This window comes from Bombina bombina, chromosome 12, assembly GCF_027579735.1.
Source record: "Bombina bombina isolate aBomBom1 chromosome 12, aBomBom1.pri, whole genome shotgun sequence".
NCBI classification, from domain to species: Eukaryota; Metazoa; Chordata; class Amphibia; order Anura; family Bombinatoridae; genus Bombina; species Bombina bombina.
In genome coordinates, this window is record NC_069510.1 from 37359120 (window position 1) to 37431208 (window position 72089).

Sequence of the window (72089 nt, forward strand, 5' to 3'; positions counted from 1 at the left end):
TAAATAATAAACCTCCTTATTATAACTATGAAGCTATGTAGCTAAAGTTATCATCAATGTTTAAATAATGTGTCAGAGATGTATCAGAGCTAAACCGCCGGCGGCCAACTGCTGGAGGACCGGCAAAACTTTGCTAGGCTCCTTAAACTCAGCGCCAGACTGGAATTGAGCCCCGGTCCGCCTCTTCTTAACCCCTTAACGATTGAAGACATGCTAGGTATATCCTACAAAAAACATCCCTTAACTACCGCGGACGTACCTAACATGTCATCAGTAAAAAAAGGACTGTTCTAAGGGTATTGCAGCTCTCGATATTGAGGCATCGTGCAATACCTGCTGGTGAGTAACCAATGCAGACAGAGTCACTCTGTGGACCTCTCTGCATCGAGCAGTGATGGTGCCGATTGTTTGTGGTTTGGAAGGGTTAGGAGGGAGGTGGGCGGTCCATCCCTGGAGGGGGCTGGAGCGAGTGGGACAGCTACGCTACAGAAAGAAAAATTAGAGTGTCAGTAAGGAGGAAGGAGGGAGAGGGGGCTCCTATGGTGGAAAGGGTGGGAAAGCGGTCTGAGAGGGGGGAGAGTAATGAGGGGAGGCAGCTACACTATAGAAAAAAATGTTTTTTTGCTTTCTTTTAAATATAATGAAGTAAAAAGTATAGCAAACTGGGTACTGGCAGACAGCTGCCAGTACCTAAGATGGCAGGTAACAGGTAGAGGGGGGAGTGTTAGAGTGTTGTTTGGGGGGATCAGGGAGGTTGGCGGGTAAGGGGAGATCCTACACTGCAGAAAATATATAAAAAGATATATATTTAAAAAATATTATCATACTGGCAGACTTTCTGCCAGATTTAAGATGGGGACGAGCATTGGGGGGTGGGGGAGGGAAGAGAGCTGTTTGAGAGGAATCAGGGGGTGGGATGTGTCAGGTGGGAGAATAATCTATATACTAAAGCTAAAATTAACCTTACAAGCTACCTAATTAACCCCTTCACTGCTGGGCATAATACAAGTGTGGTGCACAGCTGAAATTAGCAGCCTTCTAATTAAAGAGCCATATATGTCTGCTATTTCTGAACAAAGGGGATTTTTTTATTTGATCGCATTTGGCAGTGAAATGGTGGCATGAAATTTACCAAAATAGGCCTAGATCAATACTTTGTTTGTCTACTAAAAAAAATATAGATAGTTTGATAAGTAAATATAAAAAGGCTCTGTTTCTGTTTAAATGGAGTGATAGCAAAAATGCTAAAAATACTCTGCTCTTTTGGGGAAGTTTTAGTATGAAATGCCTGGTCTGTTATGGGGGTAAACATTGAGTATTTCTAAACTCAGGACAAAATTTAGAAACTTTTTAGCACAAGTGTTTTTTGGTGGTTGTAGATGCATCACAGATTTTGAGGGTCAAATTTAGAAATAAATATTTTTTTTCAATTTTTTCATCATATTTTGGTGAAAATAATGGTATCTTTCGGAAGTCCATTTAATGGCGTGTAAAACGGTATATAATATGTGTGGATAGAGTAAATGAGTAAGAGGAATATACACAGAAAAACACAAACACAGCAGAAATGTAAAAACAGCCCTGGTCCTTAACGATAATAAAATGGAAAAACGGTCTGGTCACTAAGGGGTTAAAAGGGTTGTCGATCAAGTAGGGTGCAAGGGATTAAGTCGGTCTTTTAGTATGTTGTTGGCAATTTGATGATGCACCTAGAGATACCACTTGTTTGGGGGCGCTACCTTCTGGGAAAATGGGGGCCAGTTCAAATCCGGTTATCACTATTAAACACAACAAGCTACCAGAAATACATTTTAATGTAAATGCAATGCTTAAACCATTATGCAATATACATGCATAACTGTTTAAATATTGAATATCAATGCAAGGCCTGACTACATTTTAGCTACAATCTTTGAAATAAAATGAATGGTCATGTATAATGCATATTAGTTAGAGTATTGGATATATAAATAAAAATGTAGATATTCTTGCTTGATGCGTTTATTATTTTAAATACAAATATATTTTTAAAATAGATATTTGTTATAAAAGACAATTGCATTGTAATTATAGTATTACATAACTGCATGCCTTTTATGTAATATAACAATTGTAATGCTAATACCTTTTGTAACATGAATATAAACTTTTAATATATCTTTATCTTTAAAATAATAAACACAAGACAAAATACATACATATTAATTTATATACAGTAGTTAAAAGAAAATGCATCATACATAAGAATGCATATTTTTATTTTAAAAAGTATAGATAAATGCACTATTAACCCCTAAACTGCCCTAACCTAAATACCTAATCAACTCCCATACAGGTATGTTGGTGGTTAGTAGCCATCAATAATCACCTAATCAACGCCCATACAGGTATAAGGGGTGGTTAGGAGATTAAGGCCTACAAAATACTAACAATAATTACTTAGTCAACCCCCATATAGGTATGGGAGGTGGTTAGGAGATTAAGGCCTAAACCGCCACCTCCCAGCGCAAACTATAACTACACTAACACCTAAATTACAAAAATAAAAAAGGCTTCTTTTTTTTTTTAAATAAAATAAATAAATAAAAAACATCTACATTACAAGTATCCCCACCCCCAAAATGACAAAAACTAACTCAAAAAACCTTTGCTAGAAAATAAAAAACATCACAAAAAAGCCCTAACTAACCCCAAAAATTAATAGGGAATCTGGCTCCTCTTGATTCAGTGTTGGGCTCTCTTCATCCAGGTGCCGAGGGTCCATCTTTGCCGTGCCGGAGGTGGACTTTTAGCGGCCTCTTCTGCCTCCTCCACTCCGCTATCTTCTGGGAGCCCTGTTCTTCATGAGGTTTCTGCCACACACTGAAATCCCGGAAGTGCAGAACCCCAAAATATAGGGGTACCACTTATTTCCTGTTGGCTGATTTTAAATCAGTCAATCCCTACTGGCTAATTTGGCTAATCAACCAATAGTAAGAACTTTTTTTAAATTTAAATTCTAATTATCCTTACCAATTGTATTTTTTTCAGTGTTATGGGTTTGAGGGTTGTTTTTTGGTGGGGTTTTTTATGGGCTATGTAGTTTAGTGTTAGGTATAATGGTGTGTTTTTTATTTTGGATACTGTAGTTAATTATTTTTTGTAACTGTTTTTTTTTCTGTAACTTTTTTTGTAACTTAATGGGGTTAGTGTAGAGGGGGGTTTAAATTAGAGGAGGGGTAGGTGTTAGGTAGAGTAGGGTTACATAGTGTTTGGGGTTTGGAGGTTTAGGTTTATTTATTTTTTTACTTAGATTTTTGTTATTTTTTTATTCTAACTTAGGGGGTTTAGTTTAGAGGGGGTTAGGTTAGTTTGCATTTGGGGTGTATGATGGCATAGGGTTTAATAGAGACATAGGGGTTATTAGTTTATTGCGGTGGGTATATGGCAGCATAGAGGTTTATAGTTAGTGACTTGCAGTGGGTATGTGGCGGCATAGGGGTTAATAGATAGATCAAAAGAAAAGAAAAAGTGGGGGGAAGCAATAAATTAGTCTCTAGGGAACCCTCAAATTAGGAAAGATATCTTAGAGGCTTTTCTAGCCAGGATATAAGCACAGTATAGACAATTACTGGCTAATTGTAATTGGGCATAAAGCTAGACAAATCAGTGCTCGATACTGTGTTTAAATAATAGTTACTGCTGATGAAAAAAATAGCACGAGAAATAAATCATAGAGACTTGCATATCATCATTTATTCTAATTCTTTATTAAATAAGCAAACAGGCATGCCAGCTACACGGTTAAAAACACTAACTCCCTAAATTTTAAGCCATATTTAATGTTAATATTACGTGAGGATAACAAATATCAGTAATAAAGATACTGCAGTACTCCTACAATCCGGGAGCTATATTTAATGTTAATATTACGTGAGGATAACAAATATCAGTAATAAAGATACTGCAGTACTCCTACAATCCGGGAGCCATATTTAATGTTAATATTACGTGAGGATAACAAATATCAGTAATAAAGATACTGCAGTACTCCTACAATCCGGGAGCCATATTTAATGTTAATATTACAATGAAAGTCTAGCTGCAGATTTGCTAATTTAATACCACAGACTCATTTCCGGTCATTTACAGGTTTATCTGACTCAGGCTCTCTGATGGCTGCTGCTGGTTTTGATCTTGATTTATTTATGGCATTATTTGTAGTTAAGCTCTGCTGGCCGGTAAAACGTTCCTCTCAAAATACCCAGGGCTGTCCATATTCCCTCCAGGGTTGTATTTTCCAACAACATAGAACGTCCCTCTGCCATCGGTGGCTACGCCAACTCCCAGCTGTTTGCTGTCCTTCCAGACCACCTGGGTGAAGTGACCTGTTGCATTAGAGAGAGATTTATCATATAAGATATTATTCTTTTTTTGTCCATTCCTTATATTTAATTAGACAATGCAAAGTTTTTTTTTATAGTCAAGCTGCTGAGTTTCTGGAATTTTCAGAACATTCTAGAATCTTAACTTACTTTAAAGGGACATGAAACCCACATTGTATCTTCAGATTCAGATAGAGCAGCAATATTAAGCAACTTTCTCATTTACTCCTAATATCATTTTTTTTCTTCGTTCTCTTGTTATCTTTATTTGGAAAGCAGAATGTAAGCTTAGGAGTCCGCCCATTTTTGGTTCAGAACCTGGTTAGCTCTTGCTGATTGGTGGCTAAATGTCCTAAGATTACATACCTGTTTTTCAAATAAAGATACCAAGAGAACGAAGATAATTTGATAATAGGAGTAAATTATAAAGTTGCTTAAAATCGCATGCTCTATCTGAAACATGAACGAAAACAAAAATGGGTTTCATACAATAAACTCAGAATCAATTCCATTTCACAGACTCCTTTCACTTTTCTGTTTTATAACTTTTATAATGTATTTGAATCACATGGCAGAGAGTAGTAATATAGATACTGAAAAAGCAACAACAGAACATAATACTCTATTTGTTTAATGATGTACTTAAAGGGACATAAAACCCCAAAAACATTTTTCATGATTCAGAAAGAGCTTGTAATTTTAAACAACTTTCCAAGTTACTTTTATTAATTAATTTGCTTCATTCTCTTGGTATCCTTGGCTGAACAGCATACCTATGTAGGCTCAGGAGCAGTAATGCACTATTGGGAGCTAGCTGCTGATTGGTGACTACACATCAATGCCTCTTGCTATTGGCTCACCCAAAGTGCTCAGCTAGCTCCCAATAGTGCATTGCTGCATCTTCAACAAAATATACCAAGAGAATGAAGGAAAATTGCTAATAGAAGAAAACTGCAAAGTTGTTTAAAGGGATATGAAACACAAAACTTATCTTTTGTGATTCAGGCAGAACTTACAGTTTTATGAAAGTTTCCAATTTACTTTTTTTTTTTTTTTAAATGAATTTTTATTCAGTTTTTTAGAATGAAAGGTAATACTTGGGGACATGCAGGACCCTTGTTCAAACATACAAAAACAAAAGGATCGGACACGCAGGTCCGGTTGCAATAGCTGTCCATACATTGATACATCATAAGTAAATTGCAGGGATTTGTGGTGAAAATAATTCAACAAAATTGAACCCTAGTGTGGGCTCTGAATATGGGGGGGGGAGGGGGAGGTGGTACTTATAAATTACATTTAATGCTCCAAAGAGCAAGTCAGGATAAGTTGCTGTAATATGTATGAATGGGTTTCACCATATAGATTGAGGAGCAGGTTCTGCCAACATCTTAAAATGTAGGTAACAAAAAATTCCAGAGACAAGTAAGATGCACGTTGTATCTAGTACACACTATACTTAGTATCCACTGAACCTAGCACTCATTGTGCCTAGCACCCACTGCACCTAGCCCACATTGCACCTAGCACAAGCCTTACCCAGCATGCATTATACCTAGCACACGCTGTACTTACCACTCATTGTACTTAGCACAAGCCGTACCCAGCACACACAGTGCCTAGCACACATTATACCTAGCACACTCTGTACTTAGCACACATTGTACCTAGCACACACTGTACTCAGCACACACTATACCCAGCTCACACTGAACCTAGCACTCATTGTACCTAGCACACACTGTACCTAGCACTCATTGTACCTAGCACTCATTGTATCTAACACACACTGTACCTAGCACTCAATATACCTAGCACACATTGTACCTAGCACACGATGTATCCAGCACACGCTATGCCTAGCACACATTGTACCTAGAACCCACTGTACCTAGCTCACACTGTACCTAGCACACGCCGTACCCGGCACCCGCCTTGCCTAGCACACGCAGTACCTAGCACACATTGAACCTAGCACACATTGTACCTAGCACTCATTGTATCTAACACACACTGTACCTAGCACACGTTGTACCTAGCACACATTGTACCTAGCTCACACTGTATCCAGCACACTTTATACCTAGCACACATTGTACCTAGCACACATGATGCCTAGCACCCACTGTACCTAGCTCACGCTGTACCTAGCACCCGCCGTACCCGGCACCCGCCTTGCCTAGCACACCCAGCACCAAGCACACATTGTACCTAGCACACATTGTACCTAGCACACATTGTACCTAGCACACATTGTGCCTAGCACACGCTGTATCCAGCACACACTATGCCTAGCACACATTATACCTAGCACACATTGTACCTATCTCACACTGTACCTAGCACACGCCGTACCCGGCCCCCGCCTTGCCTAGCACACGCCGTACCTAGCGCACATTGAACCTAGCACACATTGTACCTAGCGCACATTGTACCTAGCACACATTGTGCCTAGCACACGCTGTATCCAGCACACACTATGCCTAGCACACATTATACCTAGCACGCAATGTACCTAGCACACATTATACCTAGCACGCAATGTACCTAGCTCACACTGTACCTAGCACACGCCATACCCGGCCCCCGCCTTGCCTAGCACACGCCACACATAGCACACATTGAGCCTAGCACACATTGTACCTAGCACACATTGTACCTAGCACACGCTGTATCCAGCACATACTATGCCTAGCACACATTATACCTAGCACCCACTGTACCTAGCTCACACTGTACCTAGCACACGCTGTATCCAGCACATACTATGCCTAGCACACATTATACCTAGCACCCACTGTACCTAGCTCACACTGTACCTAGCACACGCCGTACCCGGCACCCGCCTTGTCTAGCACACGCCGCACCTAGCACACATTGAAAATAACACACATGATACCCAGCACACACTGCACATATAGTACCCAGCACACACAGCACCCAGCACATACTGTACCCAGCACACACTGTACCTAGCACACAGCACCTAACATATATAGAACCAAGTGCACACAATGCCTAACATATATAGAACCAAGTGCACACAATGCCTAACATATATAGAACCGAACACTCACAGTACCTAGTACACACAGTACCTAACAATAAATATCAACATTGGGGTGAGCAAATATTATGGAAGAGTCAAGTTGGCAGATTTCTTCTAATACCATAAACAAAATCTATGATGTTGTGCTAAAGATGATCATAGCTTATTCCTAACTTCAATGACTGCTGAAGAAAGAGAGTGCACCCATCTAATAATTCTATGCAAATACTTGATAGAAGGAAAAACGTAGGTTAATACAAACATAATGATCATATAGCCTTAAATGGCCATTACAGCAGGGATTAATTAGAGCAGAGATAAGTGAAAATGGCTAGATTGGGCGTGATGCGCTATTGAGGTTATAGTGAATTTAATTTGTTATAGCTGAGCACCTCCCGCCTTGTGTTAGCATCTTTGAAATACAGGCAGCGGCATTGGAAGAAGACTAGTCTATAAATACAAAAAAAATTATATTAGAATGTCTGCAATAACATCTGTGCCCTGATTTCTTTTGAGCACATCGCTTTGGAGGCCCCCCTCATGATACATATATACAGAGGTTATACTGAAATATCAAGCAGGATACCTTATACCTAATCTATAGATATACTATGTCGCTACAACAATGGGTTTTGCTCATTATAGCCTGTGATCAGTGTAGATATCTGTATCTTGGCATCATGGACAAAATTGCAGCTTGCTGCAATATAATACAATTTAAAATATATAGAACAAAACTATTCTAGGGAAGTAAGCAGTAAACATCTCTAATCTGGGTTATGTATTTGGACTGTCAGAATCCCAAACATATTGTGAAACTAAGTACCACTTTAGGAATATAATATCCACATGTACATTACACAACATATATGTAGAAAATAAATAAATAAGTATAATGGTCACAACCAAGAAAAGGTCATAAGTATTGATTAAGAGTCCCATAACATTAATAAGTGTGGAGTTGCAGGACTCAAAACTAGATGTGTTCATGAGCTTAACCTTATCTGTACAAGCAATGATTATATAAGTCACAGAGACCTGTTCTAAAAAAAAAAAAATATTATCATGTCCTGTGAGAACTTAACTATGTGTCATTCTTAATATGAGGTAAAGCATGACTGTCCCAAAATTAATTTTCTTGGCACCTGTCAAGCCGGTCGAGTACTCTTTAACCTATGCCGGACTTATGGAGATGGGATGCAGCCATTTTTGGTAGTGGTTGCCAGACTGAGTTGACCCTGGTCGCATTGAACCCCAAAGAGAGACATACAAAGTCATACAGGAATTGTCTTAAGCTGTGGGGGACTAGCGGTCAAGAAATGTCCCTTTCCACCCCTGCAGTTTTAGGGGTAAAATTGCGTGCCACCTCTTTATCTCCTGCAGGTTCCTGACACTGAAGAGGGGTCACCATATGGGCTGGCTCCCCAGTCTGTGCGCATTCAGCTGCAATAGACATTGTCTATTGCCTGTCTTCTATTCTCCAACTTAATCTACCAATGTGTCCCCAGTGAGGTCCTTCTTAGCAGGGACAATGAACCCGATTCTTAGGGTTTTGACAAGGTCTTCTTGTTACCAGGACGATAGAGAGCTAAGATCGGCTAGGATGTGTGTAGTTAAGTCCATAATTGATTGTGAAGATGGTATCACTGCAGATCCAGATATATATGTTGTACACTATGCACCTCCCAAGTCAGTCAGCTGCTAGCTCGCCAAATGTAAGATGCAAAATGGCTCCTACCATGCAGGTCAGCCGTGTGACGCATCCAAATTGACTTGCCCTCAAATTAGCTGCCGAGTGTGACACCACTGTGCCCAGGGCACCGGAGTCAACCTGAAACCTCCAAATGAGATCCCACGTTTCATGCACCATCCCTTTGTATAACTTGTAGGCTCATGTAGATTACTGCAGCATAGCGCGCTGGAGTAGTAGCAATCATTATCATAAGATACAGGTATGACACCCCCCTACAGCATCCAGGTTTGTATTCTGGGAGTGCACAAATGTTTGTGAGGCTGTACCACCATCAACTCTGTTGTACTCTATAGGTGCACTTCTGGGCCCATTTTTAGCGTGTCTTGCAGTCGCAACATTTAGGCCTGTATGTCAAGCGTTGTGCACTGCCTTGTGTAGCGTTTGCATCTAGGCTCAGTATACTATTATTAGGTGGTGATACCTTATAGCCAGTTTTGTGGGATTCAGATCGTGTCGGATTAGGAGATCCAGGTGATGCCGACTGCACTGTTATCAAGTGCGCATTTAAAACTGAGGCCTGCACTTCAGGCGTGGGAAAGCAGTCCGTGACCTTCTATCCTGCTACCAATGGTATCATTCGATGCACCCGAGCTCCATAAGGTAAGTTATAGTGTTTTCACCCTATTTCAGATCCTGTAGCTTGGTGGATTTGCTATGGAATGTGCCCTTCGGTCCGGAGCAAAATTCTGTGCAGCCATATTGGAAGCCGGCTGGCTCCGCCCCCCAATTTACTTCTATTATCGAATTTGCTTCATTCCCATAGTATTCTGTGTTGAAGAGATACCTAGGTAGGCATCTGGAGAACCATATGGCAGGAAATAGTGTTGCTATCTAGTAACATAGTAGATGAGGTTGAAAAAAGACCGAAGTCCATCGAGTTCAACCTATACAAATCTAAAATACCTACAAAAAGTTCCAGTTAATCTTAAATAATCCCACTAAAAGGTGACCCATTTAATGCTAGCAATCATATCTATGAATTTTGTTTATAGACAAAAAATGTATCCAAACAATGTTTTAAATGTATCTAGGGTATTGGCATTCACTACCTCCTTTGGTAATGAGTTCCACAATTTTATTGCTCTTACAGTGAAAAAACTTTTCCGTTGCAGGAGATTAAATCTCCTTTCCTTAAACCTTAAATTGTGACTTCTTGTCACAAATAATTTTCTTGGAATAAACAGAGCTTCTGCCATCTCTGTATATGGGCCTTGAATATATTTATATAAAGTAATCATGTCACCTCTCAAGCGCCTTTTTTCTAAAGAAAACAGACCCAGTTTGGCTAGCCTCTCCTCATAGCTTAAATTTTCCAATCCCCTTATTAGCTTTGTGGCCCTTCTCTGAACTTTTTCTAGTTCTGCAATATCTTTTTTTGCAATCGGTCCCCAGAACTGCACTCCATACTCAAGGTGAGGTCTTACCAGGGCTTTATATAGTGACAGAATGATGCTTTCCTCCCTTGAATCAATGCCTCTTTTAATACATGCTAGTATCTTATTAGCCTTTGAGGCCGCTGCCCTGCATTGTGCACCCATCTTTAGCTTTATTACTACTCCCAAATCCCTTTCCTCCTCTGTTTGGCTAAGTCTTGTCCCATTTGAATAATACGTTGCCTGCTTATTTTTACTTCCAAAATGTAAAACCTTGCATTTTCCCGTATTAAATCTCATTTTCCATTTACCTGCCCATACTTCTAATTTTTGCAAATCCCTTTGTAACGAAAGTTCATCCTGCTCTGACCTAATGACCTTACTTAATTTAGTATCATCTGCAAAAATAGAGATGTCGCTATTTAATCCTTGCTCCAAGTCAATTATAAAAATATTAAAAAGAACAGGGCCCAGTACTGATCCCTGGGGGACTCCACTGATTACCAATCTGAGTATGATCCATTTACTACTACTCGTTGCTCCCTATCTTTTATCCAGTTATTTATCCATGAGCTAACATTTTCAGCTATTCCCAGTCCCTTAATTTTGTGCATTAATCTCTCATGTGGCACTGTATCAAACGCCTTTGCAAAATCTAAGTATATCACATCAACTGATTCCCCTTTATCTATATTTTTACTTACTTCCTCGTAGAATCTAATTAGATTAGTTTGACATGATCTATTTCTCATAAAACCATGCTGATCACAACTCATAGGGTCCTATCTATCAAGCTCAGAAAGGAGCTTGACGGCCCGTGTTTCTGGCGAGTCATCAGACTCACCAGAAACAGCAGTTATGAAGCAGCGGTCACAAAGACCGCTGCTCCATAACCCTGTCCGCCTGCTCGAGTACGTTCGGGTTGATTGACACCCCCTGCTGGCGGACCATTGGCCGCGAGTCTGCAGGGGGCGGCGTTGCACCAGCAGCTCTTGTGAGCTGCTGGTGCAATGTTAAATGTGGAGAGTGTATTGCTCTCCGCATTCAGCGATGTCTTACGGACCTGATCCGCACTGTCGGATCAGGTCCACAAGACATTTTTTAAATAGGCCTCATAATCTTGTTTACAGATTATTTTAGTATTTCTTTCATTATTAAGATAGCGTGAAGGTTTTTAAAATTGTTCCACTTTGCTTCTATTATCAAATTTGTTTTGTTCTGTTTGTATCCTTTGTTGAAAAGCTAGTTAATCTTAGGAGCATCCACATACTTGGAGCACTATATGGCAGCATTTTTTTCAACAACAATGTGTGATACACATCACAAAACTGCAGCTATATAATGCTCCATACAAATGCATATTCTTTTGTCTACCTAGGTATGTTACTCAACAAAGATAAAAAATAGAACAAAGCAAATTAGATAATATAAGTAAATTGGAAAACTGTTTAAAACTTTATCTACCTGAATCACAAAAGAAAAATAAATCTTGTCCTTTTTAGCTGCACCCTTTTACCATTAGAGAGAGGCTGTGACGTGGGCCATGTTAGAAACACAATTAGGGCAGGATTATTACTCAGAAAGGTGATATTAAAGATCAGCAGGTTCAGGAGATCACAAAGGTTCCACTGTATTATTTTAATCTCTTGTTTAACAATTTGTGCAATTGTCCATTTTTATTGACACCTTTTGTAATTTGATTGAGCAGTATGTTGTTGTACTTTGTGTTCTAGGTTTTCTTTGTCTAAACTGATACATTATAAGACAATGGGTACAGGTTTTTTTTCTGGTCTAGTTATGGGGGTCTCAAGAGGTCAGTATTTCAGGATCTGACCATTTTATATAATGTGGCTTATCAGTGTTAGCTCAAAATGGGCTCAAGGAAAAAATATCCTTAAATCATGTTAATTAAACAAGAACAGCGTAGCATTTACTGCTTAGGAGATAACTTGCAATGTAAAAAAACACATGAAACAGTCCATGTGGTGCCGAGGGAACCAGCTGACTTGTTTCGGCAAAATGCCGTAGTCATAGCTGTACATCCCTCTCAGCATCTGTTAACACTTTTAAAACACGTTACGTTTTTTTTTAAAGTGGTCTAACTTTTACCCTAATTATGGGTCCATCCTCAAATCATGGCCTGCACAGGTGTTTTGAGGACTATAGGCATCTAGATCGGTGTTACTTCTCAATTCCTGACCTCAGGGCACATTAACAGATCAGGTTTTTAGGATTACCTTAGATGAGAACTGGTTGTTAATCATTGCTACTGATCAGCTGATTATTTCACCTGTGTTCTTGTTCAGGTATTCTGAAATTGTGACCTGTTAGTGTGTCCTGAGGAGTGTAAGTTAGTAGAGGGACTTGTTTCTCATTTACAATTCTCAGGACTCATTAACGTTGATTAATGTCATATTGTCAGGGTTGTATCTTGAGTGGCAACAGGTTAATAACCATGGCTACTGAAACACCTGATTATTTCACCTGTGCTGCAAAATATTGCTTGTTAGTGTGACCTGAAAAATGAAATTGAGAAACACAGATCTACACGTTCTCTGGAATATAATTTTTTAAACTAAGATCTATGATGCTTGACACAAATTTACAAAATGTCTTCAGTACTGAGTTCTGCCAGTAGAGGGCACATACGGATAGTATACAGTTCAATTGAACTTGTCCATTATTGCAAATGTTTTAGCGTAAAGCTTCGTCTGAGAAGCGTTCTCCTTATCTACCCTACCAATATACATGTGTTATTCTTTAATTTTACCTGTATTCATCGCAAATCCTGGCCGGCAGAAGTTATAGTCCTTTACCTCACTGTACCAGGAATCTACAGCCTCTCGACCTTAGAGGATTAAAAAAAGGTAAAACGTCACATTTGTTTGAATCATTTTCATTTATATCACTTTATAGGGATAATGCAAATATCTCAGAATAAGCTGATATTAATGCATTCACACTAAAAAATAAATATTTTTCATAAAGACATTTATTATATAAAAAAACAACATAAAAACAAGCAAACAAACAAAAAATAAACAACTAAATGCAATGATATTTGAAACTCCAACACCGAAGAGTATTTAGGTCTAATAATAGGCCTGTGCCTAGGACGGTAGAATTTAGAGGGGGTCAGTTCATTTAAATGGGTGGTTCTAGGCAATAATGCCTTCCCACTCCGCAACTCTCCAAATATTTGTCTTTATTAATTTTAATACAAATAAATAATCATTGGGTGTCAAGTGGGGCTATGTGACCCCTTCTGTGCATCCGTAGCTTCCATTTGTGAACAGTATTGGTAAGATTACAAATGGCGCTCTAACTGTTCTCAAAGTATACTTTTAACATGGGTGGGTTGGCACATTTTACAGTCAAAGTCATCACTAATGTCTAATGAAGTGATGATAAATATATAGTGCCTAAATGTGTATGCATCATTAGAAATACATATAGTGCAGAAATATATCCTGACACATTCAATCAGAGAGTATAACCCTACCTGCTCCATGTAATGATGGTGAATAGAAAAGTGTCCATGTGTCTAAAATATGGAGTTAATCCAATATAGTGCCAAAGATATAATAAAAAAAGGACACAAATAATAATAAAAAAAACGTAAAGGTATTTGAGCCTGAAGTAAACGCTACCGGTTCAATGTATAAACCCCAAAGCATATCTCCGAGTCAACAAGTATGACGCCATTATGTATACCATACTATTGAAACTCAAGAAACGTTAGGTGGGTTTACAATTGCATGGTGGCTTTTTATCGGATTATCTCAGAAATGGTCTTATACCTAGAGGCTTCAGGATCAAGAATATTCCTAGAAGATGACGTCCTACTAAATATCACCCTAAATTGTTACTTACTATTGCAGCTCAGGAGATAGCACAGATTCTAATGACCCTACAACTGTAACAACAGCAACAGGCTACACAAGTTCAGTCACCTTTAGAGACACAACTGGGGGTCCAAACAAGCTCAAAAAATGCTAAAGGAGGCAGAATCCACATCCCAGGCATGGGGGGGCTCTGAGGGAAAACCACCCAGACCATGTAAAAGAGAATTTAGTCTTCAATCTAACAAATGTATTGTCTGATGCTGAATTATCCTTAATAAGTAAGGGTATCACTTTTGTGCCATCTTACACGGGGAACAATTTTAATACATATATATAGACATTTATAAATGTACACAATTACTACTTTTGAGGGAATTTTTCCTAATCCATCTACACAGGACACCATATTCAAACAAAAACAGGTTTTATCCTGTGAGCGAGATTATTACATTCCAGATTTATGGACAGAATGGGTAAAAATTCTGATCTTTGTTTTTTCCAATTTAACTAAAGAGAAGAGATAAGTTATAACAACTCTCTCTAATGATCCTGACATTGTTACATGTGAAGTGGACAAGGGGGTAGTGTTGTCATGCTTGATTACGCTTATTATTGCTCTGAGATTTTTTCTCAATTATCTGATGACTCAACCTATAAAGTTGACCCAACAATGAAATTTAAACAAGAAATTGATTTTATGATCAATAAGTATACCTCGTGGAGTATTTTGACCAGAATCTACATCATTTTCTTACAGTTGATTTGCCTGTGATACCAAATATTTACACTTTTCCCAAGATACATAAACATCTCACTTGTCCACTTGGTAGGCCAATAATTTTGCCACATGGATCTTTATTACTACCATTGGCCCAGTATAATGTCTCAAACCATCTGTTGTAAATATGCTGTCCTTTGTATTTGACTCTGGACATCAGGGGCGCAATCCGATAAAGATCATAGTTTGCAGCGCAAGCGAGGGAACCCCCGCCGCCCGTAGTTTCAGCTCGCAACTCGAGCTATCCAATATACGGCGCAGACAGATGCTAAAGTGCCGTAAGTCTGATAAACCAGCGATGTCCAGAAATCTGCGTAAGTACAAATTTCTGGAGTCGCCAGTGACTTACGGCACTTTAGAAACTGCCGGCGCCTACAAAACCTGACTAAAGTTATTAAATCTCCCGTACTGTCTAACACGCCTCCCAAACATAGCCCGACACGTCTAACCCTCTATCCGCTATTCCCCCTCACTATCCTAACCATAAAAAATGTATTAACCCCTAAACCACGGCTCCCGGACCCCGCCGCCACCTAATAAAGTTATTAACCCCTAAACCGCCGCTCCCGGACTCCACCGCCAGCTATATTAAATCTATAACCCCCTAATGTGAGCCCCTACCCCGCCGCCATCTACCCTACCTACCCCCTAAAGTGAGCCCCTTACACCGCCGCCATCTACCTTACCTACCCCCTAAAGTGAGCCCCTTACACCACCACCATCTAACTTAGCTACCCCCTAAAGTGAGCTCCTACCCCGCTGCCATCTATTTTAAAATTATTAACCCCTAATTTAATCCCCCTACACCGCCGCCACCTATATTAAATTAATTAACCCCTAATCTAATCCCCCTACCCCTCCGCCAGCTATATTAAATTATTTAACCCCTAAAATACTAAACTATCCCTACCACTAAACCTAAGTCTAACCCTACAAATAGCCCTGAAAAGGGCTTTTTGCGTGGCATTACCCCAAAGTAAACAGCTCTATTGCCAGCCCTTAAAAGGGCTTTTTGCGGAGCATGTCCCAAAGAATTCAGCTCTTTTACCAGCCCTTAAAAGGGCTTTTGGCGGGACTTTGTCACAAAGTAAACAGCTCTTTTGCCTATAATCTAAATCCCCCTACACTGCCACCACTTATAATAAATTTATTAACCCCTAATCTAATCCCCCTACTCCGCCGCCACCTATATTAAACACATTAACCCCTAATCTAATCCCCCTACACCGCCGCCAGCTATATTAACTATATTAACCCTAATTATATTAGGGTTAATATAGTTAATATAGTTATTATATGATATATATATTAACTATATTAACCCTAATTATATTAGGGTTAAAATAGTTAATATCGTTATTATATTATATATATATTAAGTATAATAACCCTATCTAACTCTAACATCCCTAACTAAATTCTTATTAAAATAAATCTAATTAATATTATTAATTAAAATATTCCTATTTAAATCTAAATACTTACCTATAAAATAAACCCTAAGATAGCTACAATGTAATTAATAATTACATTGTAGCTATTTTAGGGTTTATATTTATTTTACAGGTAACTTGGTATTTATTTTAACTAGGTACAATAGCTATTAAATAGTTAATAACTATTTAATAGCTACCTAGTTAAAATAATTACCAATTTACCTGTAAAATAAATCCTAACCTAAGTTACAAATACACCTACACTATCAATAAATTAAATAAACTACAAATATCTAAACTCAAATACAATTAAATAAACTAAACTAAATTACAAAAACAAACAAATACTAAATTACAAAAAATAAAAAAAAGATTACAAGATTTTTAAGCTAATTACACCTATTCTAAGCCCCCTAATAAAATAATAAAGCACCCCAAAATAAAAAAAATTCCCTATCCTATTCTAAATTTAAAAAGTTAACTCTTTTACCTTACCAGCCCTTAAAAGGGCCTTTTGCGGGGCATGCCCCAAAGAAAACAGCTCTTTTGCCTGTAAAAAAAAACACAATACCACCCCCCAACATTTACAACCCACCACCCACATACCCCTACTCTAACCCAAACCCCCCTTAAATAAACCTAACACTACCCCCCTGAAGATCTCCTTACCTTGTATTCACCCAGCCGGGCAGAACTCTTCATCCGATCCGGGCGATGTCTTCAATCAAGCGGCAGAGAAGTCTTCTTCCATCCGGCGATGTCTTCAATCAAGCGGCAAAGAAGTCTTCTTCCATCCGGGCAATGTCTTCAAGCAAGCGGCAGAGAGTCTTCTTTCATCCGGCGATGTCTTCAAGCAAAGCGGCATCTTCAATCTTCTTTCTTCGCTCCTCCGCCGCAGAGCATCCATCTGGCACGACGACTTCCCGAAGAATGAGGTTCCTTTAAATGACGTCATCCAAGATGGCGTCCATCGAATTCCGATTGGCTGATAGGATTCTATCAGCCAATCAGAATTAAGGTAGAAAAATCTTTTAGGGAGAGGTGCAGCCATAATGCAGGGTCAGAACCTCTGTGTAATAGTCTGTATTTGTAGCAATTTGAACAAGCATTTAATTTTGTTTTATAGATAAGAACCAACAATTTCCTCAAAAGTAGGTTGTAACATAAAAGAAGCTTGATGAATTCGTTTTCAGTGCTTCATATAATGTATTACTATTTGCCCAATAAGTGACAGTTTATTAACTTCATAAACTGTATTACTTTCAGGGCATTTGATAATGCAAACAGTTCAAATTAAGCAGTAACGTAAAATATAGTATTCCTTAATTAGGCAGGTAAAGTTCATCAAAATAAGTAAGGATAACGATTAATAATAAAATAATTAGGTCTGACCTGAGAACACAGGAATTGTTACTTGTCCGTTTGTTATGAACAGCAGCGTGGTACTCAGAGGGAGAGCGGTTGCGGCTGCAGCTGATGACGTCACCGCTACTTGCTGTGCTGTGTATGAAGCTGCTTGAATCCTGTTACCTTGTAAATGCTTCAGGGTTTGATGTCGGTTTAGTTTGATTTCCTTTTAGTATGGAATATCTTCCAGTGTTGAATTGAGTAGAAGAGCTGCTAGATGTAGGAATGAAAAATAAGAGAAGTTATCAGTAACTCTTCAAATAAGAATTTATGAGGCTGTTGGAGAGTGAGGAAAAACTCTCAGTGTAACGCTTGTGCTGTGAATCCTTTCTCAATTAACCAGCAATGAATGCTGGGGGGAAGTGCTTGATATAGGAGACTCTTAAAGGGACAGATCATTAGCAAGCAGTAACCCTGACAGAGCCCCCCACAAAAAGAACCACAGCGAGGTTCAAGGCCTAGGACGATCAGGGTTACGTCTATGGAAGAGGGAAATCAGACGTGGATCAGATATGTTCGAGGCAGGCTCCCAGGAATCATCCTCATGGCCAAAACCTTTCCAATGAACCAAATAGAAAAGATTCCCACGACGTAGTCTAGAATCCAGAATGCTATGAACCTCATACTGGCAATCAAGATTAGCAGAAGGTATTGGGTCTTCTGATGTAATATTTGTTATGGGTAGGTTGCAAGGTTTGATAAGAGACACATGGAAAGTTGGATGTATCTTAAAAGTTGGTGGTAGTTGGAGTGTAACTGTTGTTGGACCATTTACCCTGACGATAGGGTAAGGACCCAAAAAGAGTTTACCTAGTTTCCTACAAGGATAAGGTATCTTGAGGTTCTTAGTGGAGAGCCATACTTGTTGTCCTACGGAATATTGAGGACTAGGTCTGTGGCGAAGATCGTAGTACCTGCGTTGTGATGCCTGTGCCTGAAGAATATGTTCACGAATTGAAGAAAAGTTAGCAGAAATGTCATTAACCAGATCATTCACCTGAGGACATGGGGTGTCAATCTTCGGAAGTAGTGTGAAATTTGGATGTAAACCATAATTTATAAAAAATGGTGATGTGCCAGTTGTAGAACTCTTATTATTATTATAGGCAAATTCTGCTAGGGGCAAGTAGGTGGCCCAAGAATCTTGTTGGTGAGAGCAGAAACAACGTAGGTATTGCTCTAACCACTGGTTCACCCTCTCCGTCTGCCCATTCGTCTGAGGATGGTAAGCAGTGGTGAGTTTTTGTTCTATATGCAGAGCAGCACACAAATTTCTCCAGAACTTAGATGTGAATTGGGTTCCACGGTCACTAAGGATGGTTTTAGGTATTCCATGCAGTCTTACAATATTTTGTATGAACAATTCACTGGTGAACTTGGAAGTGGGTAGGGAGGTAACCGGTATGAAATGTGCCATCTTTGAGAATAGATCAGTGACAACCATTATAGTGGTATATTTGTTGGAGAGAGGTAAGTCCACAATAAAGTCTAGGGATACCGCCTCCCAGGGTACTTGAGGTACAGGTAAAGGCTGTAAAAGACCCACAGGGAGTTGTTTAGAAGGTTTGGAGGTTGCGCATATAACACATTTAGAAATATATTCTTTGAGATTGAGGTTAAGAGTAGGCCACCAAAAAGATCTCTTAAGTAAATCCAAAGTTTTATCCCTTCCCATGTGTCCAGCAAGGGGAGACTCATGAACTGTTTTCAAGATTGAAGATCTAAGATTTGGAGGTATGTATAGCTTCCCATCCTTATAGAGTAAACCATCAGAATTGTAAGTAAGATCTTTATGAGGTACTGATGGATCAATAGCAGTAGCATCTTTTATCACTGTAGTTAAACTTGTTATAACTCCAATGATAGAGTCCTTAGGAACAATAGTAGTAGGAATGCATGGTATTATAGGTTTAGGACCTTGTCTAGAGAGGGCGTCAGCCTTGCCATTTTTTGTACCAGGCCTGTAGGTAATGATGTAATGGCAACGAGAGAAGTAAAGACTCCAGCGTAATTGTCTGGAGGATAGAGTTCGATTAGACTGAAGATATTGCAGATTTTTGTGGTCAGTATATATGACAGTTGGTTGTGTTGCACCCTCAAGCAAATGCCTCCAGTGATCGAAGGAACACTTTATTGCAAGTAATTCTTTCTCGCCAACTGGATAATTTAACTCTGCTGGTTGCATCAATCTAGAGAAGAATGCGACCGGATGTAAGGGTTCTTTGAATGATTTCCTTTGAGAGAGGATTGCCCCTATTGCGAACTCAGAAGCGTCAACTTCCAGGATAAATTGCTTTTCTAAATCCGGGTATTGGAGAATGGGTGCTGTAGTGAATTTATTTTTTAAAAGGTCAAATACCTGTTGAGTATGGCTAGTCCACCTGAAAGGATGATTCAATTTGGTGAGTTCAGTAAGAGGTTTGGTAATAGCAGCAAATCCAGGAATGAATTTCCTATAATAATTTGAGAAGCCAAGGAAACGTTGAACATCTTTCTTACATTGAGGAGTCGGCCAATTATGAATGGCCTGAACCTTGTCATCTTGCATCTTGATTCCTTCAGGAGAGATGTTATACCCCAGAAAAGAGATATTATTTGATTCAAATATACATTTTTCTAGTTTAGCGTATAGGTTATTTTTTCGTAACCTAGTGAGAACTTCTCTAACATGCATTCTATGTTGATCTAAATTTTGTGAGTAAACTAGAATATCGTCCAAATAGACAACAACATATACATCCAAAATATCTCTGAAAAGATCATTGATTAAGCATTGGAATGTTGCTGGGGCATTGCACAGACCGAATGGCATCACTGTATATTCGAATAGCCCATATCTAGTCCGAAAAGCAGTGAGCCATTCGTCGCCAGCTCTCATTCGTATAAGATTATAGGCACCTCGAAGATCCAATTTAGTGAAAATTGAGGCCCCCCTTAATCTTTCAATTAATTCAGGGATTAAAGGTAGGGGGTACCTGTTTTTTCTGGTACGCCTGTTCAATTCCCTGTAATCAATGATTGGTCTTAACGTGCCATCTTTATTGGTAACAAAAAATATGCCTGCACCTGCAGGAGAGGTACTAGGTCTTATAAAACCTTTTCGGAGGTTCTCATCGATATAATTTTTAAGGTGTTCTAGTTCTGGTTTAGAAAGGGGGTAGATATGTCCATAGGGAATTGAAACTCCTGGGAGTAAATCAATAGGACAATCGTAATCCCTATGAGGGGGCAAACATTCAGCTTCTTTTTTATTAAAAACATCTGAGAAGTCTGCATATTGTTTGGGTAAAATATTATCCTCAACCTGTAGCATAATTAAATCTGATGATGTCTCACCATTTTGAGTGAGATGAGGAAAAGATAAACTGAGGTCATTCCAGTTTATAGTTGGTTTGTTTTTACAAAACCAATTTATACCAAGGATTACATTAAACATTGGTGAAGATATGACATCAAAAGTGAGTGTTTCAGTGATGTGTGTGCAAGATATAACCTGTAATGGTGTAGTTTGGTGTGTGACAGGACCTGATTTTAAAAAAGAGCCATCAATGACCTTCACAGAGACTGGAGTTTTCTTAGAGACTAGAGGTATTTTATTCTGTTTCACAAAAGAAAAATCAACAAAATTTCTACATGAGCCGGTGTCCAGGATAGCTTCAGTTGTTATCCTGATTTGATCCCACTGTAAAATAATAGGGATAGTTAAATATGATGGTTTAATGGTTTTCATTAACAGGGATTCAGAGATGTTAGGCAACCTACCCTTCTTATTCCTAGCCAGAACTGGGCAGTCCTTTACTTCATGTGTAGGGCAGGCACAATACATGCACAAACTATGCAACTTCCTCCTAGTCTTTTCCTGAGAGGAGAGGGGACCCTTTATGAAGCCTATGTCCATAGGTTGTGGTGATTCCTTAGTTTGATAAACAGGTGTGGAGAGAAAGCTTTTTGTACCGCTAGCCTTTTCAGAGCGGCGTTCCCTAAGCCGTCTATCTATGTTAATAGTGAGAGAAAAGAAATCTTCCAATGAATCTGGAATACCTGTGCGTGAAAGCTCATCCTTTATATCCTCAGATAATCCTAAACGATATTGAGTTTTAAGGGAGACCTCATTCCATCCCGAATCACGGGCAGAAATTTTAAATTGTGTGATGTAAGACTCCACTGGGTTCTTTCTTTGTTTTAAAGATCTAAGTAAGTTTTCAGCTGTGACCTGTTTGAAAGGGTCATCATATAATGCTGACATTTGATCAAAGAATTCATCTAGAGATCCCAGTAATGCATCATCATTTTCAAAAAAAGAGTCAGCCCAAGCCCTAGGTTCCCCCCTCAAATATGATATCACAGTGAGCACTCTTGATCTTTCTGTGGGATAAGTACGTGGCTTTAATTGAAAAAGCAACAAACATGAGTTTTTAAACTCTCTGAATCTTGAACGGTCACCAGAGAATTTTTCTGGGGGGGAGACCAAAGGTTCAGGGATAGAATCTGCACTTGCAGGTTTAGGTGCCAGAGTCTCTCTTAAGCAGGCCTTCAAAGCCTGATTTTCCACTTGTAATTCATGGAAAGAACCTGATAAAGCTTCTAATCTGTCTGACAAGACTTGAACTTTATCACTTAAAAGATCTTGTTCCATAATTGCTGTTGAAAGTATATGTTTAGTATAGGATAATTCTGTGTACACAAACACTAAATCCTTTCTTCCTTATGGCTGGTTAATTCTGTAATAGTCTGTATTTGTAGCAATTTGAACAAGCATTTAATTTTGTTTTATAGATAAGAACCAACAATTTCCTCAAAAGTAGGTTGTAACATAAAAGAAGCTTGATGAATTCGTTTTCAGTGCTTCATATAATGTATTACTATTTGCCCAATAAGTGACAGTTTATTAACTTCATAAACTGTATTACTTTCAGGGCATTTGATAATGCAAACAGTTCAAATTAAGCAGTAACGTAAAATATAGTATTCCTTAATTAGGCAGGTAAAGTTCATCAAAATAAGTAAGGATAACGATTAATAATAAAATAATTAGGTCTGACCTGAGAACACAGGAATTGTTACTTGTCCGTTTGTTATGAACAGCAGCGTGGTACTCAGAGGGAGAGCGGTTGCGGCTGCAGCTGATGACGTCACCGCTACTTGCTGTGCTGTGTATGAAGCTGCTTGAATCCTGTTACCTTGTAAATGCTTCAGGGTTTGATGTCGGTTTAGTTTGATTTCCTTTTAGTATGGAATATCTTCCAGTGTTGAATTGAGTAGAAGAGCTGCTAGATGTAGGAATGAAAAATAAGAGAAGTTATCAGTAACTCTTCAAATAAGAATTTATGAGGCTGTTGGAGAGTGAGGAAAAACTCTCAGTGTAACGCTTGTGCTGTGAATCCTTTCTCAATTAACCAGCAATGAATGCTGGGGGGAAGTGCTTGATATAGGAGACTCTTAAAGGGACAGATCATTAGCAAGCAGTAACCCTGACACTCTGCCTGCAACTGTTATACTCGATTTTGCAAAAGGAAGTAAGCTTACCATGGTTCCCTGCACGCACGTATTGTTGTTATATTTTGGTGAGGGTAATCATGATGGCCATGTAGACCACCACCGAGAGTCCTGGAAGTAACAGGGATGAGATGAAAGTGCTAAGAATAGTACTACTTAAAACAACCGAGTTAGCCATGGGTGTTAATCCAAGACCGCTTGGCTTTATTTTTGTTTTGGGTGCGGCTAATCATGCAGGCCATATAGAGCTGCCACCATTCAGTGTTGCATCAGGTATTAAACTTATAAGAACAGAACTACCAAAATACAGCCAATGAAGGGCCTTATGAAGACTGAGCCAAGGTTGGATTGTAGTATTTGGTTAGGCTAATCATGATGGCCATGTAGACCACCACCGAGAGTCCTGGAAGTAACAGGGATGAGATGAAAGTGCTAAGAATAGTACTACTTGAAACAACCAAGTTAGCCATGGGTGTTAATCCAAGACCGCTTGGCTTTTTTTTGGCTTTGAGTGCGGCTAATCATGCAGGCTATATAGAGCTGCCACCATTCGGTGTTGTATCAGGTATTAAACTTATAAGAACAGAACTACCAAAATACAGCCAATGAAGGGCCTTATGAAGACTGAGCCAAGGTTGGATTGTAGTATTTGATTAGGCTAATCATGATGGCCATGTAGACCACCACCGAGAGTCCTGGAAGTAACAGGGATGAGATGAAAGTGCTAAGAATAGTACTACTTGAAACAACCGAGTTAGCCATGGGTGTTAATCCAAGACCGCTTGGATTTATTTTTGTTTTGGGTGCGGCTAATCATGCAGGCCATATAGAGCTGCCGGTGTTGTATCAGCTATTAAAATAATAAGAACTGTACTATCAAAATACAGCCAATGAAGGGCCTATGAAGACTGAGCAAAGGTTGGATTGTAGTATTTTGTTCGGCTAATCATGATGGCCATGTAGACCACCCGTAACAGGGATGAAAGTGCTAAGAATAGTACTAATTGAAACAACCGAGTTAGCCATGGGTGTTAGTCTAAGACCACTCTGCTTTTTTTTGGGTTTGGGTGCAGCTAATCATGAAGGCCAGATAGACCTGCCACCATTTGGTGTTGTAACAGGTATTAAACTGCAAAGAACAGTACTACTTAACACAACCTACTTACCATGGGTCCCAGAGCATATGTTTGGTTATTATATTTTGTAAGGGTAATCATGCAGGCCATATAGACCTCCACGGATAGGGTGAGTATGAGTAACAGCTATTAAAATGCTAAGGACATTACTAATTTACACAACATATTTACCATGGGTCGCAGACCAAGACCAAGAGCATTATATTTTGTATGGGTAATCATCCAGGCCGTATAGACCTCACCAAATAGGGGGAGTTACAGAGATTAAAGTGCTAAGAATGGTAGTACTTAAAACACAACCTAGTTAAAATGGGTACCAGACCGCATGTCTTATTATTAGATTTTTTCAGGGTAAACAGGCAGGCCATATAGACCTCCCCCGATAGGGGGGGTAACAGGGATTAAAGTGCTAAGAAAAGTACTAATTAACACAAGCTAGTTATCATGGGTCCAACACAGTGTGTCTTGATGTTATACTTTGTCAGGGTAATCATGCAGGCCATATAGACCTCCCTTGATAGGGGGAGTAACAGGGATTACAGTTATAAGAAACAGAATTTATGCTTACCTGATAAATTACTTTCTCCAACGGTGTGTCCGGTCCACGGCGTCATCCTTACTTGTGGGATATTCTCTTCCCCAACAGGAAATGGCAAAGAGTCCCAGCAAAGCTGGTCACATGATCCCTCCTAGGCTCCGCCCACCCCAGTCATTCGACCGACGGACAGGAGGAAATATATATAGGAGAAACCATATGATACCGTGGTGACTGTAGTTAGAGAAAATAATTCATCAGACCTGATTAAAAAACCAGGGCGGGCCGTGGACCGGACACACCGTTGGAGAAAGTAATTTATCAGGTAAGCATAAATTCTGTTTTCTCCAACATTGGTGTGTCCGGTCCACGGCGTCATCCTTACTTGTGGGAACCAATACCAAAGCTTTAGGACACGGATGAAGGGAGGGAGCAAATCAGGTCACCTAAACGGAAGGAACCACAGCTTGCAAAACCTTTCTCCCAAAAATAGCCTCCGAAGAAGCAAAAGTATCAAATTTGTAAAATTTGGCAAAAGTGTGCAGTGAAGACCAAGTCGCTGCCTTACATATCTGGTCAACAGAAGCCTCGTTCTTGAAGGCCCATGTGGAAGCCACAGCCCTAGTGGAGTGAGCTGTGATTCTTTCAGGAGGCTGCCGTCCGGCAGTCTCATAAGCCAATCGGATGATGCTTTTAAGCCAAAAGGAAAGAGAGGTAGAAGTTGCTTTTTGACCTCTCCTTTTACCAGAATAAACAACAAACAAGGAAGATGTTTGTCTGAAATCTTTAGTAGCCTCTAAATAGAACTTTAGAGCATGGACAACGTCCAAATTGTGTAACAAACGTTCCTTCTTTGAAACTGGATTCGGACACAAAGAAGGTACAACTATCTCCTGGTTAATATTTTTGTTAGAAACAACTTTAGGAAGAAAACCAGGCTTAGTACGCAAAACCACCTTATATGCATGGAACACCAGATAAGGAGGAGAACACTGCAGAGCAGATAACTCTGAAACTCTTCTAGCAGAAGAAATTGCAACCAAAAACAAAACTTTCCAAGATAGTAACTTAATATCTATGGAATGTAAGGGTTCAAACGGAACCCCTTGAAGAACTGAAAGAACTAGATTTAGACTCCAGGGAGGAGTCAAAGTTCTGTAAACAGGCTTGATCCTAACCAGAGCCTGAACAAATGCTTGAACATCTGGCACAGCTGCCAGTTTTTTGTGTAGTAAGACAGATAAAGCAGAGATCTGTCCCTTTAGGGAACTTGCAGATAATCCTTTCTCCAAACCTTCTTGAAGAAAGGAGAGAATCTTAGAAATTTTTATCTTATTCCATGGGAATCCTTTGGATTCACACCAACAGATATATTTTTTCCATATTTTATGGTAAATTTTTCTAGTTACAGGTTTTCTGGCCTGAACCAGAGTATCTATCACCGAATCTGAAAACCCACGCTTTGATAGAATCAAGCGTTCAATCTCCAAGCCGTCAGTTGGAGGGAGACCAGATTTGGGTGTTCGAATGGATCTTGAACAAGAAGGTCCTGTCTCAAAGGTAGCTTCCATGGTGGAGCCGATGACATATTCACCAGGTCTGCATACCAAGTCCTGCGTGGCCACGCAGGAGCTATCAAGATCACCGAGGCCCTCTCCTGATTGATCCTGGCTACCAGCCTGGGAATGAGAGGAAACGGTGGGAATACGTAAGCTAGGTTGAAAGTCCAAGGTGCTACTAGTGCATCTACTAGAGTCGCCTTGGGATCCCTGGATCTGGACCCGTAGCAAGGAACCTTGAAGTTCTGACGAGACGCCATCAGATCCATGTCTGGAATGCCCCATAATTTAGTTATTTGGGCAAAGATTTCCGGATGGAGTTCCCACTCCCCCGGATGAAATGTCTGACGACTCAGAAAATCCGCTTCCCAATTTTCCACTCCTGGGATGTGGATCGCAGACAAGTGGCAGGAGTGATCCTCCGCCCATTGAATTATTTTGGTCACTTCTTTCATCGCCAGGGAACTCTTTGTTCCCCCTTGATGATTGATATAAGCAACAGTCGTCATGTTGTCTGATTGGAACCTTATGAATTTGGCCTTTGCTAGTTGAGGCCAAGCTCTGAGAGCATTGAATATCGCTCTCAGTTCCAGAATGTTTATCAGGAGAAGAGACTCTTCCCGAGACCATAGACCCTGAGCTTTCAGGGATTCCCAGACCGCACCCCAGCCCTCTAGACTGGCGTCGGTCGTGACAATGACCCACTCTGGCCTGCGGAAGCTCATTCCCTGGGACAGATGGTCCAGGGTCAGCCACCAACGGAGTGAATCTCTGGTCTTTTGATCTACTTGAATCATTGGAGACAAGTCTGTATAATCCCCATTCCACTGTTTGAGCATGCACAGTTGTAATGGTCTTAGATGAATTCGTGCAAAAGGAACTATGTCCATTGTTGCAACCATCAATCCTATTACTTCCATGCACTGCGCTATGGAAGGACGAGGAACAGAATGAAGCACTTGACAAGAGCTTAGAAGTTTTGATTTTCTGACCTCTGTCAGAAAAATCCTCATTTCTAAGGAATCTATTATTGTTCCCAAGAAGGGAAATCTTGTTGACGGGGACAGAGAACTCTTTTCTTTGTTCACCTTCCATCCGTGAGATGTGAGAAAGGCTAGAACGATGTCCGTATGAGCCTTTGCCTTTGACAGGGACGACGCTTGTATTAGAATGTCGTCCAAGTAAGGTACTACTGCAATGCCCCTTGGTCTTAGAACCGCTAGAAGGGACCCTAGCACCTTTGTGAAAATCCTTGGAGCAGTGGCTAATCCGAATGGAAGAGCCACAAACTGGTAATTTTTGTCCAGAAAAGCGAACCTTAGGAACTGATGATGTTCCTTGTGGATAGGGATATGTAGGTACGCATCCTTTAGATCCACGGTAGTCATAAATTGACTTTCCTGGATGGTGGGTAGAATCGTTCGAATAGTTTCCATTTTGAACGAATGTACCCTGAGAAATTTGTTTAGGATCTTCAAATCCAAAATTGGTCTGAACGTTCCCTCTTTTTTGGGAACTACGAACAGATTGGAATAAAATCCCATTCCTTGTTCCTTTATTGGAACTGGGTGTATCACTCCCATCTTTAACAGGTCTTCTACACAATGTAAGAATGCCTGTCTCTTTATTTGGTTTGAGGATAAGTGAGACTTGTGGAACCTTCCCCTTGGGGGTAGTTCCTTGAATTCCAGGAGATAACCTTGAGAAACTATTTCTAGCGCCCAAGGATCCTGAACATCTCTTGCCCAAGCCTGAGCAAAGAGAGAGAGTCTGCCCCCCACCAGATCCGGTCCCGGATCGGGGGCTACTCCTTCATGCTGTCTTGTTAGCAGTTGCAGGCTTCTTGGCCTGCTTACCTTTGTTCCAGCCTTGCATTGGTTTCCAGGCTGGTTTGGGTTGTGAGGCATTACCCTCTTGCTTAGAGGATGCAGAATTAGAGGCTGGTCCATTTCTGCGAAAGGGACGAAAATTAGGCTTATTTTTAGCCTTAAAAGACCTATCCTGTGGAAGGGCGTGGCCCTTTCCCCCAGTGATGTCTGAAATAATCTCTTTCAAATCAGGTCCAAATAAAGTTTTACCTTTGAAAGGAATGTTAAGTAATTTTGTCTTGGATGACACATCCGCTGACCAAGACTTTAGCCAAAGCGCTCTGCGCGCCAAAATAGCAAACCCTGAATTTTTCGCCGCTAATTTTGCTAATTGCAAAGCGGCATCTAAAATAAAAGAGTTAGCCAATTTAAGTGCGTGAACTCTGTCCATAACCTCCTCATATGGAGTTTCTCTACTGAGCGACTTTTCTAGTTCCTCGAACCAGAACCACGCTGCCGTAGTGACAGGAACAATGCATGAAATTGGTTGTAGAAGGTAGCCTTGCTGTACAAAAATCTTTTTAAGCAAACCTTCCAATTTTTTATCCATAGGATCTTTGAAAGCACAACTATCTTCGATAGGAATAGTAGTGCGTTTGTTTAGAGTAGAAACTGCCCCCTCGACCTTGGGGACTGTCTGCCATAAGTCCTTTCTGGGGTCGACCATAGGAAATAATTTCTTAAATACAGGGGGAGGAACAAAAGGTATGCCGGGCTTTTCCCACTCTTTATTTACTATGTCCGCCACCCGCTTGGGTATAGGAAAAGCGTCGGGGGGCACCGGAACCTCTAGGAACCTGTCCATCTTGCATAATTTCTCTGGAATGACCAAATTGTCACAATCATCCAGAGTAGATAACACCTCCTTAAGCAGTGCGCGGAGATGTTCTAATTTAAATTTAAATGTCACAACATCAGGTTCAGCTTGATGAGAAATTTTTCCTGAATCTGAAATTTCTCCCTCAGACAAAACCTCCCTCATGGCCCCTTCAGATTGGTGTGAGGGTATGACAGAACAATTATCATCAGTGTCCTCTTGCTCTTCAGTGTTTAAAACAGAGCAATCGCGCTTTCTCTGATAAGTAGGCATTTTGGATAAAAGATTTGCTATGGAGTTATCCATTACAGCCGTTAATTGTTGCATGGTAATAAGTATTGGCGCACTAGATGTACTAGGGGCCTCCTGCATGGGCAAAACTGGTGTAGACACAGTAGGAGATGATGTAGTATCATGTTTACTCCCCTCATTTGAGGAATCATCTTGGGCAATATCATTATTTGTGGCAGTACTGTCCTTACTTTGTTTGGACGCTATGGAACAATTATCACATAAATTTAAATGGGGAGACACATTGGCTTTCATACATATAGAACATAGCTTATCTGAAGGTATAGACATGTTAAACAGGCTTAAACTTGTCAACAATGCACAAAAAACGTTTTAAAATAAAACCGTTACTGTCACTTTAAATTTCAAACAGAAAACACTTTATTACTGAATATGTGAAAAAGTATGAAGGAATTGTTCAAAAATTACCAAATTTTCACCACAGTGTCTTAAAGCCTTAAAAGTATTGCACACCAAATTTCAGAGCTTTAACCCTTAAAATAACGGAACCGGAGCCGTTTTTCAATTTAACCCCTATACAGTCCCAGATACAGTCTTTGCTAAGACCCAACCAAGCCCTGAGGGGAATACGATACCAAATGACGCCTTCTAAAAGCTTTTTCAGAGATTCTTAGATCCACACACATGCATCTGCATGCCCTGTTCTCAAAAAACAACTGCGCATTAATGGCGCGAAAATGAGGCTCAGTCTATGACTAGAAAGGCCCCCTGACTGAAAAAGGTGTCCAATACAGTGCCTGCCGTTTTATAAACGTTCCCCAAGATTATAAATGTCAATTGTTAGCCTAAATTTGAATAATATGCACAAATAAAGCAATCGATTTAGCCCATAAAAATGTCTACCAGTTTTTTAGCCCATAATAAGCCCTTTATTCTGTTTGTTTTTGACTAAGAAAATGGCTTACCGGTCCCCATGAGGGGAAATGACAGCCTTCCAGCATTACACAGTCTTGTTAGAAATATGGCTAGTCATACCTTAAGCAGAAAAGTCTGCTAACTGTTTCCCCCAACTGAAGTTACTTCATCTCAACAGTCCTATGTGGAAACAGCAACCGATTTTAGTTACTGTCTGCTAAAATCATCTTCCTCTTACAAACAGAAATCTTCATCCTTTTCTGTTTCAGAGTAAATAGTACATACCAGCACTATTTTAAAATAACAAACACTTGATAGAAGAATAAAAACTACATTTAAACACCAAAAAAACTCTTAACCATCTCCGTGGAGATGTTGCCTGTGCAACGGCAAAGAGAATGACTGGGGTGGGCGGAGCCTAGGAGGGATCATGTGACCAGCTTTGCTGGGACTCTTTGCCATTTCCTGTTGGGGAAGAGAATATCCCACAAGTAAGGATGACGCCGTGGACCGGACACACCAATGTTGGAGAAATAGTACTACTTAAACACAACCTATTTACCATGGGTCCAAGACCAGATGTTTTCTTATTATACTTTGTCAGGCTAATCATGCAGGCCATATAGAGCTCCAACAAAAGGGGGGGTAAGAGGGATTCAAGTGATAAGAAAAGTTTTACTTAACACAACAAAATTACCGTAACCCTTACACTACCTGATAGATACGACATCATAACTGATGTTTTAAAGCACGTTACTGCAAACAATTTGGGAATGTTAGTTGATTTAGGCCCTTTATGGGTTAAAAGCAGACTCTGCATAAACTATGTAATTTTCCATGGGAGTTTTGCCATGGATCCCCCTCCAGCATGCCACAGTCCAGGTGTTAGTACCCTTGAAACAACTTTTCCATCACTATTGTGGCCAGAAAGAGTCCTTGTAGGTTTTAAAGTTTGCCTGCCTATTGAAGTCAATGGCGGTTCGCCAGTTCGCGAACAATACCGGAAGTTCGAGTCCGACGTTCGCGAACCGAAAATTTTAGGTTCGCGACCTCACTAGATACAAGGTCAGTTTACTAATTTTGAGTTACGGCACCCCAGCAAGTTGTCTTTTAACATAAGGGGAGAGAGCCCCTTTCCTTGACTTTTATAAACATATACAGATTATTATATATTTATTCTCAGGAGCGTGCACGTGTCTGGAGTAATATATGGCAGCAGTTTTGCATGAATGTTATCGATTTCCAAGAGCACTAAATGGCAGCACAATTTCTCGTCATTTAGTGCTCCAGAGACCAACCTAGGTATCTCTGCAACACAGAATACCACGGAAACTAAACAAATTAGATAAAAGAAGTAAATTAGAAGCTTTTGTAAAATTAAATTCTCTATCTGAATTTTGGGTTTCATATCCATTTAAGACAAGTGCTGGGTTCTTTTTTATTTAGATTATTGAAATGTGTTAGTTTCACCATGTCATTAGTTTTAAACAGCCCGGTATGACACATTACATTGCTATGATGGTAGTGCCCCCTACTGGTATTTCTAATGTAGTTAGCCCTGTACCTTTTAGTTCCTTATAGCCGGAGCAGGAGAAAATGTTTTCTCCACTGATGCTGTGCTTCATAGTTCCGATGGACAGCAGATAATTTGCCCATTGTTGTGCTGAATTACAGAGTTCCCTGCTGAGCTGAAGAGGAGGCGAACCATGTCGCTTGCGATAAGCATTATGCATAGACAGGAAATCCTTCTCAAATTGCGCCATATTGACACCTTTAGAAAAATGGGAAAAAAAAGGATATTTTATTACAAGACAGGAGGCTCCTATTTTGCGTTACTTTCTTCAAACTCTCTAGCAGTACATAGCAACAGAGAGAAAAGTAACAACCAATAAACATGAAGCAGAGACAATAAAGGGTCCCGCCCAAAACATAACATCCCCTTTATTTACCGCTCTCTGGCAGAGAAAGGTGATGTCATTTATGTGATTTCTTATTTTAATTTTCATGTTATTGCTGTTATTTTAACCCCTATCTAACGAATTCACTCATTCACTGAGAGAGACTTATTTTCTTTTCCTGTTTTTTGTTTTTTTTAAATATTTCTGTCTTATTTTTATATTACGTATCAATCTAACTGGATAACCTTCTATTACTGTTTTTCTTCTCTAATGTTTTTTCCAACTATCTCAAAACCATTACGATTCTCATTCTTATATTTTCCTTCTGCATCCGCTCCCTCACAGTCTAATCAGAAGACTTGTTTTCTGTCCCGCTTCTTTCCCCCGCCATTACAAAGCGTCTTTCCTTTGCGGCGGCCATCTTAACTGTGGACACTCTGTATTCTATTGACTATTTTTTCTATTACAAATAAAATAAACAGATCTCGTGAGGCGCTATTTAAAGCAAAGAGTGTGTAAATCAATTTTGGTGCAAAATGTGAAAAATTACAAAAAGATATATAGAAATATATAGTATAAAAGATATAAAGGATATATTTATGTAATACTCAGTGTATTAATTCAATCTTATCTTTGTTCGAAAAGATTATAATAATGGCTTCCCTTTAAATTCAAAGCTATATTCAAACACTGATGTTAATTATATTCCAAGCATAATGACGATGCTTAATTTGTAACTACTTCAAATCTGTGTGTAAAATGTGAAGTATCTTAAAGGGACACTGAACCCAATTTTTTTCTTTTATGATTCAGATAGAGCATGCAGTTTTAAGCAACTTTCTAATTTACTCCTATTATCAATTTTTCTTCGTTCTCTTGCTATCTTTATTTTAAAAGTAGGAATTCAAATCTTTGCAGCCAGTCCATTTTAGGTTCAGCACCATGGATAGTGCTCGCTTATTGGAGGCTTAAATCTACCCACCAATAAGCAAGCATAACCCAGGTTCTCAACCAAAAATTAGCCTGCTCCTACGCATCACATTCCTGCTTTTTAAATAAAGATAGCAAGAGAACAAAGAAAAATTGATAATAGGAGTAAATTAGAAAGATGCTTAAAATGTCATGCTCTATCTGAATCATGAAAGAAAAGATTTGGGTTCTGTGTCCCTTTAAGATTATATCCTAATATAAAACGATGTGAACTTCAATTCAGTGGTTAAATACGAAATTGCATCAATACAAAATTGTATCTTAATACAATACAGTGGAAACTTACAATTAGTAGAAACAAGAGTTTAATATCAACGGTTATAAAAACAGCAATTTGTGTATAGTATCGAAAATGTTAATTCAGATGATACATACGGGAACGTCTCCCCATAACAAAGTCTTTAACTGTTAAAAAAGCCCAACAGATATAAACAGCATGTCCTTTAGCTCTCTCTCTTCAGTGGGTTAAGAAAGAAACAGTGTTCCAAATTGTAAAAGAACTGAGAAATATTAAAGGGACACTGAACCTAAATGTTTTCTTTCATGATTCAGATAGGGCATGCAATTTTAAGCAACTTTCTAAATTACTTTTATTATCAATTTTTCTTCCTTCTCTTGCTAACTTTATTTGAAAAAGAAGGTATCTAAGCTAAGGAGCCAGCACATTTTTGGTTCAGAACCATGGAGAGCACTTGTTTATTAGTGCTGTCCAATCAGCAAGGACAACCTAAGTTGTTCACCAAAAATGGGCCGGCATCTAAACTTACATTCTTGCTTTTCAAATAAACATACAAAGAGAAGGAAGAAAATGTGATAATAGGAGTAAATTAGAAAGTTGCTTAAAATTGCATGCTCTATCTGAATCACAAAAGAAATTTTTTTGGGTTCAGTGTCCCTTTATTCAAAAAGTTTACGGATGAGCGTTACTGCAGCTCTGACAATGGCTACGGAGGTAAGGAGCGTTACATTACATTACAGACCTGCAGTAATGCTCATCCGTAAATGTTTTGATTAATATACTCTTTTACAATTTGGAATATTAAGCTCTTGTTTCTACTAATTGTAAGTTTCCACTGTATTGTATTAAGATATTAATAACATCTTTTAAAAAAATATAAGTCCTCTACCTGCGATTTACTTTTACATTAATAATGGAACACAATATACATTAGTCAGTCTGTGAGATGTTTTAGTGAGTAACAAATATCATTCTATCACTTGAAGAGACAGTAAACACCCTGAGATTTTTATATAAAATGTTTAGTTATATGTAATAAAACATCTTTGCAATATATTTGCATTATTTATTTTGATCCCTTTTCATGTAATTTAGCTCTGAAAATTGAGCAATTTCTAATTCTCAGAACATGAAATGTACCTGCTTACTTTTCAAGGCTAACCCTGCAACATATATGTCCTTAATTGACTTTATCAGATAACAACTGCAGAAAAATGCACTCTGTACTAAGTAGAGATGTACGGACCAGAACCTTTTGTTTCTGATTTTTTTTTCCTTTTGGATATTCATGGAAGTTTGTTTCCCCAAATATTCGGTGGCTGCACTATTTGGTCTTCGTTTAGTTTAAAACAAAATGAAAAACAAAATTTTATGCTTACCTGATAAATTTCTTTCCGGATATGGTGAGTCCACGGCGTCCTCAATTACTGTTTGGAATATCACTCTTGGCCAGCAGGAGGAGGCAAAGAGCACCACAGCAAAGCTGTTAAGTATCACTCCCCTTCCTACAAACCCCAGTCATTCGACCGAAGGAAAAAGGAGAAAAGGAGTAACACAAGGTGTAGAGGTGCCGTTGATTCACCATATCCGGGAAGAGAGGCTTCATTTTTGAAAGCCCAAGAAGAAGAGACAGCCCTAGTGGAATGAGCTGTGATTCTCTCAGGAGGCTGCTGTCGAGCAGTCTCGTATGCCAAACAAATAATATTTCTCAGCCAGAGAGAAAGAGAAGTAGCAGTAGCAGTAGCTTTCTGACCTTTACGTTTCCCAGAAAAACAAACAAACAATGCAGAAGACTGGCGAAAATTCCTATTCGTCTGCAAATACAATTTAAGAGCACGCACAACATCTAGACTGTGCAACAGACGTTCCTTATGAGAAGAAGGATTAGGACAGAGAGAAGGAACAACAATTTCCTAAATAATATTTCTATCCGAAACAACCTTAGGGAGAAAACCAAACTTGGTACGAAGAACTGCCTTATCTGCATGAAAAATGAGATAAGGCAAATCGTGCAAAGCTGAGAGTTTCCGAAACGCTCCGAGCAGAAGAGATAGCAATAAGAAACAAAACCTTCCAAGATAACTTAATATCTATGGAATGCATTGGCTCAAACGGAGCCTGTTGCAAAGCTTTAAGAACAAGGTTAAACACAGGCCTGATTCTGACCAAGGCCTGACAAACAGATTGCACATTTGGCACGTCCGCCAGACGCTTGTACAGCAAAATAGAGCAGAAATCTGACCATTCAGAGTACTGACAGACAAACCCTTCTCCAGACCTTCCTGGAGAAAAGACAAAATTATTGGAATCCTGACCCTACTCCAAGAGTAGCCCTTGGATTCACACCAATATAGATATTTACGCCATATCTTATGGTAAATCTTTCTAATAACAGGCTTACGAGCCTGAATCATGGTCTCAATGACCGACTCAGAAAAACCACGCTTAGACTGAATTAAGCATTCAATCTCCAAGCAGTCAGCTTCAGAGAAATGAGATTTGGATGAAGGAAAGGACCCTGAAGTAGTAGGTCCTTCCTTAGAGGAAGTCTCCAAGGAGGGAGAAACAACATCTCCACCAAGTCTGCATACCAGAACCTTTGCGGCCACGCCGGAGCTATTATAATCACTGATGCTCTCTCTTGCTTGATACGAGCAATGACTCGTGGAAGGAGAGCAAACTGAGGAAACAGGTATTCCAACCAGAAGTTCCAAGGAACTGCCAGAGCATCTATCAGGAAGGTCTGAGGATCCCTTGACCTTGAACCATGCTTTGGAAGCTTGGTGTTCTGTTGCGACACCATCAGATCCAACTCCTGTACCCCCCATTTGATGGTTAACCTGAGAACACCTCCGGATGGAGTTCCCACTCCCTGGGATGAAAAGTCTGTCTGCTCAGAAAATCCGCTTCCCAGTTGTCCACTCCTGGAATGTAGATGGCAGATAGACAGCAATTGTGAGCTTCCGCCTACTGAATAATCCGAGCCACCTCCTTCATGGCTAAGGAACTCCGAGTTCCCCCCTGGTGGTTGTCTGACTGGAATCTGATAAACCAGGATAAGGCCAGCTGAGGCCAAGCCATCAAGGCATTGAAGATCGCCCTCAACTACAATATATTTATGGGGAGAGCAGATTCCTCCTGAGACCAAAGTCCCTGCACCTTCAACTAGTCCCAGATTGCTCCCCAGCCCATCAGGCTGGTGTCCGTGGTCACAATCACCCAGGAGGGTCTCCGAAAGCATGTCCCCTGAGACAGATATTCCTGAGACAGCCACCACGGAAGAGAGTCTCTCGTCAACTGATCTAGAACTATCTTCTGAGGCAGATCTGTATAATTCCCGTTCCATTGACTAAGCATGCATAACTGTAGAGTTCACAAATGGAATTGAGCAAAGGGAACTATGTCCATGGAAGCCACCATCAGACCAATTACCTCTATACATTGGGCCACTGATGGCCGTACAGCATACTGTAGAGATAGGCAAGAGGAAAGAATCTTGGCTCTTCTGACTTCAATGAAAATGAATAGTAGTCAGCGCCAGGAGAGAAAAGCACAAGCTCACTATAAAAAACGGCCACCTATCAAGGTCGTACAGATGAATAAATAAATAAATAGTGGTGACATAGGAGCACCACCCAAAGGGGGCTTAAGTTTGCTGGTGGAAAAGTTGGGCCCAAAGAGATTATCAATATGGGTGTGTAATGACCATAAAACAACACATATTACTAAAGAGCGTAGAAATAATACTGTATTAATAACACATAATACTGTATTAGTAAGGAGCGTAGAAATAGGGTGAAAAATACAGACAATAAAGATTATATAAAAACATATGTTATATATAAAACGGTTTTATTCCAAGGAATATATGGAACAAGATTGCTAGAACTATGTAGCAATCTAGCAGAGTTAGTCACAATCTAAAGTAAAATATTTAAAAAGGAACAGTGAAAAACATATGTCAAACATATGACAAAATAAGGATATATAAAAAAACAAAACAAAAAACAGTAAGAAAAATTAATAATATTAATGAATCTGAGTTTAGATAAAGGGACGTCCAATATATAAAGCAACAAGCTAGTCCCAAAGTCTATACAGTCACAAAGAGCAAAAAATCCAGTGGAGGTCCAGTTTGGAAGGATCCAGAGAAAAGAGAGGAAAGTACTATTATCCAGGGGAGGAAAATCTTTTTATCCAAAACTTCTGGTTCAGAGTAAGAACATCTAAAAGGTACCTGTGAAAGAAAAAACAAACAGATGCACAAAAACAGAAAAAAGCTAGCTAAACTAAAAGGAAAAGTGCTCACCATATACAAATAGGAACTCGGGCTGGTATGTCACAGGAGGTCAACGCGTTTCAGCCGACTGAGAGGCCTTTATCAAGACTGTTTTGTTTTTTTATATATCCTTATTTTGTCATATGTTTGACATATGTTTTTCACTGTTGCTTTTTAAATATTTTACATTAGATTGTGACTAACTTTGCTAGATTGCTACATAGTTCTAGCAATCTTGTTCCATATATGCCTTGGAATAAAACCGTTTTATATATAACATATGTTTTTATATAATCTTTATTGTCTGTATTTTTCACCCTATTTCTATGCTCCTTAGTAATACAGTACTATGTGTTGTTTTTGGTCATTACACACCCATATTGATAATCTCTTTGGGCCCAGCTTTTCCACCAGCACACTTAAGCCCCCTTTGGGTGGCGCTCCTATGTCCCCACTATTTATTTATTTATTCTTCTGACTTCAATAGCAACAAAAAAAGAAAATTGTACTCCACTCAAGGTTGGTATAAATAAAATGTAAACTTCAGTCAGAAATATTTTCATTGATAGGGAATCTATAATGGTTCCTAAGAAGACCACGCTTGTAGCCGGAACAAGGGAACTCTTTCCCAAATTCACCTTCCATCCGTGGGAACAAAAAAAAGACAACAAGATCTCTGTGTGAGATTTTGCTAGTTGAAAAGATGGCGCCTGAACCAGAATGTCATCCAGATAAGGCACCACAGCAAATCCCTGAGACTGATTCACTGCCAAAAGAGCCCCCAGAACCTTTGAGAAAATTCTGGGAGCTGTGGCAAGGCCAAATGGAAGAGCCACAAACTGAAAGTGTTTTTCCAGAAAGGCAAATCTCAGAAATTTGTGATTATCCCTCTGAATGGGAACATGGAGGTACTCATCCTTCAGGTCTATGGTCATCATGAACTGAACCTCTTGCACTAAAGGAAGAATGGAATGGATAGTCCCCATCTTGAAGGACGGTACTCTGAGAAACTTGTTTAAATACTTTAGATCTAGAATAGGTTTGAAAGTTCCCTCTTCTTTGTGAACCACGAACAGATTGGAATAGAATAATAAACCCTGTTCTTGTACTGGGACTGGAACTATTATTTGTAGGCAGGAAAGATCGTGTACACATTTCAAGAACGCCTCTCTTTTTATCTGGTCTGTAGATAATCTTGAGAGGTGGAACCGGTCCCTGGAAGGAAATGTCGTGAATTCTAATTTGTAAGCCTGGGATACTATGTCTACGGCCCACAGATCTGGGACATCTCATATCCATGCTTGAGAAAATTGAGAAAGTCTGCCCCCTACTTTTTCCAATCCCTGATCGGGGGTAACCCCTTCATGCTGACTTAGACTCAGCTGCAGGCTTCTTAGATTGCTTCCCCTTGTTCCAAGACTGAATGGATTTCCAAGAAGTTTTGCATTGCTCCTGCTTGGCAGAGGAGGAGGAAGACTTACTTCTGAAGCTACAAAAGGAATGAAAATTACTATGACGTCCTTTCGGCCTATTCTTCTTATCTTGTGGCAGAAAAGACTCTTTACCACCCGTGATATCGGAAATAATGTCTGCCAAACCCGGTCCAAACAAGGTCTTACCCTTGTAAGGAATCACCAAAAGCTTAGACTTAGATTAAACATCTGCTGACCAAATTTCAGCCATAACGCTCTCTGCGCCAATATCGCAAAACTAGATATTTCGGCTCCCAACTTAATGACCTGCAATGAGGCATCAGTAATAAAGGAATTGGCTAACTTAAGTGCCTTAATCATATCATGAATCTTCTCCAAAGGAGTCTCTGCTTGAAGCAAACCAATAAGCTGCCGCACTTGTCAAGGTAGCTATACACACCACAGGTTGCCATTGGAGACCTTGATGAGTATGCATCTTTTTCAAGTAAGCCTCCAGCTTCTTGTCCATTGGGTCCTTGAAAGAGCAGCTATCCTCAATTGGAATAGTAGTTCTCTTAGCCAGAGTAGAAATCGCCCCTTCCACCTTGGGCACCGTCTGCCACAACTCCTTAATGGAGTCAGCCACCGGAAACATCTTTCTAAAAACCAGGGACGGGGAAAAAGGAATTCCAGGTCTCTCCCATTCCCAGGCAATAATCTCCGTAGCACGGTCTGGCACAGGAAACACCTCCACAGAGGAGGGAACATCAAAGTATCTATTTAAATTGCTAGATTTCTTAGTGTTGGCAACGACAGGAGTATCAGAGTCGTCCAGGGTAACCAAAACCTCCTTTAACAAAACACGAAGGTGTTCAAGCTTAAATCTGAAGGCTACAACTTCAGCATCAGAAGAAGGAATTATACTATCCGAATCTGAGATCTTACCCTCAGAAGCTACAGACATATCTTCCTCTTCAGACTTCAGTCTGGGACTGGATCAGAAACCTTACTATTTAATTCACTAATTTTCCTCTTGCATCTTCCCTGTAGCATGGAAATGGCCGCTAATGCCTCAGATACCACCTCAGATACCTGGGCAGCAATTTCTGAATGCAAAAAGACTCCTCCAGGAGATTGCAAAGGCTTTGGACGTTTGAGGAGACCAGCATCAACCTGAGAGAGTGGTGGCTCAGCAACAAAAAGTCTATCTTTATACATTAATGTTCTTTCAATACAAGAAGAACAAAAGGGCAAAGAAGGTTCAACTTGGGTATCTAGACAAAGCTTGCATTCAGCAGAAGGCACAAACTCTTGGTCCATATTGCAATTAAAATTGACAGTACAGAAAAAAAATAAAAAATTTAACACTGTTCCTTTAAGAACATTTGTTCCCAAAATAATCAAAGACTGTCAGACAGGACTATATGATATAAACTTTTAATTGCCTAATTTATTTGTATGACAAATTAATGCCAATACCTCCCCCTAAACTGAGAAATTAAACACCTCTATACCTCAGTGTTATTACTGAGGTGCCTACCTGCCCCCTCTGCACTCCTGAATAGAAAACAACTCTCTTCTCTGCACAAAGCAGCTCTGGATGATCTCTGCAGAGGAATAACGAGATTCGCTATAAGCTGCACCACAACAGTGAAAACCCTGCGCTTTTAGCAAGCAATACCGCCTCAAAGAAGGATCCGCCTCCCTTTGTATGTCAGAGGCTGTCCCGGTGGCCATTAAACACAATATCGATCGGAACTCTGTTCCGTTAAGTGTCTTAGATATTGTCCAATTCTCAAACTGAGACATGAAATTCACCCATCCGTTTCCCTAATCGGATTCCCAGTGAATAAAATAAAACCTACTAAACCACCAGTGATTCAAACCAAAACTCGGTTCTGTGTTACTGAATCACTTCTCTAAGCCACAGTGCCTGCTCCCTACCATTATGAGCCCTGTTTGTTAATACAGGTACGTAGTCCCAAATAAAGCACAGTTTATTCTGCTTTTAGTGCCAGTGTTCTTTTTCCCATAAAAAAACTGAAAATGGCACTTATCTGGCCCTCTGGTTGTCCGGCAGGAGGACAGCTCACCTGGCATGAGAGGAAGCCACTACTCACAGAGACCTGTGAAAAAAAGAAAGGACAGAGTAAACCTACTCTGGCTTTCTATACAAGGGCAGCATCTTGTTTAGGAAATCACAGTGAGGCCCACCTCACAAGTTCCTAATTGCTTGAAAGCTACCACTACCCTACTGAAGAGACTAACCTGGAGTACAGCTAGACCCAATCTTGAGAGGAAAGATCAGAGCAAACCTCCTCTGGCTTTCAAAATAATAAAATCTTGATTTTGTGAAAAATCTTTAACAGACACCAAAACTTCACCTCCTCCTTGCACTGAAGGCAAAGAGAATGACTGGGGTTTGTAGGAAGGGGAGTGGTACTTAACAGCTTTGCTGTGGTGCTGTTTGCCTCCTCCTGCTGGGCAGGAGTAATATTCCCAACAGTAATTGAGGACGCCGTGGACTCACCATATCTTAGAAAAGAAATTGAATTTTCGTTAAACATCTATATTCGTTTTTGTTAAACAAATGTAAATGTTTCAAAGCTACAGGTGAAAAGTTTACCTGTAGCTACAAATACCCTAATGTGCTCTAGAGATCGCAATAACCTGATTGTCTTCTTGCCAGAACCCTGGCATAATGCTCTCGGTTTCCAGGACCTGCACTGACTTTAGGCTGACTTTAGGCTGTGGCAAGAAGAGGATCCGGTCAGTGCACTCGCCACCATGTTATGATAAGTATTTAACCCTTAAAAAAAATGAATTAATACTGACAAATTTTGTCAGTATTTTACATTTTCTTTCAATGCATTGATTTGATTTTTTATTTACAAAAACAAAAATGCCATTTTTGTGACTATTGTGCATTGGTCTGAAAGCAAATGCGTATCTCTAATAATAACATTATAACTGGGCTATCCTTGTTGTCTGCAGACTGAAGCCCTGATTGGCTATTGAAAAATAAATGCAGTAAAAAGGTTGTTAATTTGTTTTAAAAACATTAGGTCTTGGATGATATGTTGTTCTTTAGTAACACAAGAGAAATGTAATTACAAGACTATTTTGTTTATTTATTTTAACACTTTTTTATATAAAAAATTATGTTGCTGATCTGATTAAAGATCATTTCTAGTTTTAACCCCTTAAAGGGACATGAAACCCATATTTTTTTCTTTCGTGATTTAGAAAGAGCATGCAATTTTAAACAACTTTCCAATTTACTTCTGTTATCTAACTTGCTTCATTCTCTTGATATCCTTTGTTGGAAAGCATATCTTAATAGGCTCAGTAGCTGCTTATTGGTGGCTGCATATAGATGCCTTGTGTGATTGGCTCACCCATTTGCATTGTTATTTCTTCAACAAAGGATATCTAAAGATATACAAATAAATAATAATAATAGAAGTAAATTGAAACTTTTAAAAATGGTATCTTAGTGAAGTAGGAACAGCAGTTTTTTTCTACTTGTACTATACTTACGGACTTGAATATGATTCGGTGAGCCAAAGTATTTCCTGCTGCTACTGATACACTATTTCTATGTGAACTGCATCCCCGTGAACTGCATTTTTGATTGTATCTAATGGAAGCATTCTACTTTTTCTACATATACATACATATATATATATATATATATATATATATATATATATATATATATATTGATTGGAGAAGTTGTGTTAGTCCAGTGATTTAGAGGCCAAAATAACAAGAGTATTGCATTGATAGATAATATTTTTTTATTGGGTTAACTATATATTTATAAGTAGACAAGATTTCAGGATATCCTTAAAGCTTGTCTACTTATATACAGCATGTCCAATAAAAAATATTATTGATCAATGCAAAAATCTTCTTATTTTGGTTATTTTCACAAATGACGCTGGTGACATGCTGCTATTGAACAAGATGACAAAGGTGCATGTTATGAGTGACGCTGATGACATGCTGCTATTGAACAAGATGACAAAGGTGCATGTTATGAGTGACGCTGGTGACATGCTGTTATTCAACAAGATGACAAAGGTGCATGTTATGAGTGACGCTGGTGACATGCTGTTATTGAACAAGATGACAAAGGTGCATGTTATGAGTGACACTGGTGACATGCTGCTATTGAACAAGATGACAAAGGTGCATGTTATGAGTGACGCTGGTGACATGCTGTTATTGAACAAGATGACAAAGGTGCATGTTATTAGTGACGCTGGTGACATGCTGCTATTGAACTAGATGACAAAGGTGCATGTAGATAATCCATGTCCATTTCATCAGTGGATCATGTGCCTGTGCAACGTTACAATTCTAGCCATGATAACTTTAAGTAGAAGCTTTTTTGAAAATAACTTCTTCTCTGCTTCACAACCTGAGGTTATCGGAAACCTATACAGTTTGTTATCACTGATGTTGTGTGTTACCTATTGAATGGGAGATAGCATTTTACAACTTCATTATTTTATTAATGTATGTTGTTTTTCCAATTATTAATATCTCACCCTAATTACATTTTGATGGGGTTGAACTGGTGCAAACAGTCCCCTGAATAACCACCCTCATGTCTCTATGTGATATAATAGATATTTATCACAAACAAGATTTCCAAGAGATCCCAGGGTCCACTTCCAATTAACACCAAGTTGTTTTACAGTGGGAGCCATTTTTAAACAGTGCTGGATTTGAAAGAAGATATATCATCTATTTTTGCATTCATTTCAAGCATATTTTACTGCCTTACCACTTCTGCTGGGAATCCATTCTGTGTATCCACTTACATGGTAGCAATATACTGCATTTCCTCTACACACCTGAAATCACCTCTTAACCTCAAGCTGGTTTCCTAATATATCCATTTAATAAAAATCATTTCAATAAATTACCATTTTTGTTCTTGTAAAGGAACAGGAAACTCCAAAATTTTATTCATGATTTGGACAGAACATACAATTTTAAACAACTTTCCAATTAACTTCTATTAAATTTGCTCAATTCTCTTGTTTTCCTAAGGAACAGCATTGCATTACTGGCAGCTAGATGAACACATCTAGCTAGCCAATCACAAGATGTGTGCAGGCACCAATCAGCAGCTAGCTGTAGGATATGTGTGTATTCTTTTTCAACAAGGGATACCATGAGAACGAAGTACATTTGAAAACAGAAGTAAAATTGAAAGAGTCTTAAAATTACATGCTCTAGTGGGGATTAAGTATCTGAATCATGCTAGTTTAATTTTGACTTTCCTATACCTTTTAACCCCTTAGTGACCATACCATTTTTCAATTTTCTTACCCTTAAGGACCAGGGCTATTTTTAAATTTCTGTGGTGTTTGTGTTTAGCTGTAATTTTCCTCTTACTCATTTACTGTACCCACACATATTATATACCGTTTTTGTCGCCATTAAATGGACTTTCTAAATATACCATTATTTTCATCATATCATATAATTTACTATAAAAATGTTTTATAAAATATGATGAAAAATTGGAAAAAATACTTACTTTCTACTGTTAAGTGTAGTCAGTCCACGGGTCATCCATTACTTATGGAATATTTCTCTTGTTAAGTGTATCCAGTCCACGGATCATCCATTACTTATGGGATATTAACTCCTCCCCAACAGGAAGTGCAAGAGGATTCACCCAGCAGAGCTGCTATATAGCTCCTCCCCTAACTGCCATTACCAGTCATTCTCTTGCACCCAAAGACTAGATAGGATGTGTGAGAGGACTATGGTGATTATATTTAGTTTTATACCTTCAATCAAAAGTTTGTTATTTTATAATAGCACCGGAGTGTGTTATTCCTTCTCTGGTAGAATTTGAAGAAGAATCTACCTGAGTTTTTACTATGATTTTAGCCGGCGTAGTTAAGATCATATTGCTGTTTCTCGGCCATCTGAGGAGAGGTAAACTTCAGATCAGGGGACAGCGGGCAGATTAATCTGCAAAGAGGTATGTAGCAGCTTATTATTTTCTGACTATGGAATTGATGAGAAAATTCTGCCATACCGATATAATGTAAACTCAGCCTTAAATGCAGTAGCAGCAGCTGGTATCAGGCTGTCATGTATGTATATTTTACACTTCAGTATTCTGGGGAATGGCACTTCACTGGAATTATACTGTGTGCATAAGACTTTAGCCTAATTTGCAGGGACTGGCAACAGGCTCTTTAATAACACTTAATTTATGTTAAACGTTTTTTGCTGGCATGTAAAATCGTTTCATTTTCTGAGGTACTGGGTGAATAAAATGTTTTGGGCATTATTTTTTCCACTTGGCAGTTGTTTTATTTAATTTATGACAGTTTACTGATCTCTCTCACTGTTGTGTGTGAGGGGGAGGTCAAAAAATTCAGTCAGAAGCTCATTGTATTTCCTGCATGATCCGGTTCATCTCTACAGAACTCAGGGGTCTTCAAAACTTGTTTTGAGGGAGGTAATCATTCACAGCAGAGCTGTGAGATTGTAGTTGACTGTGATAAAAAACGTTTATTTCTGTAACTTTTTTTTTTTTCTGCTATCAGGGTTAGTTATCCTTCGCTAATGGGAACAAGCCTTTGCTAAAATTGTGTTTTTTACAAAGATTTGATGCTATAACCTTTCAGTTTATTAACTTTCAACTGTCATAACTCTTTCTGTGCTTCTTATAGGCACAGTACGTTTTCATATTATAGTAAATTACTTGAAAAGTATTTCCAAGTTGCTAGTTTATTTGCTAGTGTGTTAAACATGTCTGATTCAGAGGAAGACATCTGTGCTATATGTGCTAATGCCAAAGTGGAGCCCAATAGAAATTTATGTACTAACTGTATTGATGCTACTTTAAATAAAAGTCAATCTGTACAAATTGAACACATTTCACCAAACAACGAGGGGAGAGTTATGCCGACTAACTCGCCTCACGTGTCAGTACCTGCATCTCCCGCTCGGGAGGTGCGTGATATTGTGGCGCCGAGTACATCTGGGCGGCCATTACAAATCACTTTACAGGATATGGCTACTGTATGACTGAAGTTTTGGCTAAATTACCAGAACTAAGAGGTAAGCGTGATCACTCTGGGGTGAGAACAGAGTGCGCTGATAATGTTAGGGCCATGTCAGATACTGCGTCACAACTTGCAGAACATGAGGACGGAGAGCTTCATTCTGCGGCTGACGGTTCTGATCCAAACAGATTGGATTCAGATATTTCAAATTTTAAATTTAAGCTGGAAAACCTCCATGTATTACTAGGGGAGGTGTTAGCGGCTCTGAATGATTGTAACACAGTTGCAATACCAGAAAAAATGTGTAGGTTGGATAAATATTTTGCGGTACTGACGTTTTTCCTATACCTAAGAGACTTACTGAAATTGTTACTAAGGAGTGGGATAGACCCGGTGTGCCGTTCTCACCCCCTCCGATATTTAGAAAGATGTTTCCAATAGACACCACCACACGGGACTTATGGCAAACGATCCCTAAGGTGGAGGGAGCAGTTTCTACTTTAGCTAAGCGTACCACTATCCCGGTGGAGGATAGCTGTGCCTTTTCAGATCCAATGGATAAAAAGTTAGAGGGTTACCTTAAGAAAATGTTTGTTCAACAAGGTTTTATATTGCAACCCTTTGCATGCATTGCGCCTGTCACGGCTGCAGCAGCATTTTGGTTTGAGTCTCTGGAAGGGACACTTGAATCAGCTCCATTAGATGAGATTACACACAGGCTTAAAGCTCTTAAGTTAGCTAACTCATTTATTTCAGATGCCGTAGTACATTTAACTAAGCTTACGGCTAAGAATTCCGGATTCGCCATTCAGGCGCGCAGAGCACTGTGGCTAAAATCCTGGTCAGCTGACGTTACTTCTAAGTCTAAATTTCTTAATATACCTTTCAAAGGGCAGACCTTATTCGGGCCCGGATTGAAAGAAATTATCGCTGACATTACAGGAGGTAAAGGCCATGCCCTGCCTCAAGACAGAGCCAAACCTAAGGCTAGACAATCTAATTTTCGTTCCTTTCGGAATTTCAAAGCAGGAGCAGCATCAACTTCCTCTGCTCCAAAACAATAAGGATCTGTTGCTCGCTACAGACAAGGCTGGAGACCTAACCAGTCCTGGAACAAGGGCAAGCAGGCCAGGAAACCTGCTGGTGCCCCTAAAACAGCATGAATTGAGGGCCCCCGATCCGGGAACGGATCTAGTGGGGGGCAGACTTTCTCTCTTCGCCCAGGCTTGGGCAAGAGATGTCCAGGATCCCTGGGCGCTAGAGATAATATCTCAGGGATACCTTCTGGACTTCAAATACTCTCCCCCAAGAGAGAGATTTCATCTGTCAAGGTTGTCAACAAACCAAATAAAGAAAGAGGCGTTTCTACGCTGCGTACAAGAGCTTTTATTAATGGGAGTAATCCATCCAGTTCCACGGTCGGAACAGGGACAAGGGTTTTACTCAAATCTGTTTGTGGTTCCCAAAAAAGGAGGGAACTTTCAGGCCAATTGAGCAGTTCTCAATGCCCTTCTGGCTTGGCCCCAGTTAACAACTCGGGGGTTCATCAGGTTTCAGTCGGACAACATCACGACTGTAGCTTACATCAACCATCAGGGAGGGACAAGAAGCTCCCTAGCTGTCATGATCGCTTCCGTTCATCACCGTGTCGCCGCGGCTCCCGGAACTTCTCTATGTCTCTGACGTCATGTTGCTTAGCAACATGACGCTTTCTCTCACACCCCTCTGATGACGGTTATGCTCCTGCCCTTTAAATCTCGGCGGGAGATCTGAATCTGGGCCCGTTTGTTTGTTTCCCTGGATTGTGAGTACCATATCAGTTTTGTTCTTCTGTGTACCGACTTCTGCCTGCCTGACCAAGCCTCTTGCCTAATCCCTACTTGCTGATATTTGGACATTGACTTCTGCCTGCCTGACCTTGCCTGTAGCTTTTACCCTTTTGCTGATACTTGGATGCCGACTTCTGCTTGCCTGACCTTGTCTTTTGCCTATACCTTTTGCTGATATTTGGATGCCGACTTCTGCCTGCCTGACCTTGCTTTTGCCTTTACCTTTAAAACTATTCTTTGATAAACAAGACCTGCTTAAAGGGACATTTTACTTTTACAAGCTGCAAAAGATAACTTTGCCTTTCTGTTTGTTATACACCTGCTTAAAAGGGACATTTACTTTTACAAGCTGCAAAAGAGAACTTTGCCTTTCTGTTTGTTATACACCTGCTTAAAAGGGACATTTACTTTTACAAGCTGCAAAAGAGAACTTTGCCTTTCTGTTTGTTATACACCTGCTTAAAAGGGACATTTACTTTTACAAGCTGCAAAAGAGAACTTTGCCTTTCTGTTTGTTATAAACCTGCTTAAAGGGACATTATACTTTTACAAGCTGCAAAAGAGAACTTTTCCTTTGTTTTACAAGCCTGCTAAAGAGGACCTTTTTCAGAAGCTTCAAGTAAGAGCATTTCCTTTTTGTTCTTTGTACTACTTAAAGGGACGTTTTATCCTTTGTGGCTTTCCTGCATTCTGGAACAATATTCATTTTTGTTATCTTCTAATCTGCTTCCTGAGTGGGTCACGTCCTGGATATTTCTCAGTGTGCTAGCGTGTGCTTTCAATTCACGCTAGCAGTTGGGTTACATCCCGGATTGATTCCAGAGCGGCTGACATTACAAACGGGCCATAAAAATGGACCCCACTGAATTATCTATGGCCGTGGCTCACCAGGGACAGCTCTTGGGTTCTCATGCCACTCACTTGCAGTCTCTGGACACTAAACTTGATCAAATTACTGCTCTATTACAAAATTTGGTTGCTACCGCACCTCCCAATCCTAATCCCAATCCAAATCCGATTGAGGCATTACCTCCTCCGATTCCTAACAATCAGTCTCAGGTACAACTAAGTCCCAGGATTCCTCTTCCGGATAAATATGATGGGAATCCTGAAGAATGTAGAGGCTTTTTGAATCAATGCCGTCTTCATTTCCGAAATAGCCCTACTCTCTTTGCTACTGCCTCTTCTAGAATCACGTTTCTTATTTCCTTAATGAAAGGAAAAGCCTTGGCTTGGGTGTCACCTTTGCTAGAAAAGAATGATCCTATACTGTTGGATGTTGATACATTTCTATCTACATTCTCAAACGTATTCGATAAACCTGGAAGGTCATCCGCTGCTGAAGCTACTCTCCTGGATTTACGTCAAGGAAATCAACCAGTCTCTCAATATGCAATTGAGTTCCGCACCCTTGCCTCTGAAACCACTTGGAATCAGGGAGCACTCAGAGCCGCTTTCCGTAAAGGACTTTCTGAGCGTCTCAAGGATGAATTGGTGTATCGTGAACTTCCAGAGTCCTTAGAAGCCTTAATAAATCTCTGTATCAGTCTCGACGCCAGGTTTCGTGAACGCCAACAAGAAAAGGATAGAACACAGAGGACTTCCACTCGAACTCCTTTTCGTTTAGCTCCTCGTTTTTCTAATCCAGTCACTCCAGCCTCTCCTACTACTGATCAGGCTGAACCCATGGAAGTAGGAAGTATAAAATTAACTGAGACTGAACGCTTGAGAAGACGGACTCTTGGCTTATGTCTGTACTGTGGCCTTAAAGGACATTTATTAAGGGATTGTCCTACTAGGCCAGTAAAAGCCAGGGCTTAACTCTAGTCCAGGGAACTGAGTTAAGCCAAAATAGTGGTCATTCCCTATACAAGAAACTCTTTGTTCCAGTAACTCTTCTAATTGGACATAAGAAGATCTATACCCAAGCTCTAATTGATTCTGGTGCTGGAGGTGTGTTCATTGACTCTACATTTGTTTCTACTCATTCTATACCCTTACTAAAGAAGGAGTATTCCATTTCAGTCTCTACGGTCAGTGGAGATCCTTTGGGTTCTGGATACATTCAGTTTTCTACTCAACCCTTAATCCTCACCGTAGAAATACTTCATTCTGAGACAATTTGTTTCGATGTCATTCCCACTCCGCAATTTCCCATTATCTTGGGATTACCCTGGCTCCAGATTCACAATCCCATTTTTTCTTGGACCTTCGGTGAACTCACTTCCTGGGGATCTACTTGCCAGACTAAATGTCTTCAAAAGATTACTAAGTTACCACTCACTATTGCTCTCACAGTTGAAACTCCAGAATCCTTACCTATGCATTACCATGACTTTGTGGATGTTTTCTCCAAAAAAGAAGCTGAACGTCTTCCTCCTCATCGCCCTTTTGATTGTCCCATTGACCTCCTTCCTGGGGCTGCCTATCCTCGAGGCAAGACATATCCACTTTCTAAACCAGAAAACATGGCTCTGGAAGAATATATAAAAGACAATCTGGCTAGAGGATTTATTCGACCCTCCTCTTCCCCTGTAGGGGCTGGTTTCTTTTTTGTGGGAAAAAAGGATGGCGGATTAAGACCCTGTATTGATTATCGTGGATTGAATCAGATTACCATCAAGAACAGTTATCCTCTGCCCCTTATTCCTGAACTTTTTACTTATCTTCAGGGAGCCACCATTTTCAGCAAACTCGACCTACGTGGTGCATACAACTTGATCCGTATACGCAAAGGAGATGAGTGGAAGACTGCTTTTAACACTCGATTTGGGCATTATGAATATTTGGTCATGCCCTTTGGGCTATGCAATGCTCCGGCGGTTTTCCAGCATTTTGTAAATGAGATCTTTCGTGATTTTTTGAATATTTTTGTTATCATATACCTGGACGACATCTTAATTTTTTCTCAGAACCACCAAGATCATGTGCACCACGTCAAGAAAGTACTTCAACGTCTAAGAGAATTCCATCTGTTTGCTAAACTGGAGAAATGTTCTTTCCATCAAAAATCCATACCCTTTCTGGGTTATGTAATATCGGCAGCTGGATTCGAAATGGATCCTACTAAACTTTCTGCCATTTTGGATTGGCCTAGACCTGATTCTTTGAAGGCTTTACAACGTTTCCTAGGCTTCGCCAATTATTACAGAAAGTTCATCAAGAATTTTGCTACTATTACTTCTCCTCTTACTTCTCTCACAAGAAAAGGACAAAACTGTAAAGTATGGCCGTCTGAGGCTATAGAAGCTTTTGAATCTCTCAAAGAAGCTTTTTCCTCAGCTCCTATCCTTCGTCATCCAAATCCTGAGTTTCAATTTATTCTGGAGGTGGATGCTTCCTCTGTTGCTGCTGGAGCTGTTCTGTCTCAACGAATACCAGAGACTGGAAGGATTCATCCTGTTGCTTTTTTTCTCTAAAAAATTCACTCCTTCCGAATTTAACTATGACGTAGGGAATAAAGAGTTGCTTGCCATCAAGATGGCATTGGATGAATGGAGACATTGGCTGGAGGGTACTTCTTTGCCATTTACTATACTTACTGATCATAAGAACCTTCTGTATCTCCAAACAGCCAAACGACTAAATTCCAGGCAAGCACGCTGGTCATTATTCTTCTCTCGGTTTCACTATAATTTGTCTTACATACCTGGTTCAAAAAATATTAAAGCAGACGCACTTTCCAGACAATTTCAAGATACCCCAGTTCCTGAGTCTGGTACCATTCTCCAACCTCATGAAGTCATTGCCCAATTAACAACTTCTTGGTTACGAGAATTACAGTCCGCTCAAGAGCATATTCCTTTGTCCTGTAAACCTCCCGATGGTTTACTCTTTGTTCCTGAACGCCTTCGTTCCAAGATTTTATTTTGGGCTCATGATAGTCCCCTTTCTGGACATCCTGGCATCAGTATTACCACTCGAAACCTCAAACAACATGTCTGGTGGCCTACACTCTCTCAAGATGTGAAGGATTACGTCTCAGTATGCACACAATGTGCCATGAACAAAACTCCACGCCAACTTCCTTCAGGATTACTCCAACCATTGCCTATACCTCACCAGCCTTGGACTCATGTATCCATGGACTTTATTACCGATCTTCCTTTGTCCACTGGGAACAATACTATCTGGGTGGTGGTCGACAGGTTCACTAAGACGGCTCATTTTGTACCCTTGCCAGGATTACCATCTGCCAAAAGACTCTCTGAACTTTTTATTCTTCATATTGTAAGAATCCATGGATTTCCTCTAGATATTGTTTCAGATAGAGGGGTACAATTCGTTTCTCGATTTTGGAGGTCACTTTGTAAACATTTTGGTACTACTATATCTCTCTCTACTTCTCACCACCCACAATCGAATGGTCAGACTGAAAGAGTAAACCAGTGTCTTGAAACATATCTTAGACATTATGTGGATCATTATCATTCTAACTGGACTTCTTACCTTCCTTTGGCTGAATTGGCCCATAATGCCCGGTACAATTCCTCCCTTCAGACTTCTCCTTTTCATGCAGCTTACGGATATCAGCCTAGGACATTCCCTTTGCATACTTCCTCCACAGTGAATCCTGCTTCTGATCTTACAGCCCGAAGATTAACTCGACATTGGCAGAAGATACATCGTATTCTTTCTGTCACTTCTAGACGTTACAAGTTCTTTTCGGATCTTCGATGGAAGAAGGCTCCCAAATATCGCCCTGGTGATAAAGTTTGGATTTCCTCTCGATTTCTTCGCCTGAAACAACCTTCTAACAAATTGGGACCACGATATGTGGGTCCTTTCCGAATATTGGGTCAGGTATGTTCCACTGCTTATCGGGTAGCTTTACCCAAGTCTCTCAAAGTCCATCCGGTATTCCATGTTTCTCTTTTAAAACCTGTGATGAGTAACAGGTATTCTAAGCCTTTTTCTAAACCTCCACCGTTATTGGTGCATGGACATCCTGAGTTTGAGATCAGCCATATTCTAGATTCCAAATTGCGGGGCAAGAAATTGTATTATCTCATTCATTGGAAGGGTTATCCAGTCACGGAACGTTCCTGGGAACCTGCTCATCAAGTAAATGCTCCTATATTGGTCAAGATCTTCCACAAGACTCATCCTGATAGACCTGGTCCTGTCCCCCGGAGGGGTCCTTGAGGAGGGGGTGCTGTCATGATCGCTTCCGTTCATCGCCGTGTCGCCGCGGCTCCCGGAACTTCTCTATGTCTCTGACGTCATGTTGCTTAGCAACATGACGCTTTCTCTCACACCCCTCTGATGACGGTTACGCTCCTGCCCTTTAAATCTCGGCGGGAGATCTGAATCTGGGCCCGTTTGTTTGTTTCCCTGGATTGTGAGTACCATATCAGTTTTGTTCTTCTGTGTACCGACTTCTGCCTGCCTGACCAAGCCTCTTGCCTAATCCCTACTTGCTGATATTTGGACATTGACTTCTGCCTGCCTGACCTTGCCTGTAGCTTTTACCCTTTTGCTGATACTTGGATGCCGACTTCTGCTTGCCTGACCTTGTCTTTTGCCTATACCTTTTGCTGATATTTGGATGCCGACTTCTGCCTGCCTGACCTTGCTTTTGCCTTTACCTTTAAAACTATTCTTTGATAAACAAGACCTGCTTAAAGGGACATTTTACTTTTACAAGCTGCAAAAGAGAACTTTGCCTTTCTGTTTGTTATACACCTGCTTAAAAGGGACATTTACTTTTACAAGCTGCAAAAGAGAACTTTGCCTTTCTGTTTGTTATACACCTGCTTAAAAGGGACATTTACTTTTACAAGCTGCAAAAGAGAACTTTGCCTTTCTGTTTGTTATACACCTGCTTAAAAGGGACATTTACTTTTACAAGCTGCAAAAGAGAACTTTGCCTTTCTGTTTGTTATAAACCTGCTTAAAGGGACATTATACTTTTACAAGCTGCAAAAGAGAACTTTTCCTTTGTTTTACAAGCCTGCTAAAGAGGACCTTTTTCAGAAGCTTCAAGTAAGAGCATTTCCTTTTTGTTCTTTGTACTACTTAAAGGGACGTTTTATCCTTTGTGGCTTTCCTGCATTCTGGAACAATATTCATTTTTGTTATCTTCTAATCTGCTTCCTGAGTGGGTCACGTCCTGGATATTTCTCAGTGTGCTAGCGTGTGCTTTCAATTCACGCTAGCAGTTGGGTTACATCCCGGATTGATTCCAGAGCGGCTGACACTAGCAATGATGGAAATATCAAAGATAATTCGCTGGGCAGAGTCTCACTCTTGCCACCTGTCAGCAATCCACATCCCGGGAGTGGAGAACTGGGAGGCGGATTTCTTAAGTCGTCAGACTTTTCATCCGGGGGAGTGGGAACTTCATCCGGAGGTCTTTGCCCAAATACTTCGACGTTGGGGCAAACCAGAGATAGATCTCATGGCGTCTCGACAGAACGCCAAGCTTCCTCGTTACGGGTCCAGATCCAGGGAAAATAAAAAATTAGAGGGTTACCTTAAGAAAATGTTTGTTCAACAAGGTTTTATTTTACAGCCCCTTGCATGCATTGCGCCTGTCACTGCTGCGGCAGCATTCTGGTTTGAGTCTCTGGAAGAGGCCATTCGCTCAGCTCCATTGGATGAAATAATGAACAAGCTTAAAACACTTAAGCTAGCTAACGCATTTGTTTCTGATGCCGTTGTGCATTTAACCAAACTTACAGCTAAGAACTCCGGATACGCCATCCAAGCGCGTAGAGCGCTATGGCTTAAATCCTGGTCAGCTGACGTGACTTCTAAATCTAAATTGCTTAATATTCCTTTCAAAGGGCAGACCTTATTCGGTCCCGGCTTGAAAGAAATTATTACTGACATTACGGGAGGTAAGGGCCATGCTCTACCTCAGGACAGGGCCAAATCAAAGGCCAAACAGTCTAATTTTCGTGCCTTTCGTAACTTCAAGGCAGGAGCAGCATCAACTTCCTCCGCTCCAAAACAGGAAGGAGCTGTTGCTCGTTACAGGCAGGGCTGGAAAGTTAACCAGTCCTGGAACAGGGGCAAGCAGGCCAAGAAACCTGCTGCTGCCCCCAAGACAGCATGATGAGAGGGCCCCCTATCCGGAAACGGATCTAGTGGGGGGCAGACTTTCTCTCTTCGCCCAGGCTTGGGCAAGAGATGTCCAGGATCCCTGGGCGTTGGAGATCATATCCCAGGGATATCTCCTGGACTTCAAGACTTCTCCTCCACGGGGGAGATTTGATCTTTCAAGGTTATCAGCAAAGCAAACAAAGAAAGAGGCGTTTCTACGCTGTGTACAAGACCTCTTACTAATGGGGGTAGTCCACCCAGTTCCGCGGACGGAACACGGGCAGGGATTCTATTCAAATCTATTTGTGGTTCCCAAAAAAGAGGGAACCTTCAGACCAATCTTGGACTTAAAAATCCTAAACAAATTTCTAAGAGTTCCATCATTCAAAATGGAGACTATTCGAACCATCCTTCCCATGATCCAAGAGGGTCAGTACATGACCACGGTGGACTTAAAGGATGCCTACCTTCACATACCGATTCACAAGGACCATTACCGGTATTTGAGATTTGCCTTCCTAGACAGGCATTACCAGTTTGTAGCTCTTCCCTTCGGATTAGCTACGGCTCCAAGAATCTTTACAAAAATTCTAGGATCACTTCTGGCGGTACTAAGGCCGCGAGGCATAGCGGTGACTCCGTACCTAGACGACATTCTGATACAAGCGTCAAGTTTTCAAACTGCCAAGTCTCATACAGAGATAGTTCTGGCATTTCTGAGGTCGCATGGGTGGAAGGTGAACGTGGAAAAGAGTTCTCTATTACCACTTACAAGAGTTCCCTTTCTAGGGACTCTTATAGATTCTGTAGAGATGAAAATTTACCTGACAGAGGCCAGGTTATTAAAACTTCTAAATGCTTGCCGTGTCCTTCACTCCATTCCACACCCGTCAGTAGCTCAGTGCATGGAAGTAATCGGCTTAATGGTAGCGGCAATGGACATAGTACCATTTGCACGCCTGCATCTCAGACCGCTGCAATTGTGCATGCTAAGTCAGTGGAACGGGGATTACTCAGATTTGTCCCCCCTACTAAATCTGGATCAAGAGACCAGAGATTCTCTTCTATGGTGGCTCTCTCGGCCACATCTGTCCAAGGGGATGACCTTTCGCAGGCCAGATTGGACGATTGTAACAACAGACGCCAGCCTTCTAGGCTGGGGAGCAGTCTGGAATTCCCTGAAAGCTCAGGGATTATGGACTCAGGAGGAGAAACTCCTCCCAATAAATATTCTGGAGTTAAGAGCAATATTCAATGCTCTCCTAGCTTGGCCTCAGTTAGCAACTCTGAGGTTCATCAGATTTCAGTCGGACAACATCACGACTGTGGCTTATATCAACCATCAAGGGGGAACCAGAAGTTCCCTAGCGATGTTGGAAGTCTCGAAGATAATTCGCTGGGCAGAGTCTCACTCTTGCCACCTGTCAGCGATCTACATCCCAGGCGTGGAGAACTGGGAGGCGGATTTTCTAAGTCGCCAGACTTTTCATCCGGGAGAGTGGGAACTTCATCCGGAGGTCTTTGCTCAACTGGTTCGTCGTTGGGGCAAACCAGATCTGGATCTCATGGCGTCTCGTCAGAACGCCAAGCTTCCTTGTTACGGATCCAGGTCCAGGGACCCGGGAGCGGTGCTGATAGATGCTCTGACAGCCCCTTGGGTCTTCAACATGGCTTATGTGTTTCCACCATTCCCAATGCTTCCTCGTTTGATTGCCAAGATCAAACAGGAGAGAGCTTCGGTGATTCTGATAGCGCCTGCGTGGCCACGCAGGACCTGGTATGCAGACCTAGTGGACATGTCGTCCTGTCCACCGTGGTCTCTGCCTCTGAGACAGGACCTTCTAATTCAGGGTCCTTTCAAACATCCAAATCTAATTTCTCTGAGGCTGACTGCATGGAGATTGAACGCTTGATTCTATCAAAGCGTGGTTTCTCGGAGTCGGTTATTGATACCTTAATACAGGCTAGGAAGCCTGTTACCAGAAAAATTTACCAGAAAATATGGCATAAATATTTACATTGGTGCGAATCCAAGAGTTACTCATGGAGTAAGGTTAGGATTCCTAGGATATTGTCCTTTCTACAAGAGGGTTTAGAAAAGGGCTTATCTACTAGTTTGTTAAAGGGACAGATTTCTGCTCTGTCTATTCTTCTACACAAACGTCTGGCTGAAGTTCCAGACGTTCAGGCTTTCTGTCAGGCTTTAACTAGGATTAAGCCTGTGTTTAAGTCTGTTGCTCCGCCGTGGAGCTTAAACTTAGTTCTTAATGTTCTTCAAGGCGTTCCATTTGAACCCCTTCATTCCACTGATATCAAGTTGTTATCTTGGAAAGTTCTGTTTTTGATGGCTATTTCCTCGGCTCGGAGAGTCTCTGAGTTATCTGCCTTACATTGTGATTCTCCTTATCTGATTTTCCATTCAGACAAGGTAGTTCTGCGTACTAAACCTGGGTTCTTACCTAAGGTAGTTACTAACAAGAATATCAATCAAGAGATTGTTGTTCCATCTCTGTGTCCTAACCCTTCTTCAAAGAAGGAACGACTTTTGCATAATCTGGACGTAGTCCGTGCCCTGAAATTCTATTTGCAGGCAACTAAGGATTTTCGTCAAACTTCTTCCCTGTTTGTCGTTTACTCTGGACAGAGGAGAGGTCAAAAGGCTTCGGCTACCTCTCTCTCTTTTTGGCTTCGTAGCATAATACGATTAGCCTATGAGACTGCTTGACAGCAGCCTCCTGAAAGGATTACAGCTCATTCTACTAGAGCTGTGGCTTCCACCTGGGCCTTTAAAAAACATAATTTATGTAAGAACTTACCTGATAAATTCATTTCTTTCATATTAGCAAGAGTCCATGAGCTAGTGACGTATGGGATATACATTCCTACCAGGAGGGGCAAAGTTTCCCAAACCTCAAAATGCCTATAAATACACCCCTCACCACACCCACAATTCAGTTTAACGAATAGCCAAGAAGTGGGGTGATAAAAAAGTGCGAAAGCATATAAAATAAGGAATTGGAATAATTGTGCTTTATACAAAATCATAACCACCACAAAAAAAGGGCGGGCCTCATGGACTCTTGCTAATATGAAAGAAATTAATTTATCAGGTAAGTTCTTACATAAATTATGTTTTCTTTCATGTAATTAGCAAGAGTCCATGAGCTAGTGACGTATGGGATAATGACTACCCAAGATGTGGATCTTTCCACACAAGAGTCACTAGAGAGGGAGGGATAAAATAAAGACAGCCAATTCCTGCTGAAAATAATCCACACCCAAAATAAAGTTTAACGAAAAACATAAGCAGAAGATTCAAACTGAAACCGCTGCCTGAAGTACTTTTCTACCAAAAACTGCTTCAGAAGAAGAAAATACATCAAAATGGTAGAATTTAGTAAAAGTATGCAAAGAGGACCAAGTTGCTGCTTTGCAAATCTGGTCAACCGAAGCTTCATTCCTAAACGCCCAGGAAGTAGAAACTGACCTAGTAGAATGAGCTGTAATTCTCTGAGGCGGAGTTTTACCCGACTCAACATAGGCAAGATGAATTAAAGATTTCAACCAAGATGCCAAAGAAATGGCAGAAGCTTTCTGGCCTTTTCTAGAACCGGAAAAGATAACAAATAGACTAGAAATCTTACGGAAAGATTTCGTAGCTTCAACATAATATTTCAAAGCTCTAACAACATCCAAAGAATGCAACGATTTCTCCTTAGAATTCTTAGGATTAGGACATAATGAAGGAACCACAATTTCTCTACTAATGTTGTTGGAATTCACAACTTTAGGTAAAAATTCAAAAGAAGTTCGCAACACCGCCTTATCCTGATGAAAAATCAGAAAAGGAGACTCACAAGAAAGAGCAGATAATTCAGAAACTCTTCTGGCAGAAGAGATGGCCAAAAGGAACAAAACTTTCCAAGAAAGTAATTTAATGTCCAATGAATGCATAGGTTCAAACGGAGGAGCTTGAAGAGCTCCCAGAACCAAATTCAAACTCCAAGGAGGAGAAATTGACTTAATGACAGGTTTTATACGAACCAAAGCTTGTACAAAACAATGAATATCAGGAAGAATAGCAATCTTTCTGTGAAAAAGAACAGAAAGAGCAGAGATTTGTCCTTTCAAAGAACTTGCGGACAAACCCTTATCTAAACCATCCTGAAGAAACTGTAAAATTCTCGGTATTCTAAAAGAATGCCAAGAAAAATGATGAGAAAGACACCAAGAAATATAAGTCTTCCAGACTCTATAATATATCTCTCGAGATACAGATTTACGAGCCTGTAACATAGTATTAATCACAGAGTCAGAGAAACCTCTTTGACCAAGAATCAAGCGTTCAATCTCCATACCTTTAAATTTAAGGATTTCAGATCCTGATGGAAAAAAGGACCATGTGACAGAAGGTCTGGTCTTAACGGAAGAGTCCACAGTTGGCAAGAGGCCATCCGGACAAGATCCGCATACCAAAACCTGTGAGGCCATGCCGGAGCTACCAGCAGAACAAACGAGCATTCCTTCAGAATCTTGGAGATTACTCTTGGAAGAAGAACTAGAGGCGGAAAGATATAGGCAGGATGATACTTCCAAGGAAGTGATAATGCATCCACTGCCTCCGCCTGAGGATCCCGGGATCTGGACAGATACCTGGGAAGTTTCTTGTTTAGATGGGACGCCATCAGATCTATTTCTGGAAGTTCCCACATTTGAACAATCTGAAGAAATACCTCTGGGTGAAGAGACCATTCGCCCGGATGCAACGTTTGGCGACTGAGATAATCCGCTTCCCAATTGTCTATACCTGGGATATGAACCGCAGAGATTAGACAGGAGCTGGATTCCGCCCAAACCAAAATTCGAGATACTTCTTTCATAGCCAGAGGACTGTGAGTCCCTCCTTGATGATTGATGTATGCCACAGTTGTGACATTGTCTGTCTGAAAACAAATGAACGATTCTCTCTTCAGAAGAGGCCAAAACTGAAGAGCTCTGAAAATTGCACGGAGTTCCAAAATATTGATCGGTAATCTCACCTCCTGAGATTCCCAAACTCCTTGTGCCGTCAGAGATCCCCACACAGCTCCCCAACCTGTGAGACTTGCATCTGTTGAAATTACAGTCCAGGTCGGAAGCACAAAAGAAGCCCCCTGAATTAAACGATGGTGATCTGTCCACCATGTTAGAGAGTGTCGAACAATCGGTTTTAAAGATATTGATTGAGATATCTTCGTGTAATCCTTGCACCATTGCTTCAGCATACAGAGCTGAAGAGGTCGCATGTGAAAACGAGCAAAGGGGATCGCGTCCGATGCAGCAGTCATAAGACCTAGAATTTCCATGCATAAGGCTACCGAAGGGAATGATTGTGACTGAAGGTTTCGACAAGCTGCAATCAATTTTAGACGTCTCTTGTCTGTTAAAGACAGAGTTATGGACACTGAATCCATCTGGAAACCCAGAAAGGTTACCCTTGTCTGAGGAATCAAAGAACTTTTTGGTAAATTGATCCTCCAACCATGATCTTGAAGAAACAACACAAGTCGATTCGTATGAGATTCTGCTAAATGTAAAGACTGAGCAAGTACCAAGATATCGTCCAAATAAGGAAATACCACAATACCCTGTTCTCTGATTACAGACAGAAGGGCACCGAGAACCTTTGTAAAAATTCTTGGAGCTGTAGCTAGGCCAAACGGCAGAGCCACAAACTGGTAATGCTTGTCCAGAAAAGAGAATCTCAGGAACTGATAATGATCTGGATGAATCGGAATATGCAGATATGCATCCTGTAAATCTATTGTGGACATATAATTCCCTTGCTGAACAAAAGGCAAGATAGTCCTTACAGTTACCATTTTGAACGTTGGTATCCTTACATAACGATTCAATATTTTTAGATCCAGAACTGGTCTGAAGGAATTCTCCTTCTTTGGTACAATGAAGAGATTTGAATAAAACCCCATCCCCTGTTCCGGAACTGGAACTGGCATAATTACTCCAGTCAACTCTAGATCTGAAACACATTTCAGAAATGCTTGAGCTTTTACTGGATTTACTGGGACACGGGAAAGAAAAAATCTCTTTGCAGGAGGTCTCATCTTGAAACCAATTCTGTACCCTTCTGAAACAATGCTCTGAATCCAAAGATTGTGAACAGAATTGATCCAAATTTCCTTGAAAAAACGTAACCTGCCCCCTACCAGCTGAGCTGGAATGAGGGCCGCACCTTCATGTGGACTTAGAAGCAGGCTTTGCCTTTCTAGCTGGCTTGGATTTATTCCAGACTGGAGATGGTTTCCAAACTGAAACTGCTCCTGAGGATGAAGGATCAGGCTTTTGTTCTTTGTTGAAACGAAAGGAACGAAAACGATTATTAGCCCTGCTTTTACCTTTAGATTTTTTATCCTGTGGTAAAAAAGTTCCTTTCCCACCAGTAACAGTTGAAATGATGGAATCCAACTGAGAACCAAATAATTTGTTACCCTGGAAAGAAATAGAAAGTAAAGTTGATTTAGAAGCCATATCAGCATTCCAAGTTTTAAGCCATAAAGCTCTTCTAGCTAAAATAGCTAGAGACATAAACCTGACATCAACTCTGATAATATCAAAAATGGCATCACAGATAAAATTATTAGCATGCTGAAGAAGAATAATAATATCATGAGAATTACGATGTGTTACTTGTTGCGCTAAAGTTTCCAACCAAAAAGTTGAAGCTGCAGCAACATCAGCCAAAGATATAGCAGGTCTAAGAAGATTACCTGAACACAGATAAGCTTTTCTTAGAAAGGATTCAATTTTCCTATCTAGAGGATCCTTAAACGAAGTACCATCTGACGTAGGAATAGTAGTACGTTTAGCAAGGGTAGAAATAGCCCCATCAACTTTAGGGATTTTGTCCCAAAATTCTAATCTGTCAGACGGCACAGGATATAAATGCTTAAAACGTTTAGAAGGAGTAAATGAATTACCCAATTTATCCCATTCTTTGGAAATTACTGCAGAAATAGCATTAGGAACAGGAAAAACTTCTGGAATAACCACAGGAGCTTTAAATACCTTATCCAAACGTTTAGAATTAGTATCAAGAGGACCAGAATCCTCTATTTCTAAAGCAATTAGTACTTCTTTAAGTAAAGAACGAATAAATTCCATTTTAAATAAATATGAAGATTTATCAGCATCAACCTCTGAGACAGAATCCTCTGAACCAGAGGAGTCATCAGAATCAGAATGATGATGTTCATTTAAAAATTCATCTGTAGGGAGAGAAGTTTTAAAAGATTTTTTACGTTTACTAGAAGGAGAAATAACAGACATAGCCTTCTTTATGGATTCAGAAACAAAATCTCTTATATTATCAGGAACATTCTGCACCTTAGATGTTGAAGGAACTGCAACAGGCAATGGTACTTTACTAAAGGAAATATTATCTGCTTTAACAAGTTTGTCATGACAATCAATACAAACAACAGCTGGAGAAATAGCTACCAAAAGTTTACAGCAGATACACTTAGCTTTTGTAGATTCAGCACTAGACAGCGATTTTCCTGTAGTATCTTCTGACTCAGATGCAACGTGAGACATCTTGCAATATGTAAGAGAAAAAACAACATATATATAAAGCAAAATTGATCAAATTCCTTAAATGACAGTTTCAGGAATGGGAAAAATGCCAAAGAACAAGCTTCTAGCAACCAGAAGCAATAAAAAATGAGACTTAAATAATGTGGAGACAAAAGCGACGCCCATATTTTTTCGCGCCAAATAAGACGCCCACATTATTTGGCGCCTAAATGCTTTTGGCGCCAAAAATGATGCCACATCCGGAACGCCGACATTTTTGGCGCGAAATAACGTAAAAAAATGACGCAACTTCCGGCGACACGTATGACGCCGGAAACGGAAATAGAATTTTTGCGCCAAAAAAGTCCGCGCCAAGAATGACGCAATAAAATGAAGCATTTTCAGCCCCCGCGAGCCTAACAGCCCACAGGGAAGAGTCAAATTTTTGAAGGTAAGAAAAAATGATTAAATCAAATGCATTATCCCAAATATGAAACTGACTGTCTGAAAATAAGGAAAGTTGAACATTCTGAGTCAAGGCAAATAAATGTTTGAATACATATATTTAGAACTTTATAAACAAAGTGCCCAACCATAGCTTAGAGTGTCACAGAAAATAATATACTTATGACGACTATACAGACAAGATCCCTGTATGGATTCGATACATAGACGACATTCTATTCTTATGGGAAGGCACCGAAGAAGACCTTGAAATCTTTCTATCAAGACTGAATCAGAACAATCTGAACATTAGATTGACCCATCACAAAAGTCAGACAAATATCTCCTTTTTGGATTTAATGATCTGTAAAGAAGAAGACGGCTCCCTAAGTACAGACTTGTATCGAAAAGAAACAGCTACCAACAACGTCTTATTTGCCACCAGTGCCCATGCACCCAACACTACAAAATCGTTACCAGTTGGAGAATTTTTGAGACTAAGGAGAAACTGCTCACAAGAACTCACTTTCAAAAAGAGAGCTGCAGAATTGGAAAAACGTTTACTTTTAAGGGGCTACAGCAAGAGATCTATTCGCAAAGCCAAAATAAGAGCATTAAAAACAAATAGATCCGAATTATTAAAAACAAAAAACAAAAAAGGTGATAACAAAACCAGACTGGCATTAACGTATAACCAACAAACACAGCAAATTGTGAACATAATTAATAACAACTGGCACATACTACAAGCGGACCCCTATTTAAAGGATCTAATAGGAGAAAGGGTTCAACTCAGCTATCGCAGAAATAGAAACCTAAAGGAAATGCTGAGCCCCAGTCATTTCGTACAAAAAAACAATCAAACCAGACCACCAGAAAGAGGTTCATTTATATGTGGAAATTGCTCATCATGTGGCAACATGATTAAAAAGAAATCCATCACCGATAGATTTGGAAAACAACACCAAATCAAAAGTTACATCAACTGCAATTCTAGTGGAGTAATTTATGTACTTCAATGTAAATGTCCCAGAGTGTACATTGGTATGACTACCAGAACAGTGCATACTCGATTAATGGAACATTTACGAAACATACGTAATGCCCCGAAAGATTTATCTAAAGACAAAAAAATAACATCCGTAGCTTCACATTTTTTCAAACACCACCAGTCAAAAACTTCTGAATTAAAATGCTTTGGAATCCAGAGGATATCCTTAGGATTAAGAGGGGGCGATTTAGAAACAGCGCTACTCAAGGCAGAAGCAAAATGGATATATTTAATGGATAGTGTATACCCGAAAGGCATGAATGAACAGAACAACTATTCAATGTTTATATAAGGAAAATTAATGCCAATGACATGTAAAACAAGTTTCTCCACCTCCATTCAAGTTAGCATTCTCAAACCGACACAATACACGAGATATCTCAACCAATCCCTGAGGGATGTTATCATTTCTTTTCTTAACTACACGTTTGCAATCACATTCACATGTAATTTTTATCACATCACTTGTAATTTCATATTCACTTTTACCCAAAAAAATCTTTTATATATATTGTTTTACATATAATTCTTATTTCTATTTTATTTTTACCCTCACTCTTGATTCCCGTAACAAAAGTGTTATTAATATCCTCAATTAGAAATATAACAGTGACATCACTTGGTGCAATGCACTTCCAACAAGTTTTTATTCAACCCTATATGTAGAGCACAACCTGACGTTAACCTCATATGTAAAGCACAATCTGATGTTGATCCCTTACACAGGTAGCACGTGACTATATATTTATCCCCCAATCTCAATTCATATTAATTATCACACAACTTCACACATATTCGAATACTCCCACAGGGTGGGTGCACCTCATTCACTCACCAAAGGATTATTTTTATTCCCTATGCAGAAATCACACGATTCATTTTATTTTATCTTCCCCATTCAATTGATAAACCTCACAGTTCCCTAACAAAACCCCCCCACCACCACCACCACCACTGCCATCGACCCAACTTCAAGGGTCAACAACACCTTTCCCTCTTTTTAATCAAGATGAGAGAATTACAATTGGAGGACCTGAGTTACAATAATATACATGCAGCATTGATAGTGTAATTTCCCCTCATACAGTATACAGTAAGTCCGAAAAATGCAATAGTGATCATCTAAAGGAGAACATGCATTTACAACCTTCACACATATTATTAAGGATACATAACTCTTGAAAGAAAACACCAAATATATGTCTATCAATTCACTCTCCACACAGAGAGAAAAGCAACACACTTCTCTTGTAATATCGGATAGGCACATACGATCATGATTTAAATCTATCTATGACATGCATACACAGTAATAAACTCAGTTTATGCAAAGTATACATCATGATATTGTAATGCCTTCAACCTTCTGCCTTGTATTAAACTAACCCACATCAGTAAATATACAACACTGCTGTCAACACGACTAATGTCAATCACATTCTAATTACGCCCCTCCAAACGTTCAGAGGGCCATGATTGGTTCAAAGGCAGCCAATGGGTTTTCGGTAACGCATTTAAATACCCTGAGACGCCGGCGCGCGTCACCTTTGAAAAAGCCAAAACGCTATCGGCGAAACATGTTAGGGATGGGTATCAGTTAAATACCCTGTCGTTCTTTTTAATGGCATAGCTAGCTTTAATTACTATATAGATAAAGTGGCAAATACGGACTAGGTTAATATCAGACTTCAGGCATTTTTTCTAAAGTACTTGTGGCAGACGTTAAAGGCAATCTCACAAGCTATTATTACAAAAGCCATAACCGCCAAACGCCGACACTACTCCTTCCTTCCTTATATGAATCTAAACAATCCACCTTATACACATATGACACCTTAAGGCTATAGCGATAAGATAGTAAGAAGTGTTGTTGGTAAATTATGCTACAATATTCAAAGTGAGAACTGCTAGTCAGTTAGTGTGGCAGGTTTAATATATATTCAACAAGAATTTTCTATTGATATTCAAAGGCATATAAGTTGGATGTTGGTACTGGTAGCAGCAAACTTCGTTGTGATAATAAAAGAATATATACTTTAAACGTCTCTAAACCACAACTAATAATTGCTTATATCAGTTGATTTAGAAGAAACTAAAGATAAAATAGTTCCTTGATACTGTTAAGCATTATGGTTAAACGTTTATACTTGTTATTTAAATCTGCATTTTAGCAACTAGTACCCAATTATAGATATACAAAAATATTGGATACTTAGAAAATAATACCCACAAGTTATCTACACAATCATTCAAAACGCAGCTTATGTGCAGTGAATGCTGCAGATTTCAAATAGCAAGACACTGAAAGCCTGCCAGATGACTAGACAGCTTAAGTGGTAGAATAAGCCAAATAACTTTTGCCACTAAGTACAAATTATACAAGTATTAAAACTGGTGGAATATTAACACCACCATTAATGTAAACACAAAACTTGAAACTTTCAAGAGCAATTGTGTTAAAGTACACCAAGCACCTGTACATGCCAGATATAAACTTGAGCCTTATACATTAAAAAACTCTTGTTATAACAACAGGTTAATTAAACAGTATATATTGATATATATAAATTCTAGCTATTTGAGCTAGTGCAATATATTTATGAATGGAAAAATGGAGTATTGAATAAATATATGCTGTTGCTTTATACACATATCAAAAACATATAACCTAGTATAATTGAAGTAATAATTCAAGAATATCGAGCTCAAATTAGAAATTCATCCACTATGACAATTGAAGGTGCAAACATATTTTAATACTTTAAGTTACCAGTATCCTTTACTGATACAAATCCTGTATCCATTTTTAACACAGGATTATCCTACCAGATAGAGTAACAACTCCATAGTATTGGATATCACCATAGTGGATAAGAAAACTATCAGTTAGATAGATTTACACTAATCAGTATTTATATAATCCACCCATATCTCTAGTCCTAGACAACTGATTCTCTTGATATTTAGAGCCACTCATATTTACAAAGCTGCTATGTGTTTTTAAAATGCACACACGTACACTTCATATATTTTTTATTTGATGTTCAGTTAATAAAAGTTATGTTTTAATTTTCCTTTCGACCCATTGACTCCCAGCGAGTGTTTAAGTCTCATACAAACCTCATATCATGTATAGGATCTCAAGTGCTACTCAAGTGCATTCTTCTAGTCTCTATCCTCTTAGATACAGACTATATTTGTAACTAGTAACGTTCCATGCACAAGCACTCAAGCTCATTAGACACACATGTATATACTGAATAAAATTACAGAGATTCAATAAATTGGTATTGATAATCAAATACATTAGGATCACTAATAATTCTAACACATTCTCTGTATACATTTAATTGCAAAATTGAGCGTTCCTATTCTACCAGTGTAGTGCTTTTGCTATTTTCTATTCAATGCAATAAAAAATGAGACTTAAATAATGTGGAGACAAAAGCGACGCCCATATTTTTTCGCGCCAAATAAGACGCCCACATTATTTGGCGCCTAAATTCTTTTGGCGCCAAAAATGACGCCACATCCGGAACGCCGACATTTTTGGCGCGAAATAACGTCAAAAAATGACGCAACTTCCGGCGACACGTATGACGCCGGAAACGGAAATAGAATTTTTGCGCCAAAAAAGTCCGCGCCAAGAATGACGCAATAAAATGAAGCATTTTCAGCCCCCGCGAGCCTAACAGCCCACAGGGAAGAGTCAAATTTTTGAAGGTAAGAAAAAATGATTAAATCAAATGCATTATCCCAAATATGAAACTGACTGTCTGAAAATAAGGAAAGTTGAACATTCTGAGTCAAGGCAAATAAATGTTTGAATACATATATTTAGAACTTTATAAACAAAGTGCCCAACCATAGCTTAGAGTGTCACAGAAAATAAGATTTACTTACCCCAGGACACTCATCTACATGTTTGTAGAAAGCCAAACCAGTACTGAAACGAGAATCAGCAGAGGTAATGGTATATATAAGAGTATATTGTCGATCTGAAAAGGGAGGTAAGAGATGAATCTCTACGACCGATAACAGAGAACCTATGAAATAGACCCCGTAGAAGGAGATCACTGCATTCAAATAGGCAATACTCTCCTCACATCCCTCTGACATTCACTGCACGCTGAGAGGAAAACCGGGCTCCAACTTGCTGCGGAGCGCATATCAACGTAGAATCTAGCACAAACTTACTTCACCACCTCCATCGGAGGCAAAGTTTGTAAAACTGAATTGTGGGTGTGGTGAGGGGTGTATTTATAGGCATTTTGAGGTTTGGGAAACTTTGCCCCTCCTGGTAGGAATGTATATCCCATACGTCACTAGCTCATGGACTCTTGCTAATTACATGAAAGAAATGAGGCCTCTGTTGAACAAATTTGCAAGGCTGCGACTTGGTCTTCGCTTCACACTTTTTCAAAATTTTACAAATTTGACACTTTTGCTTCCTCGGAGGCTGTGTTTGGGAGAAAGGTACTTCAGGCAGTGGTTCCTTCTGTTTAATGTTCCTGCCTTGTCCCTCCCTTCATCCGTGTACTTTAGCTTTGGTATTGGTATTCCATAAGTAATGGATGACCCGTGGACTGACTACACTTAACAGGAGAAAACATAATTTATGCTTACCTGATAAATTCCTTTCTCCTGTAGTGTAGTCAGTCCACGGCCCGCCCTGTTTTTACGGCAGGTCTAAATTTTAATTAAACTCCAGTCACCACTGTACCCTATGGTTCCTCCTTTCTCGTATGCTTGGTCGAATGACTGAGTATGACAGGTGAGGGGAGGAGCTATATAGCAAGCTCTGCTGGGTAATTCTCTTGCAGTTTCCTGTTAGGAAGAGAAATATTCCATAAGTAATGGATGACCCGTGGACTGACTACACTACAGGAGAAAGGAATTTATCAGGTAAGCATAAATTATGTTTTTTCTAACTTAGACCCCAAAATCTGTTACACATCTACAACCACCAAAAAAAAAAACAACCATGCTAAATAGTTTCTAAATTTTGTCCTGAGTTTAGAAATACCCAATGTTTACATGTTCTTTGCTTTTTTCGCAAGTTATAGGGCAATAAGTACAAGTAGCACTTTGCAATTTCAAACCTTTTTTTTTTATTTCAAAATTAGCCATAGTTACATTGTAACACTGATATCTTCAGGAATCCCTAAATAACCCTTCACTTGTATATATTTTTTTTAGTAAACAACCCAAAATATTGATCTAGGCCCATTTTGGTATATTTCTTGCCACCATTTCACCCGCAAATGCGATCAAATTAATTTTTTTTTTATCTTTTTCACTAACTTTTTCACAAACTTCAGGTTTCTCACTGAAATTATTTACAAACAGCTTGTGCAATTAAGGCACAAATGGTTGTAAATGCTTCTCTGGGATCCCCTTTGTTCAGAAAACATAATTTATGTAAGAACTTACCTGATAAATTCATTTCTTTCATATTAGCAAGAGTCCATGAGCTAGTGACGTATGGGATATACATTCCTACCAGGAGGGGCAAAGTTTCCCAAACCTCAAAATGCCTATAAATACACCCCTCACCACACCCACAATTCAGTTTAACGAATAGCCAAGAAGTGGGGTGATAAAAAAAGTGCGAAAGCATATAAAATAAGGAATTGGAATAATTGTGCTTTATACAAAATCAAAACCACCACAAAAAAAAGGGCGGGCCTCATGGACTCTTGCTAATATGAAAGAAATGAATTTATCAGGTAAGTTCTTACATAAATTATGTTTTCTTTCATGTAATTAGCAAGAGTCCATGAGCTAGTGACGTATGGGATAATGACTACCCAAGATGTGGATCTTTCCACACAAGAGTCACTAGAGAGGGAGGGATAAAATAAAGACAGCCAATTCCTGCTGAAAATAATCCACACCCAAAATAAAGTTTAACGAAAAACATAAGCAGAAGATTCAAACTGAAACCGCTGCCTGAAGTACTTTTCTACCAAAAACTGCTTCAGAAGAAGAAAATACATCAAAATGGTAGAATTTAGTAAAAGTATGCAAAGAGGACCAAGTTGCTGCTTTGCAGATCTGGTCAACCGAAGCTTCATTCCTAAACGCCCAGGAAGTAGACACTGACCTAGTAGAATGAGCTGTAATCCTTTGAGGCGGAGTTCTACCCGACTCGACATAAGCATGATGAATTAAAGATTTCAACCAAGATGCCAAAGAAATGGCAGAAGCTTTCTGGCCTTTTCTGGAACCGGAAAAGATAACAAATAGACTAGAAGTCTTACGGAAAGATTTCGTAGCTTCAACATAATATTTCAAAGCTCTAACAACACCCAAAGAATGTAACGATTTCTCCTTAGAATTCTTAGGATTAGGACAAAATGAAGGAACCACAATTTCCCTACTAATGTTGTTGGAATTCACAACTTTAGGTAAAAAATCAAAAGAAGTTCGCAACACCGCCTTATCCTGATGAAAAATCAGAAAAGGAGACTCACAAGAAAGAGCAGATAATTCAGAAACTCTTCTGGCAGAAGAGATGGCCAAAAGGAACAAAACTTTCCAAGAAAGTAATTTAATGTCTAATGAATGCATAGGTTCAAACGGAGGAGCTTGAAGAGCCCCCAGAACCAAATTCAAACTCCAAGGAGGAGAAATTGACTTAATGACAGGTTTTATACGAACCAAAGCTTGTACAAAACAATGAATATCAGGAAGAATAGCAATCTTTCTGTGGAAAAGAACAGAAAGAGCAGAGATTTGTCCTTTCAAGGAACTTGCAGACAAACCCTTATCTAAACCATCCTGAAGAAACTGTAAAATTCTCTGTATTCTAAAAGAATGCCAAGAAAAATGATGAGAAAGACACCAAGAAATATAAGTCTTCCAGACTCTATAATATATCTCTCTAGATACAGATTTACGAGCCTGTAACATAGTATTAATCACAGAGTCAGAGAAACCTCTTTGACCAAGAATCAAGCGTTCAATCTCCATACCTTTAAATTTAAGGATTTCAGATCCTGATGGAAAAAGGGACCTTGTGACAGAAGGTCTGGTCTTAACGGAAGAGTCCACGGTTGGCAAGATGCCATCCGGACAAGATCTGCATACCAAAACCTGTGAGGCCATGCCGGAGCTACCAGCAGAACAAACGAGCATTCCTTCAGAATCTTGGAGATTACTCTTGGAAGAAGAACTAGAGGCGGAAAGATATAGGCAGGATGATACTTCCAAGGAAGTGATAATGCATCCACTGCCTCCGCCTGAGGATCCCGGGATCTGGACAGATACCTGGGAAGTTTCTTGTTTAGATGGGACGCCATCAGATCTATTTCTGGAAGTTCCCACATTTGAACAATCTGAAGAAATACCTCTGGGTGAAGAGACCATTCGCCCGGATGCAACGTTTGGCGACTGAGATAATCCGCTTCCCAATTGTCTATACCTGGGATATGAACCGCAGAGATTAGACAGGAGCTGGATTCCGCCCAAACCAAAATTCGAGATACTTCTTTCATAGCCAGAGGACTGTGAGTCCCTCCTTGATGATTGATGTATGCCACAGTTGTGACATTGTCTGTCTGAAAACAAATGAACGATTCTCTCTTCAGAAGAGGCCAAAACTGAAGAGCTCTGAAAATTGCACGGAGTTCCAAAATATTGATCGGTAATCTCACCTCCTGAGATTCCCAAACTCCTTGTGCTGTCAGAGATCCCCA

General features: G+C 39.8%; 1 protein-coding gene across 1 annotated transcript; it reads right to left on the bottom strand.

The window, feature by feature from the left end:
• Positions 1–4203: 4203 nt before the first annotated feature.
• On the bottom strand, positions 4204–34467 carry LOC128642646 (Golgi-associated plant pathogenesis-related protein 1-like). The gene is made up of 4 exons (XM_053695428.1): positions 34452–34467; positions 32148–32354; positions 13310–13387; positions 4204–4367 (listed from the first exon to the last, which is right to left on the bottom strand). The coding sequence occupies exons 1-4, from the start codon at positions 34465–34467 to the stop codon at positions 4204–4206; spliced, it is 465 nt and encodes a 154-aa protein (XP_053551403.1).
• Positions 34468–72089: the final 37622 nt, after the last annotated feature.

Coding starts and splice junctions, on each gene's coding strand:
- LOC128642646 (XM_053695428.1), bottom strand. Junction 13,388..32,147: donor CGGCTATAAGGAACTAAAAG/GTACAGGGCTAA, acceptor TAATCCTCTAAG/GTCGAGAGGCTGTAGATTCC. Junction 4,368..13,309: donor AGGATTTGCGATGAATACAG/GTAAAATTAAAG, acceptor CTAATGCAACAG/GTCACTTCACCCAGGTGGTC.